Source organism: Tiliqua scincoides, chromosome 2 (assembly GCF_035046505.1).
Source record: "Tiliqua scincoides isolate rTilSci1 chromosome 2, rTilSci1.hap2, whole genome shotgun sequence".
Classification (NCBI taxonomy): Eukaryota; Metazoa; Chordata; class Lepidosauria; order Squamata; family Scincidae; genus Tiliqua; species Tiliqua scincoides.
In genome coordinates this window covers 170,088,433-170,160,521 of record NC_089822.1, presented here as the reverse complement: position 1 = coordinate 170,160,521, position 72,089 = coordinate 170,088,433, and the positions used below count along the sequence as shown (strand labels likewise).

General features: G+C 44.8%; 1 protein-coding gene and 1 pseudogene across 1 annotated transcript in view; one reads left to right on the top strand and one right to left on the bottom strand.

Moving 5' to 3' along the window:
- GABRA1 (gamma-aminobutyric acid type A receptor subunit alpha1) overlaps positions 1–25,632 on the bottom strand; it is a 41,507-nt gene extending 15,875 nt beyond the window's left edge. The window contains 6 exon segments of the mRNA XM_066612908.1: positions 1,978–2,060; positions 3,481–3,701; positions 5,670–5,737; positions 19,160–19,272; positions 24,962–25,050; positions 25,612–25,632. Of these exon segments, the coding sequence (XP_066469005.1) occupies positions 1,978–2,060; positions 3,481–3,701; positions 5,670–5,737; positions 19,160–19,272; positions 24,962–25,050; positions 25,612–25,632 (595 nt within the window).
- A 22,240-nt stretch (positions 25,633–47,872) lies between these two features.
- On the top strand, positions 47,873–53,703 carry LOC136638879 (uncharacterized; annotated as a pseudogene).
- Positions 53,704–72,089: the final 18,386 nt, after the last annotated feature.

Here is a 72,089-nt window from a genome sequence, read left to right as displayed (position 1 = left end):
CAGAGAAGGAGCTATTCGGACCTCAAAAGGGAGGAAATTCCAAAGTACAGGAGCCACCACTGAGAAAGTCCTGTATCTGGCTGCTATCCCCCTCACCTCTTTCAATGGCGGCACAGCCAACAGGGCCCCTCCTGATGACCAAAGAGGACGGACCGGACTATATGGAAGAAGGCGGTCTCTCATATACACTGGTCGCAAGCTATTCAGGGTTTTAAAGGTGAAAATCAGCACCTTGAAATGGGTCCAGAAAAAAAAACGGCAGCCAGTGGAGCTGCCAGAGCAGCAGCGTGACAGAATCAAACCGCCAACCTCCAGCAACTACATAAGCCGCCGCATTCTGCACTAGCTGCAACTTCCAGACCGTCTTCAAGGGCAGCCCCATGTACAGCGTGTTGCAACAGTCTAATCTTGACATCACCATGGCATGGGCCACCATGGCCAGTTCCGACTTAGGCAGGTACTGCCGCAGCTGGTGCACCAACCAAAGTTGGGCAAAGGCGCTCCTGGTCACAGCCGACACCTGGGCATCCAGGAGTGAATTGCTGGACAGGGTTCCTGGCAAGGGAGATAGAATCCTATCATGACCCCCCCCCCCCGTCCCTGCAGTCGTGGCTGCTGCACTACCAGGAAACCCAGTGGACAAAGCTGGGAAAGATTCACTCCTCCTGCTTCATCCAACCAGGTCTCCGTGATACATACCAGATCAACATCCTCACCCAGCATTAAATCCTAGATGAGACAGCTTTTGTTATTACTGATCTGGCATTTAGAAGCAGCAGTTTCAGACCCAGGGCACTACTGCAAAGGCCCTAGTCGTCAGAGAGCTGGAGGGAAGGCTGGAAACAGGGACAGTCTGTCTATGATGGTCTCTCCTTCCCCTAGAACGGCCAGCCCTATCTTTACACTAATCCTATCTTTACACTGAGAAACTGATATGTGACCTAGTAACTATTATGACTTTTCTTCAAGGGAACTTTTGGAGGATGCATAAGAGAAAATAAGGCAGCTCAAAGCTGCAGTAGCCAACCAGCCTCCCCAGGTATGTGAAGCCAGTCTGTGAGGTAGGGATTTTATGCAGTGCATATTTTCTGATAGTCTTTTCCATTTCACAAGTTTCGTCATCTAGGTTCCTTTCCAAATACTTTCATAATAACCAGGACACAGACGACAGGGAACTATGCCAGGGATTATTGTGGGTAGGTACTGGCAGTGGCCTGTACCTTGGACTGGATTGCCTGCAATCATTGGATTGCCTGCAACATCATAACAGGGAATCTCATCTAAAACAAATGGTGACTCATAACTGTGATGTGTTGAATTGAACAGACTCTTTCCTATTTATATTCAGCCAGCATCCTATCCTGTGTATTTTGGCACTCCACACACTCATTCAATATTCTCCTTCCCATTTTTGGGAACAGCTAACATGGAAGTCCTTATAATCCTAGCTAAAATGAACAGGAGTACCTTTTAACTTCAAAGGGGCTTGTACGTAAAGACTTTCCAATTGATTTCAGCACCTATTTCATTTTGAAAAAGGACCAAAAGTCTGCTCTCATTTGGATTTTTTTTTTAAACTTCTTGTTCATTCAAGATTTCTAAGAACAGCTATGAATGATAGAAAATAATGCAAAAATGAGCAGCAGTTGAACATAGTTCATTGTCACCAGAGCCAATTCACATATACTCTGCGTGGTTTACTGAAGTCACTCTTCCCTGATAAAATGTTACTGAAACAGAGCAAGTCTCCATGTACTGTTCCCTACAACTCTGAAGTGTAGCCATTTTTCCTCTTTGTCTGATACCTGCTGTAACTGTTATTGAATTACATTTATTCATGTAGAAAATCTTCATTTAAGGAATAAAACTGTAGAGATTGGAAAGTCTGTGTGCCCACATCCAATCCCAGGCTCTTAGACACCCTGTTCTGACTGTTAAGTGGCCTGCGGAAAAGAATGATTATCAAAGTCAACTTACAGCTTCCAAATTTCAAAGGGCAAGCATGTGCATCCATGGGGAAGTCTTCTAAATGCATTGGACATTCCGCCCTCACTGTGAGTCTACAAGAGGAGTCACAAGCAATAGAACAGACTCAGTACCGAAACATGCACATTACAATAAAGCTTTGCAGTCTATCACAGTGTGCTTAATGTCATGTATCAAGTGATCGTCTGCATGAGCTTACTCAAAAATACTTTTGCTCATTTGGTTTAACATTCCCTTCTTCTGTTCATGGCTGACCCTTCAGATACCGTCGTTCCAATGTCTTTATCAGTACCAGGAATGTTCCGTATTTGCCAATTACTGGAGTATAACTCAGAAGCCATTGATTCATTTCATCTTAACAAAAACCAGTCTGCAGCTTACTTGCTCCACTGCAGACTTCAGTAGGACTGCTATGGGACAAAGGGTCAAATTCTAGTAAATATCAGCAAAGCCAGATAATCTATCATTGCTGTCGATTTGTGCCTCCACTGAGCTACTCAAGGCTCCTTCTGATCATTACAGTTAAGACAGAAAATGGTGAAGAAGATGCACATATTTGCAGAGTTGAAATCTTCAACAATCAGATGCATATTTGCAGAGGAACACTTTTTAAAATGGGATGCCTGTATCTTGTTCTTATGGACCTCCTCTTCTCCTAATTCAGGCTTTTATGGGGAAGGGGGGGAGGAAGCAGAATTAGAAATGTCCACTATACTCCATCCAATAGTCCTTTTTATTCGTCCTGGATCTGGTAGCATGACCTCATTTATATTCCATTGTCTCCCTCCAATTAAAGAGATGCTATATAAACTAACTATAGAAGACAGACTCCTTCTTTCTATGTATAGGATGTTACTTTAGTATCATATTTCAAATTAACATTTACACTGCTGCAGTCGCTAAAACTCATCCACAAAGCTGAATTTTAATGGCTTAATCCCCAAACCTGTTAATTGAAATATGGAGCCGTTATCTATCCCAAAGAATTCAGATGAACTGAATCAGATTACATGGCAGAAAATGAAAAAAGTGAGTGTGAAGAAAAAAAAAAAACCAGAAGAAAAACTGACATAGAAAACAGGTACGTTTACAGCCCAGTCTGATTTGGCATTTTCGGAAGAACAGAAGTGTACTGGATCAGGTAAGGTGGCGGAGGGGGGCGGTTCAAGGGGGGAAGGTGAGGATTGGGGGAGGATTGGGGTGCGGAGCAGCATAGACAGAGAGCTTTTTGGACATGAGTGGGATTGATCCTGGCAGCAGCAGCGCACACCAGAATGCTATCCCCATTTTCCCAGCCCCACAAGCCCCCTGCATTTCCTCAGACTTGCATGAGCAATATAGCTTGTGTAGGTCTGAGGAGACCCAGGGCCCAATCCTTTCCAATTTTCCAATGCCTGCGCAACTGTGCTGGAAAATTGGATCAAATTGGGCCTTCACTGACTGCCTGGCAGCCTATAGAGATGTAAGTAAAAATAGTATTTTAAAATATCTCACCTCATTGTATATAGCAATGTCCCATCTTCTGTAATTCGTAAGAGTTTGTTAGGCATGGTCATGTTGTGAGCTACTGATTTCTTTCCATTGTGGAAAAAGGTATCCGGTGTCCATATTTTGCTGGCCATTAAATTATTAAGCCGGAGGACTGTCATAGGTCCTTTGAACTTCAGTCTTTCATCCCGCCAACTTTGCCGGAAAAATACATCTATTGTGTATTCCTAAAAGTAGACAATGGAGAGCTTTGAAAGTAGTCAATTTGGCATTTGAAACATTGAAGAGTCAAATTAGACATAAAGAACAACAGTCGGTTTAACTGAATGAACATTTGACTGTATTTTGTCCTGGCATTTTGATGGAGTGATGGATAGGAGGATGGGGGACTTGACTTCCTTCTCACACACACTGATAATAACATCTGAATAGAGTGTGGGGGAGAAGGTTTTGAAAGAGAGCATTGGCAAATTCTTCCAGTGTTCTTACAAAGGCAAGAAACTGTTAATAGAGCAGGCTTCTGTTCCCAACATATTCCAGTATAATGTGTGCTCCATAGATTTCAAATCGTTTCCTGAAGGGACTGTTCATGAATTAGTTCTGCCAATGTATCTGCAACTCCCAAAAGAGGTACATCATACACACAACAAAATGCATACATATAACACATCTAGATTGCAAAACTACATCAGAACTGGATTAGGAAATCTAGACATGTGGGATCAAGAGCATGAAAACATCATCTTATAAACTTTACCAGGTCCTTTAAAACCCTTCATTTTTAATAAATGCCAGAAAAGCTATATTGAACCACCGCTGTTTAGCATGGAAGTGTTTTGGCTAAAAGAGCCACAGCAGTAGTGTAGCTGGGGCCAGGGCCTCTGAGAGGAATTTTATCAGGGGATACAAAATTTCTTTTGGGCCCCTTTACAAAGGGGGGGGGTGAAACTGAGCAGGGGAGGGTGGTGACAGGTGAGCAGAATAGGGGCAGGGAGGGGTGAAGCAGGGGGAGGGGAGGGTAGAGAGACAGCTGGAAAAGTCTTTGGAGCCCAGGTCTACCCACCCATGTGGCAGCAGTGGTGTCCCCAGCATCCCGTCATGGTAATGTCCCCAGCATCCCATACGGGCAACAAATCTGAGTAGATAGGAAAATGTCAGATCCCAGGAAATTTCTGGGCCCTTCCTTTGGCTCCTGGGCCCCCCTTTTTGCCCAGGGCCCGGGTACAAATTACCCCCTTTACCCCCCTCTCCTAGGCCCTGGCTAGGGGCAAAACAGTAAGCACTGCAGGCGCAGGAACACTCTGTGTAGGCAGCCCCCCCCCCATTCGCTGTTGGAGCCATTCTGGGCAACAACAGCAAAGTGCAGGAGATGCTGCTTGGTTCAGCAAGCGTTGCCTGTTGCCGTCACTGTTTGGAATGGCTCCGAGGGCAAGTGGGAGAAGCCACTTACACGGCACGTTGAAGTGCTGCAGTATTTACTGTTTTGCCCCCCTCTAGCTATGCGGCTGAGCCACAGTATCTCTTTACGTCTTACCACTTGCTCCAGCACAGATGTTATAATGAAATTCCACTAATGCATTATAGGGTTTTAGGGTTCCTCAGAGATTTCATGCAGCAACGTGGATACTCAAGCTTTGAAAGACTTGAATCGCCAGGCTTGAACTGAACCATAACAAACACTTGCTGGAAATGCAGATTCATTTGGAATCGAAGAGAATGAGTAGAAGGCAATTCCTCCACATGAAGGATGCGTGATGGGAAGTTATGGCATCCAATCAATAACTGTTTTGATTATGGCCTGAAATAATCCAGCTGGAAGTTATTCACTATGCTCTGTATTTAGCTCACCTTGCTTTCTGTCTCTGAAGCATCTCTGCCATATCCTCCAGATGACCCACGCACCTGGTGACCCATGCAAAGTTTCCCTCCCAGTTGCTACCATTTGCACATACTGGAAATGTGTTCAAAAATTCCAGAAGACTAGTATGGCCTCACTGGGGATGGCACTCAAGGTGGATGTTTATGTGTACTTAAATACAACCAAAGATGAAAGGCCATGGTTAAGACTGGGAAGACTGGCATAACTGTAGAAAGCAACTTAGATGAAAGCAATAACAGTTTATTCCAGGTTTCCTCATATGCACTGAAGAGTAAGTGGTTAAAAAAAAAATGGAAGAAGACAGGAAATCACTTACCATATCATGGTCCGAAACAGGCCCAAAGCTGGTGACAAAAATGTCGGTTTTCACTGCAGTTACACGCTCTGATGAAGCAGGAAATTAGGACAGTCAGTGCCTATCAGTACTTTCATTATATCCAACTACCAGCAACTCTTATCCAAAAAAGGGACATACTGACTTTGATCAGCTCCTTTAGCATTGGTCTAACCGAGGGTGCCTAAACCCCGGCCCTGGGGCCACTTGCGCCCTTAAGGACTCCCAATTCGGCCCTCAGGGAGCCCCCAGTCTTCAATGAGCCTCTGGCCCTCCGGAGACTTGGTGGAGCCCGCGCTGGCCTGATGCAACTGCTCTCAGTGTGATGGCCAACTGTTTGACCTCTCACATGAGCTGTGGGATGAGGGTTCCCTCCACTGCTTGTTGTTTCACGTCTGTGACGTAGCAGCGGCAGCAAAGGAAAGGCTGGCCTTGCTTTGTGCAAGGCCTTTTATAGGTCTTGAGCTACTGCCAGACCTTTATTCATTCATAGTTCCATCTCTAATATATTCATTTATGTAAATTTATTCAAATTTGAAAAGTAAATTAATTTTTTTTCCCAGCCCCTGACACAGTGTCAGAGAGATGATGTGGCCCTCCTGCCAAAAATTTGGACACCCCTGGTCTAACCCAACATGACTTGACTGTTTAGGCAAAAATTTACAAAGCATCTGTGTACATGTGCGTACAAATTCTCCCCAGATGTCCTTCTCAGAAGGAGCCCCCACAGTGTCCTCAAGCTGCTTTCTACGCACCATCAAGTTCAAAATACAGTTTGGGAATTTGGTGTGGGTTGTTTTGTTTGTTTTGAGAGCTGCTGTAGGGAGTGCACACATGATCTCTTCTGAATTCTTCTTTATCAAGGCATAAGTAACTCTATAGATGGTGTGTTGCCATTTATACTGTCCCTCTGTCCCTGTCCCTCTGACAGCCCAATCATATGATCAGGCTGCACTGCCAGAACTAGCATTCCAGAGGTCATTTATTTTTCCCCTTACACCAGGTCGAGCCCCAGCCTGCCCTAGCATGCCAGCAGAGGAAGTGGACCTAGCAGCAATGTTGCATGCCAGAACTTAGCCCCTCCATTTTAAACTTCTCTGCCCCTTTTCTCTCTTTGGACATACACCACCAAAATAGGTGGTGTGTGTCTGAGAAGATCTATAGACGGCCTCAGAGCTGTCTAGTAAAATAATTTTTACTTATCTCCTATTTACCCTCCAGATCCCCCCAGCACTGGATGCAGCACACACCTTTTTGACACAGCTACATCAGTTATGGTGGCAGGGATAGGACTGGGGCCTGAGACCCAAACCCTAACCAACTTTCCAGCACTGGCATAGCTGTGCCAATGAGGCATGTACTGCATTCTGCAGTTGGGTGGCACTCACGGAGGCCTCCTCAAAGTAAGGGAATGTTTATTCCCAGATTCCACCTATCATTCCAATATCCCCTGCGGTTTCAAATTTATTCCAGAAGCCAAGCCACTGTGATGAGCTCAGCTGTCACAGGAATATCACAGTGAGGTTCAGAAATGTCAGAACAGGACTGACAGAGGGGGAGGCTGGGCAAGAGCTCCAACACCAGGAAGTGTGTGCTCTTTCATAATTGTGAGGCAGAAGTACACATGGCCTGCTCTTTCACTCTCATAAGTTTCCCAGTTTGAATGAAAAATTATAGGGACCCTAGCTTTTAGGGGCCCTAGCAGACAATCATTCAACATACTCTAACTCGGTGAGCCACTGAAAAATATAGCCTGCAACGAGAACAGGAAAGCAGGATTTTCATCTGGGCAGGAAAGAATGCTGTAGCAGAATCCCAACTGCAGTTATGCTCAAGCAATGTCTTGTTAGAGAGCCATTTTTCATTGCTTTTGGGACTGACAAGCATATGAATGATACTGAAAAGGCATTTGGATAGTGGAATTTCCTAATTAGCCATCTTGGAAAATGGATGTGCTCTAATCGCATCTACTTATGAGAATATTAATTGCCTTAAAGAAAGGTAAGGATTTTCTTGACAGCTAATTGGGTTGGAATCTAATCCTAAAGAGGGTCACAACAAGAATTAACCTCCAAGCACTGCGGGTGTAAGGTTACTCCCAAAAGAAACAGTCATCCTGAAAAATGAGTCCTCATTTCTTAGCTGAGCAAAATGCTAGGGAATTGAGGCTGTGATCCCATCTAAAATATTTGATTAGGTCAGATGAACTAAGGTCCTAGCTACTTACATGCAAACCTGTGCAACCAAACATTGACAGCCCCTTTTCCCAGGAAACTCTACTTTGGGATGGGACAGATTACAATGAAGAACAGACAGGAAGGGGAAAGTTTCCTTAACACTTTATCTCACTCCAGTATTTCTCAATGTTTGTTCCCTGCCCCAGACCACTACAGATGGCCCACCAATTTGAAGTACCACCAGAATGATGTCATGACCAGTTATAATGATGTAATCACCAGTCATATCTGGCCTCAGGAGAGGCCAGATATGACATGACAAACACCAGTAAGAGGCTCAGAGTGGACTGGAGGACTTTTCGAGCATGAAAAGCATGCTTTGGAGCTTTGCTTGCTGAGTCGAGCCTCCTACCGGTTTGTTGGGTTGCGTTCCTGGTCTTGTTGCCAAGCAGCAGGGAACTGGGGGTCCTGCAAGTACCACCAGATACCACCTCAAGCACCACTGGTAGTACCTGTACCACTGGTTGAGAAACACTGTCCTATTCTATTCCCGATTGCTAGCTCCTCAAGTAGCTTTCCTGAAAAAACAGGATTTATCTTGCTTGGATTTGTGTATGAGGGGTAGTTGGGCTTTTAACCAGCCTTGGAAATGTACTTATTAATATTCATGACTGTTTTTAGAGTTACGGTGACAAAACATTGTTTCCTTAAGCCCTGTGAAAAGCAATATTAACATGGCACATACACATATTCTGTTCATGAACCTCAGACGTCCAACAAGAATCATTTCATTATCTGTTACAGCTTGGCCATTTTGAAGACTTTGGAACATTCTCATTGTATATAAAATGGAGCTGGATCTGAGCCTGATTCCAGGCAGGATGGAAATTTAATGTGGAATCAATGTGCTGGAATCTTTGTGGAAGAAAAGTCAGGTTTATAAATAAGCAGTGATGTTGCCTAGCCACCTCACTGACAGGCCAGTTTTCTACCTGCAGGATTCCTTTTTATTTGGGGGGGGGGGGATGGAGAATTGGTCAATCAGTCAACCCACCCACCCCTCTTGAAGGCTGACATAATATAGCATGGTATAGAAGCAGTAGTCACAGGTTTAACAACTCAGTGAGAACTCTCACACCCTTCATCCAATTCCTCTTTGCCGACGATGCAGCTGTCACTACCCACTCTGCCAAAGATCTCCAGCAGCTCATGGATCGTTTTAGCAAGGCCTGCCAAGATTTTGGACTGACAATCAGCCTAAAGAAAACACAGGTCATGGTTCAGGATGTGGACTCACCTCCCTGCATTACAATCTCTGAGCATGAACTGGAGGTTGTCCATGACTTTGTGTACCTTGGCTCAACGATCTCCGACACACATTCTCTCGATACCGAGCTAAACAAGCGCATCGGTAAAGCAGCTACCACGTTTTCCAGACTCACAAAGAGAGTCTGGTCCAACAAGAAGCTGACGGAACATACCAAGATCCAGGTCTACAGAGCTTGCGTCCTGAGTACACTTCTGTACTGCAGCGAGTCATGGACTCTTCACTCACAACAGGAGAGGAAACTGAGCGCTTTCCACATGCGCTGCCTCCGACGCATCCTCGGCATCACCTGGCAGGACAAAGTTCCTAACAACACAGTCCTGGAACGTGCTGGAATCCCTAGCATGTATTCACTGCTGAAACAGAGACGCCTGCGTTGGCTTGGTCATGTCGTGAGAATGGATGATGGCCGGATCCCAAAGGATCTCCTCTATGGAGAACTCGTGCAAGGAAAGCGCCCTACAGGCAGACCACAGCTGCGATACAAGGACATCTGCAAGAGGGATCTAAAGGCCTTAGGGATGGACCTCAACAAGTGGGAAACCCTGGCCTCTGAGCGGCCCGCTTGGAGGCAGGCTGTGCAGCATGGCCTTTCCCAGTTTGAAGAGACACTTTGCCAACAGTCTGAGGCTAAGAGGCAAAGAAGGAAGGCCCATAGTCAGGGAGACAGACCAGGGACAGACTGCACTTGCTCCCGGTGTGGAAGGGATTGTCACTCCCGGATTGGCCTTTTCAGCCACACTAGACGCTGTGCCAGAACCACCATTCAGAGCGCGATACCATAGTCTTTCGAGACTGAAGGTTGCCAATACAAAATATAGCTTCTATATTTCATCAGAAGTGGTATCTGTCACTGGCATTGACCAATCCAGGATATTGGTGTGGTGAACCTGGCTAATGGATAACACTAGACCCCAGATCATACATGCATTGGTCCAACACTTCAGTTTGCATGGTGGAGAAATAGTGCAAGCCTGTCCTCTCTCCTATGCTGCCTACGCTCTATGTCACTTGTGAGGCAGGTGAACCCTGTAGAACCCTGTAGGTCCAATGGTCCAATTCAGGTTTGGTTTTCCTCTACTTTATTGTAATAGTAGCAGTGACAACTGCATATGGGCCTTGCATATGGCTTCATTTGCATGAGGAAGGAGAGGGGCTTGCTCTGTTTCTCTGCCAGCAAAATGGCACTGGCTTTGGGTATACCAAAACAGACCTCGGATAGCTTACTACACTGGGACATTACACACATTATTGCGCTCTTTCTGGAGCACTCCTTTACGGGTGAAACATCCCATAAGTGAAGGGACCTTAAGGGGACCATCCCCTTAAGTGAGGGGACCTATGGAAAGCAAAGCACTGAATCATCATTGCTGATATTGCTGGTATTCAATATTTTATAATAGCTATAAAGGTACAAACAGCTCCATGTATTAAAAATATGTAAAACTGTGACCCATACTGGTTTACCCTGACAGTTCCCATATCACATATTGCGTCATTGGTTAGTCATTGCAAGTATTCTTCACAAGAATCACATTCTTTTGTTTTTGTTTTAGCCTTACATGAATAGTAACTTCTATTGGATTTTTTATATATGTTTTTAATTATTCCTGCCACAGAGAAAAGAGCATGCCATTTCTTAAATTTGGGGTTTAAAAAAAAAAAAAAGTTTACCACGTTTGCAATTAGATGATTCAGCTGTACTTAATTACATGCACCAAAAATAATGAGATATTCTTGCATAGGACACAGTGTTACAGGGACTGACTCATGGAGTTGGGGTATCAGTTATCTTTCATTGTGAATCTTTTATTTTGCCTGTACTTATGATATTGAAGGTTCACGTCCAAGAACTAGATGGGTTGGGTTTCTTTGAACTCCAGAACCTGCTAACAATGGGTTTTATCTTACCCATCAGGGGGCAGAGAGGGCTAACAGGCTGAGGAGGGAGTGGAGAAGACCTCCACCTCCATATACAGTGAATGAAAAATATAGTACACTTGGAATCCTGCATAGCTTAGCAGTGAACCTTCCCCTCTTCAGATCTTATTTATCACATTTGCATTCCATCCTTTAAGAAATTCACAATGGAATTCTAATTTCAATTAATTTCAAAAACCTTTACTAGGCATTGGACAATGGAATTCTCCTATTTTATTCTAAACACAACTGTAAGGTGCATTAGGTTGAGAGATGGTGATGAGTAACCTTGTTAACATCCTGACTTAATAAGGATTTAATCTATAGTCTATTTAGTCAAATTCAACACATCACTGATTACACTACACTGCACACTGGATGGCCTGAAATTCAGGGCCCAATCCAGAGGAATGTGTGCCGGCACCACCATCGCAAACATGCTAAAAGGCAGTGGTTCTCACACGTTTAGCACTGGGACCTACTTTTTAGAATGAGAATCTCTTGGGACCCACCGGAAGTGATGTCATAACTGGAAGTGACAACACCAAGCAAGAATATTTTTAACAATCCAAGGCTGCAATCCTACCCACACTTACCCAGGAGTAAGTCCCGTTTACTATCATTGTTAAAAGAATATACATAGTAGCTTGTTCAAAGTACAGGTCTGTAACATTTCCTCAAATGCAGGCACATACCATAGTAGCATCAAGTCTAATATATTAAAAATAATATATTGAAATGAATGGGGACCCTCCTGAAATTGGCTCGCTACCCACCTAGTGGGTCCCGACCCACAGTTTGAGAAACACTGCTGTAAGGAATGCCTGTGACTGTTACCACCAACCCAGCTCCAGGGCTGGCCCGGCGCAAACCTGCACTGGGCCAGTGCCGGCTGGAGGCTGGCAGTCTGCTGCCCGGTGCTCGTCTGGAGCACCAGGCAGTGGAGAGGTGAGTGGGGGTGTGGGGGGAGGTATTCCAGCACAAGGGGAGGGCAGGGAGAAAGTGAGGGGGAGGGAGTGGGACAGGACAGGTGGAGCTCTTGCAGCCCAACATGACATGTCTTGACTCTGTGCCGTACTTCAATCTGTGCCAGTCATTTACCACCAGTGTACCTTGCAGTCAGAATTGGACTGCTAATATAAGAATCCCTGAAGACACAAATATTTGTGGGCCCAATCCTGAACAGTGCATGCCAGCTTACCGCTGGCGTGCACTGTCACAAACATTTGTGGGCCCTACCTCCGGGTGGTGAACGGCCACCAGAGCTCTGACACTCGGCAGGTGCGCGGACCACCGGGCAGCAAAGAGGTAAGTGGAGGCGTGGGGAGAGGTAGGGCCAGGGAGGCGGGAGGGGGGCAGAGGGAAGGGAGGAGGTGTTCCGGGTGGAGGGAACGGAGAGGGAGGAGGTGGGACTGGTGGAGCTTTGCTTGGTTGGTCTTGCCGCCCTACACGGAGGCTCTTGATTCACATACGTGCTTAGATTAGGGTGCATTAGTCATTGTACATGTATTGACAACATTGTGGCATAAATCATGATGCTTTGCTTATTGCAAGGACATTACAAACACCATAAGGCACTTGAAGACACACCAACGTAATTTCAAGGCATTCTGTTTGGATCTATGAGTGTCTCTGGTGTTTTGAGTGTGTCCTTGTGTTTGAAGAAGTACATTAATGATGTCACTTGTACCAAACATCCTACTTGATGCACATATGCATGTACCAACAATTATTGATATCCAACTGCATGTGCACATTGCGTAGCCATTTTTTAAACCACTGTTCCAGGATAACTTCTATAGCATCCTCATTTAATGCACAATCACAGTCCAAGTGAAATTATTCTTGTTTGCCTTATCAGTCTGAATTCCAATAAGGTTCACTGTCTCCTGCATAAACCAGTCATACAAACATTTGTTGGTCTCACTAGAGCGGGGTGCCCAAACCCTGGCCCAGGGGCCACTTGCAGCCCTTGGGGAATCCCAGTCTGACCCACGGGGAGCCCCTGGTTTCCAATGAGCCTCTGCTCTCCAGAGACTTGCTGGAGCCCATACTGGTCCAACGCAACTGCTCTCAGCATGATGCCGACTGTGTGACCTCTCGCATGAGCTGTGGGACAAGGGCTCCCTCCACTGCTTGCTGTTTCACATCTGAGATGCAGCAGTGGCAGTGAAGGAAAGGACAGCCTTGCTTTGTGCAAGGACTTGTATAGGCCTTCAGCTATTGCAAGACCTTCATTCATTCATATAAGTTCCATCTCTAATATATTCATTTATGTAAATTTATTCAGATTTGAAATGTAAATTAATTCTTCTTTTTCCTGGCCCCCGACACAGTGTCAGAGAGATGATGTGGCCCTCTTGCCAAAATGTTTGGACACCCCTGCACTAGAGAATTGAATTGCCACCAAGTGTATCATTTCCATAATTAATAGGAATGACCCCAAAAACAAACATTAATCAAACATTGAATTCTACAGTCAACATTCAACAGAGCCAAGCCTTGGATCTTTATCGGTGAATACAAACAGAAACAGAGAAATCCACAAACTTCTTCATCTCCTTCTCATGCTGGTCAAGAAAATATTTATATATTTTATATATAAGGGAGATAGTATTTATAATGCAGTCTTGAAAAGTCATATTGACTGAAAAGGAACTTTTTTGTCCATATCACATGCTTTCCAGGAGATGATGGTAGTATACTGTCTGATGTTTAGAAATATAATAGAGACGGCAGAGAACTCCTCACACAATGGATTTTTTTACTACAGTTTGGTAATCTAATCTGCCCCTCACCCCCCATGCACATATCCGTTTTGGGCAAGATTGCAAACCAGTCTGAAGTCTGGAACTTTTCTCCAATGAGTTTGGATTGAGTCCATAGAGGTATCCAAGCTCCTACGTATGGTATCGTAGTAGCAGCTACTTGCTCATTAGTGCTTCAGCTTTTAGTGGACCACTCATCATTCTTAATAGTGGAAGCAAGTAGATTGGACTGCTACATTCTTGTTATGTAGGCAGTGACACAAAACATCATCACATTGAATGTACAAGGAATCATATAAGAAAGAAAAACATTTTAACTAGTATTACCCATGTTAGCAAAGAAGGCAAGAATTGTGATCCAGCTGAAACCAGTACTATTCATTACTCCAAATATCTTGGAGAAGCTGATCAAGTGTTTCTTCCATAGTCTCTATTTTATTTTCTCAAATCATGAAAGCAACTTTGTAGTTTTTTTTCCCCATGTTGGAAACACAGAGGCAAGATTTTATATCTTTCATCTCCTAAATATATACCACTTTTACTATTTTAAATCCTACAGTATTTTAAACCTTACAATGCTGACCTGAACCTGAACTGTGACAAGTGGCTGTCATAGTTTTAAACCCATATCTGTTATGCACCTGTATGTACTATTGGCAGAAGCTGCACACAATTTGCACGTAGGCGTGGAAAAAATTTTCCCACCATAAAGTGCTTTTCATACATTTTGTACTTCTACTTTTAGTCAGTAATAGCAGATTTATTACCTTATTTATTTATTTATTTATTTATACATACCCCTTACATTGGGGCATCTAAGATAACGCATAGGTAACTTAAAACACAATAAAAACAAAACTACTGTATTAAATAATAAAAACTGAAACCACATAGAATGAAAATCTGGCAGTAAAAAAATAAAATCAGCAACATCATCATCATCATCATCATAAAAAGGCTAACAAGAAGAGCAAAAAACACAATCAAAATCCTCAAGACAGATAGAAACCCATAACAAAGCAGGAACTAACAGAAATTAAGGAGGGACACAAAAAAAGGAACAGCCCCCACCAGAAAACCAGTAGCGAGGACATAGATATTAATTCAAACAGGAAAGAATTCCATAATTGTGGTGCCACCACACAGACAGCCTTATTTCTTGTTGCCACCAATCTAGCCTTAGAAGAGTTGCCACATAAAAGAGGACCACCTCAGATGACTTTAGGAGACAAGCCAGGTTATATGGAAGGGGGAGGGGGTTCTCAAATACCCCAGTCCCACACAGTGAAGGACTATAAAGTTTAAAACCAGCACCTTTTATTATGCCCAGAAACGAAATAGGCAGTGTTGTTGCAGAAGCAGTAGTCAAACTGCCGAGCCCCCAAGACCAGACAAGCTGCAGCATTCTGTACTAACTGCAGTTTCTGGATAGTTTAAGGCCAGTCCCATACAGAGCATGTTACAGAAATCAAGACACAATGTTACCAAGGAAAGGACCACTGTGGTTAGCTCTGAACAAATTATGGTCAAAGTATGGCCTCAGTTGGAGCACCAGCTGAAACTGGGCACTGGTTCTGATCCCTAGCCCCACCCCCCAGCCACTGCAGCCACCTGGGGATCCAGGAGCAGTAGAAATTCCAGAAGGCCACAGCTTGGGAGATGAATCTGCTTTAACAGAGGGAGTGCAACCCCATTCATAACAGGTTCATAGTTTAGCACCTGCATCATGTAACTCCAAACTAAGAGGATCTCTGTTTTGACCTGATTTAATTTCTTAATCTGCATCCATTCCCTAACTGCCTCAATAATGACGCAGGAGCACAATAACCTCCCCAGCCTTTATTGGAAAAGAGGCAGGGCTGGGTATCATCTTCATATTGATGACATCCAACTCAAAACCCTCCGATGAATTCTCTCTCTCTCTCAACTGTTTGAAATGGATAGTAAACAACACAAGAAACTAGGGTGCTATAGGCATCTATAGGGTGCTATAGGCATCTCCCAATAATGCATTCTGAGATCTGTTGGCCTGAAAGGCCCAGACCACTGCAAAGCCATTCCTCCAAGCCTCCACCCAACTACCCACACTAGGACATTATTGTTGATAGTGCAGAACACCACTGAGAAGTCCAAAAGGACAAATAGAAGCACACTCCCAATAGAAATAATCCATTAGGGTGAACAAGGCTGTCATCAGAGTGACCAAGGCTGTCACATAGGAAATATTCCTTGTTTTCATAAATTTCACACCTGATGGAGAGATGTGAATAAGGTCCAAGGTGCAAAAGGTATAAGCAAAAAGGTATTTTGAATGGAAACATAGATAAGCACCATGTTAAGTACATGGCACAAGCTGCCATTGTTGTTGGAACATATGCCAGTGTAAGTATGTTGATTATGCAAATTCCAATTTATATTATGACTTGGCATGACTATACTTGATCATGAACAAAATCAAATGCCTTTCTTTTTGATTATTCATTATTCAGATGACTATAGAAAGAACCTTGTTAATCTGCAAGGGGACCAGAAGAAAGTGGGCATTGCAATGCAGAAAGTTTTTCAGCCGTAGCAAGTCATAGTATCCACTCTAGACTCAACAGTCAGACTATGCTTGCAGGACCCAGGTTGGCCACCACAAAAGGAGCAGCCTACTCAAATCCCTCCTGTTCTTGTTTAATTCCCAGGTCATGAACGATATGTCAGAGCCTCCATATATAGCTGAGACACCCTCCCGTCCCTGCAGACTGAATTCCCTGAATCATTTTTAATCATACAAATCTTAAAACACAGCAAATGCCAAAATAATCATACAAGACACTGGCACTACTTCATATATATTCTATTTAACTGAGATGCACCCAGATTTACTTGTGTAATATACTCAGCGTTACTAGTCCTTACCATTAAGGTTCACTGAAACCTACCATTGTATTAATCAAGGATCAAGAAATATTTATTCCTGGACTAATCCCACAGTTTACATGAATGCAGTGAAAATATCATCACAGTGAGTGAACAAAAAGAATTACTTGTTTTGTTACATATTACTTTCAATATTACATTCAAAATCCTCCGTGCAGGACAATCTATTATTTTCTTGAATTCTTAACAGCACAATAATCTACAAACAATGCTTTTTAAAAAAAAAAGTTTAAATATAATCATCCCAAATGCAATACAATTAAATCAGACTTTATGCAACTTCTATTGGAAAGAATGAGAGAATTAACAGATTAAAAGGTAACAGATAAAAGGCACCGGCCGGTTGGTTAGATGAGAGGTTGCCTGTTTTTCTGTGTTCTGTGGCTGCTTCTTTGAGCATGGTTAAAAATAAATCTGAAGAGTTACCAACTTTTCCGTTTTCCATTAATGGTACATACACACCTGGCAATTGAGTGTTCTTTCATCTCTCTATGCTCAGCAGATGGTTCAGGATCCAGAGAAAGAATATGTTACACATACACAAGAGAGAGCTGCGTACACAGATGAAGTGGTTTACTTCCTGTTTTTGCTGCAGCAATTCTTGCTGCCAAAGAAATGAGGAATTGTTTGGTTTAAAAAACAGGTTGCCTTTGGAGCAGTTGGGAACTGTTAACGCATACACAGAAATCAAAGCACTCTGGCTGCATACTCAGATCTCTCCCACAAGTGCTCATATGTCTTTTTTGGATTCCAGCAATGGTTTCGTGACTTTGGGATTTCTCAAGACCTTGGTACATAATAGACCATAAAGGTTAGATTCAGTTGATGTACATGTCCTTCTTCCATGAACAGAAGGCAATTTCATTTTGTGCAAGGGAGTTATCGTAATTTTCACAAATCTCCCCATTCTTCTGCAAACTTCTGTGTCCTCTGCCAAAAAGATCTTGTCCTTCCAAAAAGATCCTGGACACTGAATGGTATGTGACACATGGGACTGCAGCAGGAAAGGAGATCAGTGAAAATCACAGAAGTGCCTTCCGTTCATGGAAGAAAAAAATACATAGGATTCAACCTTATATTCACAGAGCTTGTATTAAAAAAATCAGCCTTGCAACTTGTCAAAGGCCTAAAAGCACACCAGGACCAATCCATTTGCATCAGGATTTTATGCACTATACTTTGGACAGAATGCTTCACACATCCCATCAGTGTATCTCATGTCCTTCCTGTCCACTGAAGCTCATTGCATCCTCTCAAAAGCTGCTCCTGTGTGTTTAGAGAGCCTCAGGAACAGCCTCTAATCCATGGTAGGAACCAAATTCACAAGTAGAAATTGGGAATGCTCCCAGTATTTAGTGGTTTTAACTTTCTTAGGGTCCAATCCTATCCAACCTTCCAACACTGATGCAGCCACAATCCAGCCTCCATTACTGCATCCACCCACAGAATGCAGCACATAACCCTTTGGCACAGCTGCATCAGAGCTGAAAAGTTGGATAGGATTGAGCCCTTACATAGTTGTGTTCCTTGTGCATTCAAAAGTAGATGCCAGCAGCATGTTTGAAAAGAAAACATATCTTTCTTGTCCTATGAATAACAACTAAAATACCTTGTTGCAACACTGTGGAACTACAAATAGAAAATACTATAGACTAAATGCTAAACTTTAAAATACAGCAGCTTTGGATGTTCAGAAGGCAGATTAGACTTGACTTGCAAAGTGAACCTCAAAACCTTTCCGATTTGGAGGAGGCTGGACAGTCCAGCTTCCTCAAACCCTTGGAGTTTGCATAAAGAAGATCAGGATGTCAATTAACAATCCACAGCTTTGAGTCAGGGTGCAAAAGCCCAAAAGAGTAACGTATGGTTGTTTTCCACTAGTTTAGATGCCTGGGCTAAGGGGAAGGAGTTTTGAAGCAGGGCCTGCTACAGGTTCAGCTGGCTTTCAAAAAAATATGGCTTAATTATATTCAAAGCAACTTGTCTCATGTGCTTCAAGAGACAGGTTTTAGCTCTCAAACAGTCCAATAGTCTACTTAAGTTAAACTGAACAGTTAGTATTTAAACCCAAATGTTTCACTTCTAACTAGAGGACCCAAGAAATCCCTTTCTTCAATTTGAATTATAAAATTTGGCCAAACATTACAGAGCGTTTATAAAGCAGCAAGTGGGATTTCAAAGATATCTTGCTGCTGAATTTGGTCAATTACACATTACCTCCTTGTTATTTACTCATTCTACTGCTTTATACATCTATAGCATAAGATGAAGCAAGTTGTTGTTTTTTTTAAAGGAAAAAAGTATTTCATACAATTTTCTTCTTAAATTAAATCCAAAAATTACAATAACACACACCTCCCAATCCTGGTCTCAATCGGTTATCGTAACCATCAAGTAGACGGTCCAGAATTCGGGTGAATATTGTTGTGTTGTCTTTAATTTCATCTTGTAAGGAAGTTTGTCCACAGCTGGGGAAAAACAGTACAGTTCGTATTATAAACCATTAATCCACCCACAAACCTACAGAATCATAATTCTGAAATCTGCTTAATCTTGCTTATACTGATTTATAGATGTAAAATCTCTTCCATAAAGCCAGATTGCTCTACCATTACAGAGTTCTTTCTTCGACATGTTTTCTTTTTAAAGTGTACATATTCATTAAAACGCTTACATCAGTCATTCCCAAACTGTGAGCCATGGATCTCAGGGGAGCTGCAGAAACCAGCTGGGAGTCACAGAATCCCACCACCCTATACAATGTTTAGGATTGTAGACCTAATGGGGAGCCATGGCTAATGGCCCAGTAGGTCAAGGGAGTCACCAGTCAGAACAGTTTGGGAACCACTGGCTTAGGCTATAAGACGTATAAGTCTAGAAATTGATAGTAAGTTAGGGCGCAATGCTAACCCCTTATGTCAGTGCTTTCCAGCACTGACATAAGGGTACTGCAGCTCTGAAGTAAGGGAACAAACATCCCCTGACTTTGAGAAGGACTCTGTGAGTGACACCCAACTGCAGGATGCAGCACATGTCCCATTGACACAGCTATGCCAGTGCTGGACAGCACTGACGTAAGGGGTTAGGATTGCGCCCTTAGCTTTTAGTATTATGTTATTTACCCTTTAATTTTTGCAACATTTCTGCTTTCCACACTATGGATTTGTCAGCACAGAGTAGTAAGTTTTCCTACCAAAATTCCAAGTGGTTTGTCATAGAACAAAACACATCATAAAAGAAGTCTAAAGGACATCTGCAGCACAAGTCCATGCATGTTTACTCTGAAGTAAACTTACTCCCAGGGAAAGTTGAATAGGATTGCAGCCTTAAATATGCTTTAAAAATTGCAAGTTTAGCTCAATCCTACACATAGAGGCACCTTGGATTTCAAGGAGGTTCTTTAGGACTGCAGCCTGTGATATCACTTCCACACTAGGTAGCTCATATCCATGCAAACATTTGGGTGCATTAGTGACAAGCAGAAATCACATTTGTGCTAAAATGCAAGGACGTTTAAACCATCTAAGTATTATTGACTGCCTTTGCTTCCAAGGATGCTTTTACTGGAGGTACACCTAGATTATTTCCTAGTGAGCAGGCACTTTCCCCTTCTTGCTCTTAGATGTCATGGTTAGGACCCCAATAAGAAATAAATATCTGTGCTCAGAGTGCACTGCTGCTCCAACACAGTGCTGCTCTGGCAATGCCAATGCCAGTGCAATAACACAGTTTTGTGGCTCAGACAGCAAGTCTTGGGACCAGGGTGTTCAAAGTAGATCTATCGATCACCATAGCCGTCAAAATCTTAATGCAGCCACTGGAGGTCAATATGTTAGAATAGTAGCACGCACCCCTTTCAACCGGGCTGAATTATTATATATAACCATTGTAACAAACTATTTCAAATTATTTCTGTCGGCATCCATGGACATAAGTTATTATCTGGTCTCTTCTTCAAACTCCTGAAGTTCTTGTCATTAAGGAAGTGGTGCCTCTTGTGCACTTGCAAGTACAAGTCAAATTATTTTCTCCTAATCATCTATCATGGTTGTCTTGGCGCCAAATCTTGGAGTCCTTCTTCTGTCCTTTAACTAGGAAAGCTCCTATTTGTGAAGTGGGACATCTGCCAGTGTAAACTCAGCAAGACTTAGCCCTTGTACCCCAAGCTACTTTCTTCTTGATCTCTTTGTCACATACATTATTACTGAATCAGATACCTTCCTTGGGTATCTGGTGTGATGTGATTAACTGAAATCATTCCTCCAAAAATTCTTTTGAATGGTAGTCTTCACAGTTTTAATTATGGGAATGGATGTTTTTAAGTACATTCTCTTCTGACCATTGTGTTAATAATAACTATCAATTTAAGGTATGCCTCACACTTGGTTAAAATATCACTTAATCATAAAGATACACATGAGATGTTTGTGTAGATAATGGGCAAAAGTAAGAAGAAGAATTAGTTTATGTAACATATCTCATGGATAAACATTTTAGTTATACAGCATTTTCAAATACACTTTTTAATAAAATACTTTCCAAATAGCGAAATGTCCTTTTGTAATTCTGGTCATCATTTACATTCTTTCAATGTCACTTGAAAAATGTGTAGAAGTACATACAGAGTATGACGATGTGTAATCATTACAATTAATTAACCAAGGGTGCAATCCAAACTGCACCCTATGCTGGCCCAAGTCCCTTGGGCCAGCCTAGGAGGGTTGCAAATGTGCCATAAAGCAAGTTTGCTCCTCCTCGAGGGGAAACCAGGCCGGCGCTCCGAGAAGCGCCAGTCTGTGGGTGCTGACATAAGCCTCCATGCTGGCTTTCTCGCAGCCGCTTGTGTTAGCCCACCTGCGCTGACTCAAGTGGAAAAGGTAAGCGTGGGGAGGGCGGGGAGGAGGAGGGAGGGCAGCGTTCCTGGGTGGGGGAAGGGCGAGCAGGGAGTGGGAGGTGGGGCTGGGATCCGGCAGTTACACCGGATCCCAACCCCTGTTCCCGGGGAGAACAGTGCGGCTTCAAGTCGCTCTGCTCTGCTCAGACTTGTGCCACCTTCAGAGGTGGCGCAAGTCTGAGGGGACCCATTGTGGCCAGCAGCTCTTACCCAGGGGTAAGGGGAAAAGTTTCCCCTTGCCTCTGGCTAAACTGCTGCTGGCCACAATCCTGTGCTGGATACAGCGCAAGTCTCCTGGCTTGCCTGTTCCAGAGCAGGTTAGGATTGCGCCCAAGTTATATAGGAGAAATATTCAACTCATTCTGTGCAATATAACACAATTCCTATTGTTAAGTATATCTTTGCAAACTGATGGAGAAGCCTTTGTGTTTCTTGGAAATGTTCCTCATACAGGAGCATTCTATTCTATATAATTAATTAACATGGAAGCATGGGTCACCTCACATTTTTAATAAGAGACCGGTCCTTGCATTGCCACCATATGTCAACTGTACCATCTCTTCTGTAACATTCTGAATTTGCATTTCTGAAGTCACCTCATAAACATGCCCTCAAGCATCATTATTGACAGGAGCTACTCAGAATGTGTTCCCCATGTGCTTTCTGACGTACAAAAACCATTCAAATAGTGTTTCAGGTAAAATACAATCAACCTCCAGCAGGGGCCCAACCTTTTCTGAATGTGTGAAGTGGCCTTAAGAAAAGTGTCAGTGCTCAGATCTCTACATCAAGATGATATTATCCTTATCAGTATGCTCTTCAATGTAGATCTCCTATGAATGTGTCAGTAATTTCAGTGTCAACACAATTCTTTGGTAATTGACTGATTCTTAGGAAATCAAACGGCTGTTGAACACCTCCCACAGTCAGTGTGACCAGATCCAATGAAGGACAGGGTGCCTATACCTTTAACCATTGTATAGAAGAGGGAATTTGGGTAGGTGCAGCTCAACATGGAAGGGTTTAAAGAGCTACACCCGCCCAAATTCCCTCTTCTATACAACAGTTAAATGTACAGACACTCTGCCCTCCATTGGATCCAGGCACCCTGGTCACAGTATGGACACACACCGTAAGACTATAAACTTCTCTGTGTCCTATTGAAATTGATGAAGGTTTAAGTGAAGAATAAAGAACTTAAGTCATTATTTCACTAGGTAATTGATTGACAATGCAATCCAGTGTGTATCTACGCAGAAGTAAGGCTACAATCCTCTGCACACTTTCCTGGGAGGAGGCACAAGTGAACACAGTGGAACATACTTCTGAGTAGATCTGCAACAGAATTGAACTGCAAGTCCCATAGTATTCAATGGGGTTTACTCTCAAGTAAGTGCATCTAGGACTGCAACCCAAGTGTGTTTAACCTTTCTAGATTTTTGCCCAATTGGTTTGCAAATGCATTAATAGACAAATAGACATGAAAAGAGAGAAAGATCAAACTGATGTTCTAATAACAGCATAGTGAAGATACAACTGGTTATGCTTTATTTCTGAATGCCATGTTTTTTTAAACATTAGCTTTTACTTCAAGATATTTTTTTCGACAAACCATTACTCTGCTGGATGGCTATTACCTTTTAAATAAATAGGCCTACACATAAAACTATCATGACCACCTTGCTCCAGTATTATAAAACAAAATGCTAAAACTGCAAAATTACAAATATTTCCTTTTTGGCGTTTATCTTTGGCACAAGGAATAAGCCTTAACAAACTGTCACTAGCATTGGCAGTGCCACTTATGGACCAAACTGCCTGAAGATAAACTTTTCCCTCTTGCATTATTGATCTATTAACAGCTATAAGACAAACTCGAACTAAGATGGTCAAACATTTTATCCCTGAATTGATTGTTTTTCAATGTGTAGTTTGAAGATCTTGAAGGAAAATGTCAGTTCCTATGTTTGCGGTTTCACACTAAACAACTGTATAATAAAACACTGTACACTTACTCCATCTACAGGTCATTATAATAGTGACACCTCATATAATTTTTCAAAAGCAGGCAAATGCATCTTGATTCCCATTTCCAAATCCACAATATCCTGTGAAACTTACATGCCAGTACATGGCATAAAGAAAATGATAAAGTAGTGGAAGGTTGTCATAAGTCCTTCTCTCTTCATTTATTTCCTTTTTAAAAATAAAGAACAAAAAAAATAGCTTTTTGTTCCTTCAACACTCATCAACTAGAACCTTATATATCTTTTGCTTATATGACTATTTGAATATGGCTGTCCTTTTAGAAGACAAGGTGAAGCGAAATCTGATTATTCCTCACCCACCCAGCTTATCACACAATTGAACATACTGTTTATTTGCAAGGTCGATTTTAATGCTGTTACTGAGTAAAGGAAGGTGAATCTGGTGACACAGAACTATAGATACACAAATATTTCCCACAATTTGTAATACAGAGTGAAAATATACTTCCATTGAAATATTCATACGATACACTTCTGATAGAAATATGACCTCTACAGAGTCATTTCACCATTGAAGAATTATCTCCACACATTATATGTCAAATTCCATATATCTGAGTGTATTTTACTTCCACTGATGTCAGTGGCGAATTCCCCACTAATAGTAATGGCTATAGAGTATATTCCTCCAATGCATCTTGCTATCTGACTCAAAATGTTTAATTCACACATAACGGTTTCCAGGAAATATCACCCATTTTCAAACTCAGTGTCTTTTAGAAGTCTAATCTCATGACCAGTTTTGTTAATAAGTACTCAATACATTAGGGCCAGCCCTAGAGTTTACAGGCCAGCCCCATTCATTTCAGTGAAAACAGAAGTTCAGATAAAGACACACCTGTATCAATGGCTAAAACAAAGTTAGTTTTTTCTTGTCCTATGCAGAGCAAACTCTTATACTCTTTATCTGTATAAAGGACTATCTGCTTTTGCTGCCCTTAAGTTATTAACCTAACCTTAGTTCTGTAAAGTCGTTTCAGGCAAACCCTCCCTGAACAGCATTGCACTAAAGATGTTATGCAAACAAACTGTAGTTTTCTTTCAATCTTCTCGTATTTTGACTTAGCTGGGATTTGAGCAGGATTAACAGCCCCCAAATATACTTAGTAGTAGTCCAGCCCATGTGCCTGCTTTGTTCCTTATTCTCTTCTAACCAATCAGAAAAAGAGATCCCAATGAATATTTCTGTAGGTTTAACAAAGATCTTTTTCCCACCTTCTTCCAGTTAGTGTGCTCATAAGGATTGCCCAGGCCCAAAGACGGTCATAGAAAAGATGCGTCATTTTCACGGTAGATTATGGAAGCTGAAAACAAAATGAAAACATAAGTGAGCATTGCTGCCTTTGAAAGCCAACTTCAAAATACAACAGGTTTACAACAACTTCAGTTGGCTTGCCTTGAAACCAAACTGATCTCACAACGGTTTATCAATCAAAGGAAAGAAAATGGCTCCATCCATTGCACACTGAATACTTTTCACTTCTGGACTTCTAAAGACTGGATTCTTCATTTGGCTGGATGGAGCCATTTGGACCTAACCTACTTCATGCTTAGAGAGCTCTGGTACTCAGATCAGGCTTCCCCCCTCACCCTGCAAAACATTACTTTCAAGTTTCAGATGTGTAAATAACAACGTCAAGGAACCAGGAAAAAAAATGCAATTGTAACTTGAACAAGCAAAAAACAGCCCCTGTATGTCAGTCAGTGCTGAAGAAAGAGGTGTTCCCTAAGGTCCTGGAGAGCCATAGGAGGTCCTATGGAGAGAACTTTCTTCTAGATCCCATCTCCTTGCCAGTCCTGGGTCACCCGTCTATTTTTGCAGCAGTATAACATTTAAGACTCTTATTTGGGATTGCATTGCTGACCATGTCCACTGATGCTTCCATCAATTTAAAGGGCAAACATGCTAATCAAATCACACACTGATGATTGCATGCAGATTGTTCTCTCCTCCGTCTCTAACTGGTCTCCCTCTTCTCCTAATAGACACCCCTGTTACAAAAGGCTTCCTTTTCACTTTGTGATTGAGCCCAATCCCATTTCAATTTAGGAAAATGCAATGGCCCCCACTTCTCCTTCCTATGCCCAGCCTCAAACTTCGACAATATTTCTGGAAGCAATCTTCACCACTGAGTCTGCCTGCTAAGCAATGCTGTTGCTGCCTGCCTCTTGGTCCCTGCCTAGTGCTGGAATCCACTTCGGTTGCATTGTTCTGCCCAAGAATGTTCTCCTGAAACTGAGCCTGACCCGTTCTGTTTGAAAGCAATTTTTCAAAGCACCACCAAACCAGGAAGGAGAATGTCAGAGACACCACGACACCCATTGCAAAATGGCATGGAGAGGAGACGGTGTAACACAGGTGAGATCTATCTGGAGAGCAAGGATCTGAGGCTCACAGACGGTGATGGTGGAGAGCAAGATTTTGAGGGGTGCCCTATGGGCTGGAACGGAAAGGCAGTGACCAAGGTCCTCATGGTGGCAGGGAGCACTGGGAGTTTCACTGCTTCCCCCTGGAAACAGGAGGGTTGCACCTTCAGCCTCCAAAGCCCCTTCTTTTTTAAAATATCAACTTTTACATGCCTCCTCGGTCAGTCTTAAAATGCCAGTTGGTGGCAATGAGATTCCCTTCCCTTGCCACTCTCCCACCCGACCCTTACAAAAACAAAATAAACCAATAAAACCACCACATGATTGCCAGGATGCAGCCTTTGGCGGCTGGGGGGGGGGGGGAATCAAATGCCAAAAATAAGAATCGCATTATCTTCTCCAGTCTTTCTCACCCTACCTCCTCCCCACCCCCCAATATTTTGAGTAGTTCAAAAATGAAAGAGCAAAACATAGGGGAGAGGTACCTCCCCACAGACACCTCTCCCATGCCAGGCACACCCGTTGGAACCCCAAATAAAGATTCCCCCTCCCCCCACACACACATACACACTGGACCCAGCTGGAGAAATCTCGCCTGGTTCTGGGGCTGAGATGGAGACTTGTTTTTTTGCAGCCTGCACAGCAACTTTGTATTCTCCCCTCTCTCTGAGAAAGTCATCCCCCCCACCACCACCCCAGCCTCCCCCTGCCAACACCCTCTTCACCTCCTCCAAAACGTGTGCGATTATTCCGAGTGTTTTGGTAGCAGATCGTGCCCTCCCCAGTCTCCCCCTCCCCCCCTTATCAATTGCCCATCGATCGCTGCGGATTTTCACCCTGGGTAGGGGGAGGAAATGGGGGGTAAGGGTGGGGGTGGGGTGGGAAAGCCATCTCGGTACCTCAGATGGGAGAGGAAAGCCAAACGAGAGCCTTCCACCCAGAAAGGCTCTTCCCGATGGAAAGGGGGGGGCTTGGTGGAGATGCCCCCAGAAGCCGAGACGGAGCCGAGCTCCCCGGCGGATGCGAGAGCAGGCGAGAAAGCGAGCGTTACCTCGAGACCCCTCTGGGCGCAGCCTCGCCGATGCGCGGGGAAAGTCTGCCCTAGAGGCTCGCCCACCGAGCCGGGGCTGCTGGCAGGGAAAGGGCGCCTTGGAGCGGCTGCCTCTGCTCGCACTGCTTCAGTCGCGCTCAGCCATCATGGACTCTGCCGCCGCCGCCGCCGCCGCTTCGCTCGCGGGTTTCGAGCCCCCCGATGGTCTTCGCCTGCGATCCAGGCGCAGCTCTACCACACCAGGCTTCGCTCTGGACCGAGACAGTAGTAGTACGTCCCGGGGTAAACCGGATGTGAAATAGGCTGTGACTTCATGCCAGGGAGATTTTATTTTAGAAGGGAAGGTGGTACCAGCAGCGCCCAGCTCAGCTCAGCTCCAGACCATCCGCCCATTTTGCCTTTTTTTATATGCAGCACAATTGAACTTCCAGCTCTCTCTCGCTCTCGCTCTCTAATCCCTTTCTCTCTGGCTGCACACACTCCAATCCTTTCTGCAATCTGCAGCGTGAGCAGGAGGAAGAGGAGGAGGAGGAGGATTCCTGTTATTATTTGGGATGGGGGAGGAAGGAGGGCAGAATATTTCCAGGACTGGAGAGAGGGAGGGAGCGAGGGAGGGAGGGAGCGAGGGGGGAAGCCACACTTACAAGCTTCGGACAGATGCAGTTGGCCAAACAGGCGGTTTTGCAGGCTGGTGCGGTGGCAAAGAGGAAAGGGAGCCCAAATCACCCAAGCCCCTCGATCCGCCTTCCTTGTTATCCAATCTTTTGATCAAATATTCAGCCGCTTCATAAATATGAATGAAGGAAAACTAGGAAGTCTTCAAGATGTGCCTCTCTCTCTGTCTCTCGCAGTGTGCTTTGTGCATACACATTCTCAATACACGGTGGGTTCGACAGAGACCTGATGTACCTCCAGCCCAGATAGATGGGTTGTTGCTGTCCAAAGCTAAGCCACGTACAAGCAGCAAGCACCCACCCAAGCCTCGTTTTCTCCTCACCTTTAGACACCCATAACTGGGGAGGGGATATGTTTGCTGTATTAATGAGAAGGCGAGGCTGGGTTTGGGGGAAGGGTGGTGGTGTTGGGGGGGGGGGCTTCTTACTGTGCCATTTCTCGACCGTTCAGTTCGCCTGTGTGCATGTGATCCATATGCCACTTGTGTTTCTGAATGAACGCTTGCCTTGCCTTTGCCAAATGGTGCAGGCGAAAGCGATTCTTTAATATCACTATGAATAAAAGTCCCTTTCCTGCCAAGTACCTTTTCAATGTCATTGCCTGTTCAAGGATGCATCTGTCACTGTCCAGCAGAATCATAACATCAGGTGGCCAAGAAGACACCGTAGTCCCTGGTAAACGCTGGGCTTTCTCTGGGTACGCACGCACGCCTTCCCACAGACATATCGCCCCTCTTCTTCTGATCTCCCCCTCCCGCTTCTCCCCCACTCCCCAGCTGTGGGATTCAGCTTCCGATTTTATGAATGGACGTGTTTATGAAAACAGGCGGCAGCAGATTGGCCACGCAGGCGAGCAATGGCTTTTAATAGCCGCCGCTTCCAGATAACTGTGAGCTCTCCATGGTGCTGGAAAACCGAACTGGAAAAAGGTGCCGTTTTTGAAGTGGCTCCCACAGTAGCAAACTGCAGGAGGAGGAACGCTGGACAGCTCTGCTCAGAGAGTAGAGTCTGCATGCTAAAGAAAACTATTGCAAGAATGGTAAATGGGGGTTCCTATGGGAAATTGCCTTGCTGACCTTTGCTTCACCTCTTAACACTACATACATGGTGGGGGGGGGTGAGTTATTCCTGAAATGCAGATCAGACTGATGCATCAAAAAACCGAAATTCAAGGAGAAGGGGACATTTATTGCTTTTAGAAAAGTTTGTGCACCATTGCATGGAGATTACCATGGAGAAATTAGATTTATTTGGTACAACATCTAAAGTTGTGGGTTTTGAGATTAAGTTGCAAGTTAGGGCTGCTTTTCATGGGACACAGTGTACTTTTATACAGATAACCAATTCAAGAAACCATGAGTCCTTCCTTCATTACAAAGTTGTTGTTTTTTTTCAGTGTGCCCTTTCCCTTTAAGATACATGGAAGTGCCTTTCTAAGTTTCCACTTCCCTAGCTTTGATCTGCAGAAAGTCACACTGAACCCGACCATTGATTTCAACAGAACTTCAGCATGATGTGCAACCCCATCCAACTGCCACTAAGTTCAGAAGTAACTACTGCTTTGTTTAGTGGGATTTACTCCTCTGTAAGTATCATTGGATACCCCCATGATCTCTGGATTGGATCCTAAGTGGCTTAAAGGAAAAAACCCACATTTGAAACACATGGTCTGTATGGATTTATATTCATATTTTAATGCAAAATATCACATGCTAAGAAATGCTTTTGGCATCATGCAGCTGGGTTCATCCTTGTTTAGAGAAAAAAAAATATTGAGAATTTTTTTTTAAGTTCACCCATGTTTATATACATGTACACATAGCATGCAAGCACAATGAAAACTGATATTGTTGCATATTGTCCTGCTAAGCAAATTTCCTTGCTTTTTCTGCCTATGTAATACCTCTGGGCCAGAAGACTGAGCGTGCATGGGTTCCCATTGCTAGTGATTAGAAAGAACAATCAGTACGTGTATGCTTCTCCCCCCATTGTAGTATTTATATGCACAGGCACTAAGGATGTCTTAGCATATTTGGCATCAAGGACAGTCAGGGACACCTGCGCAGTTGAGCACGCTCAACCAACCTTGAAAATATGTTGGGTCATTGAACTCTGTGCCTGTGAGCAGCAGAATGCTATGAAGGAGAATCTTATCTAGGAATGTGTTTGTGGTTAAGCTAGAACTAGCTAGTAGGCAGCTAGTATGAAGCAAGGTAGCATCCTTGTGGAAATTTCCCTACTACGTAACCTTATATCATGTGTTTTGAGACTTAATAAAAAGCTGGGTCAGGAGCTGGGAGACTTCACTTCTCTCTTGATTTCATTCCTGCTCCTTCTTCCAGCACTTTCAACCTCTCTGAAACCTGTGTCTGTTGTCTAATTCTTGCCATGGCTTCTCTGCAACATCAAAGCAGCATCTTAAGCTGCTCCCAAGTAGCACCAAAATGCTACACCCCATCCCACATTTTTGTCTATATAAGTCTGAAATATTTGGGGTTGGAGTATTTGCAATACATGTTCTGCATGAAGATCCAATTACCTTTTCAGAAGCTGTCCCCACAGAAACTCAATGATACACAGTAATACCCCTGGAAATGTCCTCTTGCTGCAAGTTGGTCTCCTAATTTTTTTTTTTTCCATTTTAAAAGCTCTCAGCTCAGATCTTCAAACTGCATTTTGAACTTGAGAAGGAAGTTAAAGGGCAGTTGGGGGTTTCTGTCAGCCAGATAACTGGCTAAAAAGATAACTCTGTAAAACAGCTCAGGAGGCAGTCACAAGATCATAAGAACAGCCCCACTGGATCAGGCCATAGGTCCCATCTAGTCCAGCTTCCTGTAACTCACAGCAGCCCCACCAAATGCCCCAGGGAGCACACCAGATAACAAGAGACCTGCATCCTGGTGCCCTCCCATGCATCTGGCATTCTGACATAACCCATTTCTAAAATCAGGAGGTTGCACATGCACATCATGGCTTGTAACCCATAATGGATTTTTCCTCCAGAAACTTGTCCAATCCCCTTTTAAAGGCATCCAGGCCAGATGCCATCACCACATTCTGCGGCAAGGAGTTCCACAGACCGACCACACGCTGAGTAAAGAAATATTTTCTTTTGTCTGTCCTAGCCGTCCCAACACTCAAGTGGATGTTGAGTCAACACTCAAGTGGATGGGACTCAACATTCCCAACACTCAACACTTAGTGGATGTCCCCTGGTTCTGGTGTTATGTGAGAGTGTAAAGAGCATCTCTCTATCCACTCTGTCCTTCCCGTGCATAATTTTGTATGTCTCAATCATGTCCCCCCTCCGCATCTCTTTTCTAGGCTAAAGAGGCCCAAACAGCGTAGCCTTTCCTCATAAGGAAGGTGCCCCAGCCCCGTAATCATCTTAGTCGCTCTCTTTTGCACCTTTTCCATTTCCACTATGTCCTTTTTGAGATGTGGTGACCAGAACTGGACACAATACTCCAGGTGTGGCCTTACCATCAATTTGTACCTGTCTAACTTTCCAGTGCTGATGCAGTGGTGCCAATTGGCATGCACTGCATCCTACAGTGGGGGCAGCAGTCATGGGGCCTTCTTAAGGTAAGGGTTGCTCTGGTGCTGGAAAGTTGGGTAGGATTGGGCCCTCAAGCATTCAAACTTCCCTTTGGACATGGACCCTACATAGGTAAAAGACTGTACTTTTCTATATATTTCCCTTCACACTCTCAATGATCTGCTAACAGTGACCTTTAAGGAACATGTCTTTTCACTTCACACATGTACAGGCTGGGTATATAAATGTGATTTCTCATCAGCCAACTGTTCTGTAGCTGTAGAATTCACTTCCACATAGTTCAAAGACTGAGGCTGCAATTCTTTGCACACTTTCCTGGGAATAAGTTCCACTGAACACAGTGAAACTTACTTTTGAGTAGACAAACATAGGATTGTGCTAAGCTGGTTTTACTCGGTCATTTAGTAATGAGTAGTAGACTCTTTCACTTTGTTTTTATGCTATATAATGATTCTTTGATCATTGAACTGTGAACCTGTGGGCATAGGTTTAGATGTACTGAAAGACTGTTTGTTCGTTTATTTTGCAAAAAGAACATATAGATCACTGGTTAGAGCAAGTCAAGAGAAAATGTTCAGTAGGCTTATAAACAAAGGCATACTACAGAGTACTCTTTACTAGCTGATACCACAGAAACACCTGTGCAAGTGAATTAAGATGTTTTTAAGCACACACGGAAGTGTTTTTCAATACTTGTGTTATGGTACAAGTTTCCATAACTCTTTTTAATAAATTCTATTTGGGGTCTGAACTGAAAATTTCAGAAAATAAAAGGTCACTGCATGGAAAGGCTTGAGGTACAGTCATGATATATTAAAATCACTCACCATTTTCCCACTGATTTGAAAAAACCTATGACTAGCATTCATAGTGAGTAATAATAAGTTGTCAGTATGTGTAGCCAGCCTGTGTGTAGTCTGCACTTAAAGCCACATTATCTTGCTCCAACCCAGATGGGATTTTCTGAATATTCTGAAACGTGTTGTCTAGGATGCAATCTCACTGAACAAAGTTGAGCTTACTGATGAGTAAGCATACTTTGCATCTGCTTATAAATCCCCCTGTAACAACCATGCTCTAGGGGTTACATGTCTTCTGTGTAGAATGTAATGAGTAAGAATCCAGGAATGTAGAAATTTGGTGAAGTGATTGTAACTCCATTCAATATTTTTGGAGGTTTTTTAGCTAAACAGTTCTTTAGGATAAATCAGATAAATTCTATTCTCCTATATTCCAAATCTTGAGAAAAATTCAACCTAATATCTTCCATTAAAAATTTAAAATAAATGAACATGAGAAAAAAATTGTATAAAATATGATGATTAACTGGAGTAATAAGTTAATGAACATCTTTTTCCCCTTCAGGCTTAACAATGAAATATTTGCAAAATAAATGAATGAATGGCATTACGTTATTACTTTATTCTTCCCTTCAGTCATATAATCAGCCTAATAAATTTCAATCAAATGGAGACCTCATAAAATTAAAATTAAAGACAGACTGAAAATACCAGTGCCAGAAACTAAAACACAGTAAAAAGGTAAGATATAAACTGTAAGAATAGCTGAATAGCTAATATGGAAGGCTTGAAATGGGGAAATTACTTACAGACAACATATATATTTGTTCAGAACAAATCATATTAGCCAATTGTATTTTATTTTGCTGTAAACATAGCTGAATTAGTATGAGTGAATCCATTCCTCATAATGACAAATAGAAATGTCTCCAAGCAGTTTGTGCTATGGTACGAGAATCTGTTATTCCAAGTAAAAAATTCCATGGGCCATAGAAGCCTTTGAGTATTCCTAACATAACTCTTCAGGTCACAGGCAGTATCTACACATCAGCAAAGTTTTGACACTTACATTCTACCTTCTCAAAACACCTTGAGAATGAGAATCCAGGATTATAATGGTTATAAAATCAATATAAAACTCATTTATAGCTTGTCCTCAAGGTATGAACACAATACATAAAGAAACAATAGATGTCACAAATTGGTTTAACATAAGAACATAAGAAAATCCCCACTGGACCAGGCCAAAGGCCCATCTACTTCAGCTTTCTGTATCTCACAGTGACCCCCTCAGTGAGCACACAAGACAATAAATTACCTGTATCCTGCTGCCATTCCCTTGCACCTGGCATTCAGAGGTAGCCAACTTCTAAAACCAGAAGGTTGCACATACCCATCATGGCTTGTAATCTGTGGCAGACTTTCTCTTCTAGAAATCTGTCCAATCCCCTTTTAAAGGTATCTAGGCCAGATGCCATCACCACATCCTGTGGAAAGGAGTTTCACAAACAATTTACACGCTGGCTAAAGAAATATTTTCTTTTGACTGTTCTAATGCTCATTGTTTGTTTGTTTGTTTGTTTAAAATATTTTACCCCATCTTTCCAGTTACTGGTTTTTCATATGCTTTCTCTGAGAAGTGTCCATCAGGTATTGGTGTTGTGTAATCTTGTGAAAATGAATGGAGACCATGCAGCAGCAGTGCATAATGGGTTTGCACCCAAAATATCATTTAGGTTACAATTTTCAGTGCCTTAGCACTGACCAAATGTATATCTTTCCCATATAAATGTTAATTAGTCTTTAACTTTCAATATGAAAAATAAGTAAGAGTGGACTTTAAATCGGATACTGGGATTCAAATAGTCATAAAATATGCACCTAGGAGAACTTATAATTTTCAAGAGAGACTTGCTAGTTGCTGAACAAGATTTAATATTTGGTTATAAAAACTGTAATATTTACAGCAATTAATCTGAAGTCACTGCAGCAATTGAAGTGAACAGAACTATTCTGATGTAATTGAAAACTGCTTCACCCATTTAAACTAGACAGACTCACTGACCTCAGTATTTTTCTGATGCCTAAATGCCAGACTAGCAGCCCAATCCTATTTGTGGCTTACACTGATGGATATCACAAGCCATTGGCATAAGTTGCAGACCAACAGGGGGAAAGCCGCTCTTCCACACACACATACATAAACGTTTACTGGCATTAAGAACAATATAACAGCAATAGTCAACACAGTAGCCACATTACCAAGAGAAAAAGAAAAAAGAAAAACCACAACAAGGGAGCCATTAGATATTTGATTTTCTCTGTAAACCGCTTTGTGAACTTTTTGTTGAAAAGCGGTATATAAATACTGTTGTTGTTGTTGTTGTTGATTGGTATGGTAAAGGGAGGAAAACAAGAGGGGGATATAAGATCAGGGAGGGGGTTTTAACTTAGAAACAGCAAAAAGAAATTCTGCTACTGCAATGGTAACATCCGCCGAGTTGTCACTCAAAAGGGCATGTAAGGGATCGATAAAAATACCGGAGACAGAAGACAGCAAAGGTTTCAGATGTTGATCTCGGAGAGATTGGTAGGCCGGGCAACAAAATAATATATGGACCACTGTATCCGGTTCAAGAGAACAAAAGGGACATAATCTGCGGTCATGCGGAATATTAAGGAATCTGCCAAAGTGAACAGCAGATGGAAAGATATTAAATCTTGCAAGCATAAACGTTCTCCTCTTGCTAGGGTTAATTAACTTACTGAAGTAGTTGAGCGGATGCCCAAGTGAAGGGAGAAGGCCAAAAAACCAGGGAGAACAAGTGGGGTTGAGATTGGAAGAGAGTTGGTTAAATTCAGATTCCCAAAGTTTGGATTTGATAATTGAATGGGCCCTATGAAGATTAATGTCTGCAAGGGATTTGGGGGACAAGTCTAATGATAGAAGTTTGAAATCAATAAGTTTAAACCACTTAGAAAGATAAGAGTCTTTTAATAAATCTTGCAAAAGGGACTCAGAATGTGAACTTAAATGCAGGCGGAGCCAGAACTTGAAGGTAAGGGACCACGCGATGGTAGAGGAGAGGTGGATTCCTGGTTCGAGCATGAGGGTAGATAATCTAATTATATTGGGAATCCCCAGGATTCGTCTAAGGAAGGAGGCTGCCACTCAATCCAGATCTTGATTCGCAGCCTCTATCCAAATGGGGGCACCATACAACAGTTGAGAGAGAATTTTGGTTTTGAATATATGAAGGGAGCCGCTCTTCCATACAGCGATCCCTGTTCACCAGGGCAAATATCCAGAGGCCACACATAGGCAGCCTGCTCAATCTCCTCCATCACCCATTGTTTCTGGCATGTCAGTGGTAAGGGGCTGATTGGGGGAGAATTTTGGTGACAGCGGTGCAAGCCGAGATCCTATCGCCCTTTCCTGCTCCATACCCAGTCCTAGGAATCTTTTTTAACTTATGTCAGTAAAGGAGCTGGTGTAGGCCTGAGAAGACCCATTGGAGGCCATGTAAGTAAAGATTATTTTAACCTCTCCTAAGGTATCTGATCTGTCCCTAACCACAGCATGCTGCGTGCTCTGTTGGCAAAGGTGCATGGTCTGGACTGATGGGGGGGGGGGGTGTAGGACTGGGCTTTAAATGATTTTGACTCTGAGTTTTGGATTATAGTCCACAAATCATTTGAATTTGCAATCAAGCCAATGTAAGACTCATTCACACTTACTGCTTAGCAGCATAGGAGCTTCTTCCACATGGCATTTTCCAAATAGTGCGCAGGGCCAGGTGTGTGGTTCCTAGCAATTCAACCATCACCCACCCTCCAGATGAGGTGAAGATTAGACAGGAAGGAAACTGTAAGGGTCTAGCATGACTTGAGGCAACCAGTGTGGGAACACAATCAAGCGATCAGGTTCGAGTGTATAGCTGAGGAGGAGTGGGGGGGGGGGGAGTGGAGCTCTAGTCCTGTCCTACCGCAAGAGAAGCAATACCAACAGCAGGAGCACTCAGGTGCTGCCTTTGAAACTTTCTCAAAGCACTTTAGCTGAGAAAAGGCATCAGGCTCAGCAGGAGGCAAAAAAAAACAAAGCCGAAAGGCATAAGTTAATGCCTAAGTCATCAACTTTCCCAAGAACTACCTGAGAAATAGTACAGACCTCATGTTACATTATGTACATTTACATGAGAATAAGCCCTCCCTATTAATCACAGTGGGACTTATTTCTGAATAAACATGTGTAGGATGTCAACCTTAGATGTCATGAACAATGTCACTCACCACGAGTGGTAGGTTATGGGAAGAAGTGAACTGACTTAAAGGCATCCCTTTAACCCTGAGTCTGCTGCTGCCACTTCCCTCCAGCCTGTCATGAATGGAGCCACTCAAACCCACTTCCTGCCTACATGTAGGAAAAGGATCAGGAACAATCCAGCTCCTCTTACCCCTTTGCCTCAGTTCTTCCTTGTACAGTCCCTTCAAATGAAACAAAGTGAGGGATGCACTGAGAGTTGCACGGAGAGTTGCACAGTTCTGATTGTATGTAAAAGGAATATGTGAGGAAGAATGAGATAAGAGGGTAGGGAAGTGTGTCTCTGTTCACAGGATATGTGCATCCCCCCCCCCCTGAAAAATCTACCCACTTTGGGCCATCTTCCTCACATGATCCCTTAACTAAAACAGGATTGTTCCCAGCATCCCCCACATTTCCTGTTTTATTCAAAGAAACCACATGAAAAAGGTGGTGCAAAAGCAGATTGCCTCCTTCTCAGGGTTTTTTTTTTTGGGGGGGGGGGGGGTGGCAACTGCCACCACAATGTTGTTGAGAGCACTGTTTCTCAAACTGTGGGTTGGGACCCACTAAGTGGGTCACAAACCAATTTCAGGTGGGTCCTTATTCATTTCAATATTTTGTTTTTTAGTATATTAGACTTGCTGCCACCATGGCATGTGGTTGCAATTGGGGAGATCTGTACTTTTAACACGCTATAATGTACATGCTTTTAACTATGATAGTCAATTGGGCTTACTCCTGGATAAATGTGGATAGGATTGCAGCATAGGATTGTTAAAAAATTTTGCAGCTTGATGATGTCACATCCAGCCACTTTCATGTTAGTGACATCACTTCCAGTGGGTCCCGGCAGACTGTCATTCTAAAAAGTGAGTCCTGGCCTGAAAAGTTTGAGAACCACTAGTTCTCAAGGGATAGCAGGTGCACTGGGTAGCAGAAAGGCTCAGGTCAGTTGGCCCCTCTCTCCAAAACCATCTCAATGGCAGAAAAAGTTAAGCTCCTGAGCCCTGCAACCAGAATTCCTGCTTTGAGGTCCATGGCATTTTACAGTACCATGCAATTGCCGCCACGTATGTTTTCAACAATGGCACAAGAGGTGCCACAGGGAGGCCATTCCCAACATGCTAGCAGTAATTGTAAATGGCTCCTGAGTGTGTAACCACTCTTGATGATGTGCTGCAGTTGAAACAAAGTGTGGCAGCCAAGGTGCTTTAGAGTACCTGCTGATTGGAGCACATGAGTCTAATGTTGACACTGGCTTCCAGTTTCTGCGTACAGTTGGTTCTTACATATAAAGCCGTACATGGCTTGGGACTTGGGTACCAAAGAATATTCCTTCCCACATCAATCTGCCTGCATGCTGCAGTATCATAGGCAGCCCCACTTCAGGTGAAGATGAGTCACAGAGTCTTTTCAGTGGAGATCCCTCAATTATGGAACTCCTTCCATTGTGAGGCTAGACCATTCCCTACATTGCTCGCTTCTAAGTGAGCAGGTAAGACCTTTTTGTTTTGGTCAACCTTTCCTTGAGTGTCATCAGTTGTTTAAGGGCTCTTCTGTTTGGTTTATCTATATCCTCCTTACCATTTATGTTCTGTATTTTAGCATTGTCTTGATTTTTTATTTTAATTGGTCTAAATATTGATTTGTGGAATGTTGTAAGCCATCTTGATGTCCCCTCCAGCAGAACAAAAAGATGACCTTGAAATACATAATAAATTTTACATAATATTTACATAATATTTTACATAAATAAAACTGGATTTCTACATAAAATGGCAACACCATGTCAAGTTCTTCCCTATAATATATAAGACCACTTACCCCAGCTGATAATGTCACTGTGTATTTCGCCACTTCTCCACACCACTGATTTTTACTGGCAGGACAGGAAAATATGCACACGTGATGTCAAAACGATGCCGAGCCAGGGATTATATCTGATCTGCAGGAAAGGGGGAGAACTTGACATACAGGTACCAGTTTTGGCAGCAACTCCAATCTCACACAAATCAGTAGCACTAGATGGTTTACATGGAAGAATGTTGGTTTAGTTAGACTGCAGATTGAAGCCTATGTATGTGATCAAGTAGGATAGACGCCTTTCATAATGATGGCATTTCATTCACTTTTTTAAACTACAGTGGATGTATTTCCCTTACTCATTTCTCCACTGCATATTTAGAGATGCATAGGGAATATGCATACTCATCATAATATAAGCAAACCTTAGTTCTCGGCCAGCAGAAGTATGGTAGATACGAACAGCAAATGGATTTGAATGAAGCAAATGAAATGCAGACATTTACTAGCATGCAGCAGATCAAGAATTAAAGCAGCGATGTGTAGCAGTGACTTTTTGGGGAGCAACCAAAACCCAGGGGGTCAGGTTGCTGGATGTAGGCGCAAGAGCAGAAGCAGTGAAAAGGCAGACAGGCAAAGACGAGACAGCAGGCATATTGAGGGTTGAAAGTGCAGAGAGAGAGACTGTTTTTACAAGCGTCTGAACTGCTCTTTTATTGTACTTTTGCAACATTAATAAGTTACATCCAGTTCCTAGATTGTGCCACATTGGAATCGCATACAGGGGCTAAGAACAGTTGGTGCCTTTTTCCAAGTGCCGTATCAGCTATTTTCACACTGCGGCCTTGGGAACCTAGCACCCCCTTCGGCGTGCCATTGGGGGGGAAGGTTTGCCTTGCCTGGCCATGTTACCAAGCTGCAGTGCTCTTCTGCATAAGCACTAAAACACCACAGCGATGCCCTTCTGTTCCATCACTTTGAAGCAAACGTTTATGTGATTAAATGCAAACATGTGTACAATATATGATTTGGGTTTGATTTTGAATCTGATAAACTTCCATTTACATATTGAATAATGGCTGTGTCCTTTCAGTAGGTTTCAGAAAATCCAACTGCTTTTTCTCTGAGGTTTTGATGGTTTTTTGGAATTCATTACTTTGATGCATAGTATCACAAATGATTGAGTTACCTCTTATAACTTGAAAGGTTGTATGAATTTAAATCATCCTTTCATGTGCTTAACAGAAATGATTTCAAAGTCAAACTACTTTTTATAGTACAACCCTAGACATGTCTAAGTGTTTACGGGATTGCAGCTTTAGTAATATTTAAAATTGGAAATCAGCACATGTATGTAATATACAAGGGCATGTATATGTTTCCACGACTAACTTTTTGATATTTGAAAAACAAAAACCTTGAGAGGAATCTAAAAATAAAATTTAATTTTTTGGATGGCTGAATGACATCTCAAGAATTAGGTTGTAAGAAATTGGAAAAATTTAAGTGCTTCCACATAAGGCACTGAAGGCAACCTTACAGGAGTGCTCAACATTCTTTTGGAAAATGAGTAACAGGAAGGTGGGGCAGGAAGGCACTTGTATGGCAGGATTGGCAAACTGAGATAGGTGTACTTAACAGTTGCCGACCTCCCATTATGTCATATGGGACAAATGCCCCAGGGCACAAGACTGTAGGACCCCACGGAGGCCTCTCTGAGGCTCCTGACGGGGACAGAAACTGTGCTTCTGGTTTCCCGGAAGCACAGTTTATAGCATTGGGGAACCTCAGCGAGGCTTCCCCAACACAGCCTTGGGTCACACAAGGCTCCGTGAGTCTCAGGTGAGTGGGGGTGTGTGTGAATTTGTGCATTGGGGTAGCAATAGCCCACAGAGGGGCGCCATCGCAGACCTTTGCCCTGGGGCGCAGGGCTGGGGAGGTCCGTCACTGGTACTTAATCCCTTCTATGCTTTTGGATTCCTACCAGCAAATGCCGAATATTTACACACTCACACACATGCACACAGAGCCACTCTCACATCCAGTTTGGGAGCCCGGTTGGGAACAAAATTTAAAATTGTCCCATGGGGTGGGGGGCATTTGCAGGGAGGATCAATCAGCAAGGAAGAGTCTGTGTGTAATGTTTGTAAGGGCAGTTGTGACAGCAGCTATTTATATGAAATCACCCTCAGAAGACAATTATCAGACTCAGTGGGGGGGGGGGGAGGCTGCAGTTTAGTGGTAGAGTGCATGATTTGCATGCAAATAAATCTCAGGTTCAATCCCTGGCACCTCCAGGTACAGCAGTTGAGAGAGAACTCTGTTTGCAACTCTGGAGAGCTGCAGCAGACATAACAAGCTAGGATAGACTCAATTTTCTAACTCCATACAAGGCAGCTTTAGATGTACACCAAGCAGTTTAGTTTCCAAACGTCTCTCTGGTCAGGTCCACAAGGTGATATTTCTGTGATGTGGCAATGTCCCCCTGGTAAATTGAGTTGCCATGGTGATCCCAATAAAAGGACTATTGCTTATCCCCAGTCAACTAGAGGACTACCCTCTGGATAGATTTCAATGCCCCACTCAGAAACCTTGACACTGCACAAATGCAGCAGACTTAGCAACAGGTTCATGAAACATATTTACAGAGCAGCTTTTCAAACAGCCTACCTAAAAGCAAATAAATAGCAGTATAAACTGTTCACACAGAGGTAAGGTACATTTTTTAATGGCTGTGTCTTCCTTGCTGTGGAGGTAAGGGGGATGGTCTGGCAGGAGTTACATTTTCATGTAGGCAGAGGCCAACAAGCAACTGACCAACTAGTCATGTGACCAAGATGAAGACTCAGGACTTGGCTGGACAAGAGTCTGGAGTTGCAGTGCCTGACTGGTTGCTAAGTCAGTGAGAAGGAAACCGCTAGGGATGGGAATATCCAGTGTGGCTTGACTCGAGTTGAGTTGCCAAGTCATTGCCCCCCACAACTCAACTCAAAAAAGAGTCATAAGGGGGGCACTTTCTGAGTCTCTGACTCACTCTTTAGTGACTCTAATGAACTTGAGTTGTGTCACTTCTCCCCTTAAAAAGCCAGCCATGGGAAAAAAACGGGGCTGCTGCCAGGCTCTGTGTGTGTTGGAGTTCTCTTTACTCACTCTTCTGCTGTCCTTGCCCATCTATAAAGAGGACAGGAGGGGTGGAAGGGATGGCAAGAGAGAGGGGATGGAAGCAGCAAGTGGGCAGGAGGGGTGGGAGGGACTGCGTGAGAGCCAGGACAGAAGCGGAGAACTGAGGAGTCACATGGAGCAGCTGAGGGGCTTACCAGGACAACTAAATCCTTGGCAGCCCTACTCAGAAGTAGTCCCACTGCAGCCGGTCATTCAGTATGGGTCGCCCTCCCCACCAGGTATGCCATGCAAATTGTGATCGCTATGAACTCCTTGCTGCCTCTCTCTCCTTCAGTTTTTAAGCCAATCTTAGGGCAAGAACCCCCTTGGCTCCTCCTCCTGCCCTCCCTCAGCCAATGGAAATATCAGAATGCCCATCCTTTGTCCAATTGTCATCCTTTCCTTCCTGTATGCAGGGACAAGTGCTGAGTCAGGGGAGCCCTGACTCAAGTCTTTTTCAGAGTCTTCCACATGCACAACTCATGAGTCTCTGAGTCACCCAAAATCACACATTTTTGCGACTCAAATTTGAGTCACTGACTTGAGTTCCCAACACTGGAAACTGCCCAATAACACTGCAGATCAAGGCTGGCTTTGTGTTCTGGTACTCCCTGACACACTTGGGGTTTTCTTTTTACATAACAGTATTTGAATGTATTATACCTGTAAATTAAATCAAAGAGCCACATCACTCAGATGGTACATTTGATTTATAGTGGTTCTTCTCTGCTTCTATATCACATTCATCACAAATGACCCATGAGAAACTTCAGGAGAAATTCTAACTGGATTAGGCCTCTGGTGCTTATGGAAAGGTAAGATGAAGTAAAGCCAGTGTGGCATAGCCTGTCACACATGGTGCATAAAAGTTCTCACTAGCTGAAAGTTGGTGTAGTAGAATGACCAAGAGACTAACAGAGCAATTCTATCTATCGCTAGCACTGGCACAGCAGCTGCTATGCTGGCGTTAGACATTGCAAATGTGTAAAGCATATTTACGACAACTCTCATGTCAGCTGCACCAGCAAGAAGGCCTCTGCTGGCCCACTGGTGCTACAACTGGATCTTTGGCCACTGGTAGGGGTGAGTATTTGCTGAGCAGTGCAGGGGCTTGGAGAGGATGGAACTGAGGTGGGAAGGGATGTTTCTGGGCCAGGGAAGGCAGAACAGGGGGCAGCAGAGGAGGCCTCTGCCATATCCTATCCTCCCCTCCTGGGCCTGGGGCCCTTCACAGGGCTTCTCAGAGTTGTGCCAGTTAATTAGTTGGTACAGCTCCAAATAGTCTCATTGAGCAGGCTGTGGCTCGACATGGGGTAATGGGAAACATATCTCCTTAGCTAGAGCAACCTCCAGCCTAGTCCTAACCTGCACTGGATACGCCACTCAACACAGCTGCACCAGTGCAGGTTAGGATTGGGCTGCCTGTTGTGAGTAGGAGGGTCCCTAAATCCCACCTCTGCCATGAACAGGGCCAGTCTCTCCATAAGGCTGACTGAGGCAGTCATCTCAGGCCGTGCAATGATGGGTGGCAATAGATGCACAGGGGGTAGGGCATCATGCTCACCAATTGCCTCCTTCTGGCCTCCACCTGACACACCCTCTGTTACTGGCAAGCTTTTTGTTAAAACACAAGTGACATGTGCACCAGGGGAAAATAATTGCGTGAAAGGATGAACTGTAATGGCCAATGGCACAACTGTACAATTTGGTGGTGAGAAAGAAAATGGAGGTTTTTGGTGGTTCGCGAAACTGACAGGGTAGATTAGGCTATGTGCATCAAGGGTTAAATTACCTGCTACTGGGGGGGGGGAGCAGCAATGCTGTCCAATCACCATTATAGCCACAGAGGCTTGAGTGGTGGATAAAGTGAAACTTTTTTTTACATGGGTTGCGATTCTTAAAAGTTTGGGAACCAAACCTAAGCAAACCACTCTCTTTCAATTTCAGCTTCCATTTGCAATATGGGGAGAATAATAATGATTGCATATTGTGGTATTATTGAGATAACTTATGTGATATCTGACCACTCCAAGGCATAATATACATGAAAAAATCAACAAAGAGTCCTGTAGCAGCATAGAGAGAAAAATAATCATTATAGCATATGCTTTCGTGGACTGAGATGCAAGGTATTCTCATCACCATCCTTGGACTGCCAAAAATTTTATTTTCTGGGCTCTTTTATGTACTCAGGCCAAATGAAGAAAAAACACAAATTTATTTAAAACCTTGGCAATTACATAAACAGTTTTTTAGCAGCCCCGCTGAATTCCACAGGGATCATTTTGCAAGAAAGGTGACTTTGAAATAAAAGATGGAATCTGAAAGCTCCCATGATATAATGTAAACATTGTCTCTGTGCCATGATTAGGATTGTTTAAAACTCCAGTCACATCAACAAATATGACAGCCATGTACGGAGTGTGCAGAATTGCTCTGGGATTTATATCATCATTTGGCGGATTGATCTACAACTAACTGCTCCAGCATTCATAAAACACACATTGTGTTAGATTGGTAGACATATCCATCCAAAGAAAAAGCACATTCACATCACATTAAAATGGAATAGCGGTAATATTTTAGCAACCCTTTAACCCTTTTTTTGTAGTTTTACATAATGACTAAATAAAAGAGCAACAAAAATCCTAGTCACACCTGATTTACCATGGTGTTGAATTGTTTTGTGCTTGAAATAGTTACTGTACCCATTTGACAAGTGTGTCAATGATACTTCATACACCTGCAGTCTTACATTCTTCATATTTGCAGATTGCATGGGAAAGTGGGAGAAAAATCAAAAGAGCAAAAGCCTGGAGAAAAGGGATGCTACCATGTGGAGGTGTAGCAAATCCATGTCTTCCTGATTGCTCCAGAGTGATTGTGTATAGGAAGTGACTGAATAAATCTGGCAATGTCTGCTCCTCCCCGACCCTTTTCCCATAAATCCCCTGCACTAGCATTAAAGGTATCTGTGCTGGCATGTAAGATAAGAGCCAGTGCTTTTTGCAAGATGCTCAGGAAGAGCAATATAGTGCTGGGCATTGTATTGGTGCAGCAGATTGCATGTGCTATGCTGTATTGCTGCAGCTACAATCATTAACAAGCAGGCCAAATACCAACAGCCCACCTGGCTGGGCCAAGTCTGGAACCCTCGGTACTTATTGGATAGATAGTGCCTAGTGCCCCATCAGGAGGCAAGTAGAGGTGCATGGGAAGCCTCGATCAGGGCTTTGCCCTTTGCTTCCAGCAAACTGGTGCCTATTCTGTCCTCTGGATTTGGGTCACTGTCCCCACACTATATTTTCTGCAATGTCAAAAACAGCTCGTTCATGAGTGGAAAAATTTTTTCAGCCAATGGAGGGGCAGGTGTCCCCATACACAACAGTTTTGATAGAAATTAAGGACTATGTTTACTGATTGATTGACCCCAGCTGGAAAATGCAGTGGGTCCTGCCTACTCTCAGACTATGCTCAAGTGTGGGCCTCTAACATGGAGGAGACTTTACCTGCCTGAGTCCTCTTTTGGGCACAGCTGCTCTGGCTCTGAATCCAGGATCACAATGTGGTTCTCTTAGCTTCCTAGCAGCCCTCCATCTGGCTCTCCTAGCTTCCTCACATCCAACTCTTGTGAAAGGGGGTCAAGGAAGCTGAACAAGTCCCCAAGTCCTGGCAGTCTCCAAGGCCAGTTATAATTCAAGCTGGAAGGCTTTTCAGCCTGCAGACCCAATCCTGGTCAACTTTCCAGCACTAATGCAGCCATGCCAATGGGGCAGGTACCACATCCTGCAGTGGGGGAGGGCATAGCTGAGGCAAAAGCTGAGGCAGTAGCTGAAAATATAATAATAATAATAATAATAACTTTATTTTTTTTACCCTGCCTTTCTCCCCGAAGGGACTCAAGGCGGCTTACAACATATTAAAAACAATTTAAAAACAAATAAAAACATATTAACACATACTAAAAACAGCAGTCAGAGTAAAAAAAAATAGGTAAAAAGAGCATAGAGCAGCAGCAAGTCATAAAAGAATCAGGCCTGTAAAAAATATTAAAAGATGTTAAAAAGATGTTAAAAGGCCAAGAACTCAGAAGGCCTGTTTAAACAGAAGGGTCTTCAGGCCTTGCCGAAAGGTCTCAAGAGAGGAAGCCATTCTTAAGTCAAGGGGAAGGGAGTTCCATAGCGTTGGTGCCACTACTGAGAAGGCCCTATTTCTTGCAGCCGCCCCACATACCTCCCTAGGCGGCGGCACTTGTAAAAAGGCCTTCTCTGATGACCTGAGAGGGCGAGCCGAATTGTACGGGAGCAGGCGATCTCTAAGATACCCTGGTCCAGAGCAGTATAGGGCTTTAAAGGTCAATACCAGCACCTTGAATTGGGCCCGGAAACGAATGGGCAGCCTGTGCAGCCGCTGGAGAAGCGGACTGACAGAGTCAAACCGCCTACCTCCAGTAACCACACGGGCCGCCGCATTCTGCACTAGTTGCAGTTTCCGAACCGTCTTCAAGGGCAGCCCCACATAGAGCGCGGGAAATAGAGCCCCACATAGAGTCCCACATAGAGAAAAATATTTGTTCCCTTACCTTGGAGTTACATTGTGACTCCATCAGTGCTGGAAAGTTGGATAGGACTGGGACCTGCATCTCTAGACTTTGCCACAGAATGGTGCTGAGGGGCAACAAATCCTCATGAGGCCTTAAAGATTTGTGTAAATGATTACTTCTTCCTAAAAGTAGAGAAGAACTTTGACTTCTTTGGGAGAAAAGGGGTGCAAAGAACGATACCACTGAAAGGTGCAATGAGAGATACCACTGAAGTATGTATAAGAATCTTGATATTGCACCAGCCTGTATGAACTTGAATTGTACCAAGTTCATGAAATGTAGTTTTGCCTCCAGCACTCACCAGTACCAGCTCATAGCATGTCCATTTGACCCTCTTTACTGTCTGCCACAGGAGTACATACAAAGAGATTATATATATCCATTTTCCATTAAAGCACACACTCACAGTTGTAATTTATCCAGGAATGCATAACCCATGATGTAGCTATTCTTAGGGCCAAACTACATATTATTGTTACTGTTATTGTTATCCTGCTGCTCAGTGAGGTAGTCTGAAACGCTGTCGAAGAGACCTTACCGACCAACGACTTGTTACCACCTGCCTGAAGGATAGCACCAGAAGGCCAAGAACCACAAGAGCAGACATAGAACGCATCGCAGCGAACTTCTACACAGAGGTATACCGAACCACTACGCCTTCCCAAGGTGTCCCTCTCCAACAGACAAGAAGCCACCACCCATCCTCACCTGTGAAGTTGAGAAAGCCATTCAGTTGCTGAAGAAGGGAATAGCACCGGGATCTGACAGAGTTGTTGTGGACTTCCTCAGAGCAGGAGGTGAAAGCATCTACAAACTGCTGGCCTTTCACTTTAACTCCTACCTTGAGATTGGGAATATCCCCGACCAATGGAAAAACTCAAAGATGGTCCTGATCGACAAGAAAGGCAGCTAGCGTGCCCATATGGGCACGCTAGCGCTGATTGCCAGGCTAAACCCCCCCTATCAGCCGGCAGCAGGGCTTTGCTGCCAGCTGATTGGCTGGCTGGCCTTGGGGGGTGGGACAACTGAGCCTGATCTAGCGAGCAGGTGCTAGACCCGGCTCAGTTCCGTTCCTGGAAACGACCGAGCAGGTTGCTTTTCCAGGAGCGGAGAGAGGCTGCCCCACGACGGGGCTTGAGGTGCGGAGATCCGCGCTTGCAGGCTCCCGTCACTGTGGCAGAGGGCAGCCTCTCGGGAGTGAGCTGCGTGCTCTGCATTTTCGCTCCAGGGCGCAGGGACAAGCAGCCCCGTGAGCGATAGTGAGGAGGGCGTCCTGCTGCGCGCTCTGCGGACTGCGTGGGGGGGCTGCTGTGCGCTCTGCAGAGTGCCATCAAGGGGGGTGGCCCGCTGCGCGCTCTGCATAGGGACTGTCATTGGGGGGGCCGTTGCGCGCTCTGACCGAGCGGCAACAACAAAGGGCCGCCCAGGCGACGACCCGGAGGTTGTTCGGGCCTCATTTTGGCAGCCATTGGGGGGGCGCCTCGTGGCTGGCCGCCATTTTAGGCCTGCCTCGTGGCGCGCCGCCATTTTTAAACTTTAAAAAAATAAATAAAAATAAAATAAAAATTTGACCGGCGGCCATTTTGAGGGCTTCAACTGCCCTAGGGTTTTTTGCCTTACAGAGTTGGGGACTTTCAGTCAGCGGGCTCCAGTCGCCTCATGACGGGCAGGAAACTGCGGCGGCGGCGGCGCTGCCACGACCGTCCTCTTTCCGGATTGCTCCCTTTCGTATCGTATCCAGTAAAAAATTAGAACACAGGGTTTGGTGGGCCCCTACTGGGATATTTCTTCACAGGGGGTGGACATGGGGAAGAAAGCCCAGAAGTCGGGTGGCAAGGCGGCCAAAAAGGCAGTTCCAGCTTGGCCTCTCCCCTCCCCTCCCTCATCGTCGGATGAGGATGATCAAATTGCAGAGTTGTGGGCTGTAACGGCTCGCTATGACGCGCGAAAACAAGAGAGGGCCCTTCGCAAGGCGGGGCAGGGTGATGGGGGCTCCAGCTCCAGGGCAGTCCCTGTACCTCGCAGATCAAGTAGGATAAGTAAAGGGGCCTCTCTCCCTCCCCGGCAGGTTCATGTTTTGGAGGACAAGCACGTTACTGTCGAGGAGGGCGAAGTGCAGGACGGCAACACCCTAGAGGCAAAGGAGGAGGTGGTCTGTCCTGTTAAAAGGCCTCGGCCACAGGCTAATAGTGGCTGCGATGGGCAAGGCGAGCCGTGGGCGGGCTTTGCTCACAATGCAGAGTCTGCGTGGGAAGACAAGGAAGGCATTCCTTGGGCACCTAGCCGGGCTGCACCAGATCAGCCCTGGTCTCCTTGGGGGCCTCCTTCCTTCTGGCAAGGGCCCTATTACCCCCAGTACCCCTGGGCCCTGGGTTGGACATATCCCTGTCCCAAATCTGGTCCCAGGGCCAGCAGGGCACCCCCCTGGTGTGGTCATTATCCTGCCATGGCCAACACAGAGTTGGACCAGCAGGATGTGGACTGGGGGGAAGAGTCATTGGGATTGGTGGTGGAGAGGGAGAAGCCTACGGTTTCATATGGCATCATCGCCATCCCTCTGGGCTCTCACCTCGCCATGTCGGTCAAGGAGAAGATATGGCGAGGTGACTTTGTGGACATGTTCAGTCTCCTTCACATTGAGCCTGAGCCTACCCCCAAAGTGGGAAACCCTGTGCGTGATGAGGAAACCGTCAGGCAGAGGAAGATAGACAAGAATTGGACCAATTGGCTGAATGGGTTCATTGTCTATGCTGGGGTCACTGTCCAGTTGCACCCCAAAAAGGCGGGGAAACTATTCAAATACCTGGACATTATTCATCGCGCTTTGCGTGATCATGCTGGTGCAGCTTGGATGGCTTATGACCATCAATTTCGCATCAGAGTCGCACAGGACCCATCTTTGGACTGGACTATACCCCAGTGGGAACTCTGGGTGCAGTTAGTCCTACCGGCTAGGGCAACGTTGGGGGATAGGTGGATAGCGGGCATTTGATTGCTCGTTCCAGACCCGAGCAGCCTGCTTCACCTGAGGGTGCGCAGTGGGTTCAATCCCCTCGCGCTTACTTCCAATTTAATGCCACTGGCAAATGCAACAGGCCAGGATGTTCGTTTTCCCATGGCTGCCCCATGTGTGGGGCTGGGCATCCCGTGGCAAAATGTCCATGGATCAGTGGACCACGGCAAGGTTTCCGCCCCTTCCGTGGTAAAAAGCCGGGTGGTGGACCTTCAACTGGTGTTGGCAAAGGGCCCGACGCCAATTGAGATTCCCTCCTTGGTTTACTGGCTGCAATTTTATACAGATCGTTCTGCAGCCAGAGTATTTGAGGGTTTTCAGCTTGGTTTTGAGATCCTAGCCCCGCCTCCAGTTAGCCCCACGTTCGCTCGCAACCTCCGGTCAGTGACTGACATTGAGGAGGTGGTGCGAGGTAAAAATAGCCAAGGAGTTAGAAGCGGGTAGAATAGCTGGACTGTTTTGCGGTTCCTCCGTGGAGGAATTGCAGGTATCCCCCCCTGGGTGTGGTGCCTAAAAAAGCCCTGGGCCAATTTAGACTGATTCACCACCTGTTCTTTCCGGAGGGTTCCTCCATAAATGACGGGATACTGACCCACCAGTGTTCAGTCAGATACACTTCTTTAGACGAGGTGGTTGCCTGCCTCAAGAAGTGTGGCCCTGGGGCCTTGATGGCCAAGGCAGATATTCAGTCTGCCTTTTGATTGCTTCTAGTGCACCCCCAGGATTTCTGCCAGACAATAGAGCATTGCCAATGGGGTGTTCAATTTCCTGTTCAGATTTTGAGGCGTCCAGTACATTTTGGAATGACTGTGCGTTTCAGAACTGTGTTACGATCCACTGCCCACTACTTTTTATGGGACCATCTGGGTCTGGCGTCTGTGCTCGGCTCCTGGGTGACTTTACAGTGCTGTGTGAGCAGCTGGAGGTCCCCCTGGCACACGAGAAGACAGAGGGCGCCCCCCTCTTGGCAAGCTCACCTTTTAGGTATCAATTTGGACTCGGTTACACAGACCAACTGCCTGCCAAGGGACAAATTAGATAAGCTGATAGGGATGTTGACTAGCGCCCTAGGGTCCCGGGTTATGAATCTGGTTAGAGTCTTTGTCAAACAGTGTCTTGCTATCACCACTGTTTTATCAGCCAGACATGAGCCTGGGCTTGAAAATAGCATGGCCGTCGCTCTCTCTCGATTTCAGGGGGAACGCTTTCGGCTGCTGGCCTTGCGGCCAGGCTGTGTCCGGATCCCAGGCCCCCCACGGCTGCTTTGGTTAGGTCACGGTTTACCCCCCCCCCAACAGAGTCCTTCAGTGGGGGGACTGTGTGTCACGGTCTGGGAGTTTATCCATAACATACCAGTTAGGGCGTGGGCAGTGGATTCAGTTGAAACAGGCTCCGAGCCGGTGTCTTTGTCCCGTATCTGTCAGGGAACAGTGCTGCTTAATGGCTCCTGCAGGAGTGGGCCCGCTATTCCGCCACGAGGATCGCCCCACCCCTTCCCCTTTACCAGTTTCGGGCCATTTTTTAAACGAGCACAGTCTCAATTAGGCCTGCGGCCTGAATTGTTTGGGCTGCATTCATTTAGGATTGGGGCAGCATCCATTTAGGATTGGGGCAGCATTCATTTAGGATTGGGGCAGCATCCATTGCAGCCAGCATTGGTTTCTCCCCCCAGGGCATCAGGCGCATCGGTAGATGGCGCTCTGGTGCCTTTAAATTCTAAGTGCATAAAGGTGCCGCCAGGGCTCTGTGTGCAACGACAGTGGGCACAATGTGTGCACTGCCAGGTTGGCACAATGTGTCAGAGCCAGGTAGGCCCTGTTGGCAGCGCTCAGTGAGCGTGTGCCACGCCAGTGTTGGCGAGATGTGTCAGAGCCGAGTAGGCTCTGTTGGCAGCGCTCAGAGGGCGTGTGCCGCGCCAGTGTTGGAGAGATGTGTCAGAGCCGAGTAGGCTCTGTTGGCAGCGCTCAGAGGGCGTGTGCCGCGCCAGTGTTGGCGAGATGTGTCAGAGCCGAGTAGGCTCTGTTGGCAGCGCTCAGAGGGCGTGTGCCGTGCCAGTGTTGGCAAGATGTGTCAGAGCCGCATAGGCTCTGTTGGCAGCGCTTGGAGGGCGTTTGCCGCGCCAGTGTCGGCGCAAGGGGTAGGTGGGGTCCTGTAAGTTAGCTAAGGCGGACCAGGTCACTGTCCGTGACTGGCCATGGGAGTGAGTATTAGAGCAGAGGAAGGATTCCTCCTTTCTCTTGGCCTGTCCAGTGAGCTTATCTCACGATGTGCTTCTTTTTCCCACAGGTCCGCGAAGGAGCTGCCCAGCCAGGGTCTTGATCTGCGGACACTCCATAGTTTTTTGGGCCCGGAAGCATGCCATGTCATCCAGTTTCGGCTCTCAGCTGGCGCTGGGTGATGTTGCGCACATTGATTGGTTGGCCAAGAGGGGTATGTGTTGGGGCCAATTTTTCCCAGCCATTTTGGAGTACATTGCTGTTAACCCGCTGCCGCAGGTAATCGTGGTGCACTTGGGCGAAAATGACTTGGGTCAGAGGACGTCCATGTCCTTGAGGCTTCAGGCCCGCAAGGATTTTGACTCATTAGTCTGTCAGTTTCCCGGGATTACTATCCTGTGGTCTGACATGCTGCCTAGGAGAATTTGGCGCTGGGCGAGTTGTGTAAAAAGAATTGAGGTAGCACGAAAAAGGGTCAACACTTACCTGGGCAGGGTCGTCACGGAGCTTGGTGGAGTGGCTATCCATCATCCCAGCATTGCTTTTGAGGAGCCTGCTCTTTACCGTGGCGATGGGGTTCACCTTTCTCCTATGGGTTATGGGCGCTTTCTTTCAGAGTTGCAACAAGGTTTGGCCCTCTTTTTGGGTGTAGGGAAGGCCAAGCCCGAGGCTAACCCTCCCTTGTGGCGGTAGAAGTGCGGGGTGGGTAGACAGAAGACCTTCTCCGGCGTCCAATCTAAGCCAGCAAGGGCAGGGGTGAGCCAGAACCGCTCTTTGGATGCTTGTCTGGCTCGAGGAGGCAGGCTGGCTAGCCCCTGGTCTGAACTTTGGGGCCTTGCAGGGGTGACCTGAAGGCAGAGTAGTTTGGCTGGCTTACCCTCTTTGGGCGACAGTGAAAGGCGGGCTTAATAACAATTGAGCTACGCCTGGAGTTGGGTGGACGCCCCATGAGACTGGGGGACGTAGACGGCTAGGCCGTTTCCCCCATTTAGAACCCCGCACTTAGTTTGGGTATTGTTTCCTATTTTGCCTTGTTGCGCTTGTTGTAAGTTAATAAAGTGGCCCATTTAATCCCATACCTGTTGTCGGCTGTATTTATTGGGGAATGCATGGTAAGGGCAACAAAGAAGACATCAGCAACTACTGGCCAATCACTTTGCTATCAATCCCCTACAAAGTCTTTACCAAGATCATCCTGAACCGACTGGAGTCAACATTGGACACATACCAGCCAGTGGAACAAGCCAGCTTCCGAAAGGGTTTCTGCCGCATGGATCATATCCACAGCATTACCCAGCTGATCGAGCGATGCTGAGAGCACAAGATGCCGCTTATACTGACGTTCGTGGACTACAAAAAGGCCTTCAACTCAATGCTGTCCTCAACTCTCTCCTGCACGTTGGAGTGGACCCATCGTATATCAACATTCTAGAACAATGCAACACTGGGTCATCAACAACCATCCAATTTTTTGACCGCAAGCTGCACATCCCCATTGAAAAAGGAGTCCGAAAGGGTGACACCATCTCCCCGAAACTCTTCCCCTCAGCCCTTCAGTATGCCATCAACCAACTTGATTGGGACCATAAGGGTCTGTTGATCAATGGAAAGAAGCTCTCAAACTTGTGGTTCACAGAAGACATCGTACTTATCAGCAACAATACAATGGAGATGAATGAGATGCTGAACGAGCTGAATAAAGTAGGCAAAGCTATCGACTTGGAGATGAATATGAAGAAAACCCAGATGATGACCAACCAATGGTGCGACAACGGCAACGTGCAACTCTGTGGTGCCACCCTGTGTAAAGTTGACAGTTACATCTACTTGGGAAGTGAAGTGAACATGGCCAACAACCTAACGATTGAGATTGGGAGACAAAGGAAAGCTGCGTGGGCTGCCATGGGATCAATTCGAGAAGTCACCAGTCAGATCCAGGATCCGCAGCTGAGAGCCCACCTGTTTGACTCCATAGTACTTCCGGCTTTTTGCTATGCCACAGAAACATGGGCCGATAACAAGACCATAGTTACTGCCATGCAAACCACCCACCGGGCACTTGAAAGATGCCTCCCTGGAACGAACTGCCAAAAGCAATGGCAACATGGTCTCAGAAGTCAAGATCTCTGGCAAGAATCCAAGATCCGCGACCCGCTCAAGTACATGGCTTCTGCAAAGCACAGAGGGGCAGGACATGTCATCCACCGAACAGACGACCAATGGAGCACCAGAATCACGCACTGGATCCTGTATCACATCAAAAGAACCATTGGCCGACCAGCTACTCGCTGGTCAGATACCTTTTCCAGATCATTTAAACAACAGGGACTGCCACACTGGACAACAGTCGCACTAGACCAAAAAACATGGAGCGAGTGTGGGCCACATTGGAAAGATTGCCAGTGAGGATGAACCATCAGTGTCAATGTTATTGTTATCCTATAACTTTCAACAAAAGTTCATAAAGCTGCTAGCATAGCAAAATATATTAAAAGATGTTTCCCTGTCTTGAAGGGGCTCACAGTCTAAAATAGATACAAGAAAGAGACACAATAGAAAAAATGCAATGCCGGGGCTAGGGGCAGTTGCTCTCTCCCTACTAGATTTAAGACTGTCACCACTTCAAAGGTGCCTCTTAGCCCAAGCCTACCTATCTCCCTCCATCTGATGCAGGCACACCATTGGTGCACATGTTGCATCCTAAGGTGGGGGGCAGTTGCAGAGGCCTCTTCAGGATAAGGGAACTTTTGTTCCCTTGCCTTGGGTAAGTCTCTGCTTTCTCCAGGAGGTCTCCTCTGTCCTATGCCAGCTATTTTGCTGGTGCAGAACCAAGTAGTGTAACAATGACAGAAAGGGAGAGGATCCGGCCATACGCGAGTACCACTGATTCTACCCCTCCATCCTCCATTTGGCCTTCTTCACCACCCCTTCCACACTCAGAAACTCCCGTTTCTCTCCCTCTCTCATTCCCCCCACCTGCCCCAACTGCCACTCACCTCATGCCAGTTAATAGAATCTTCTCTGCCAGTTCCCCAATTAGTAGCTGTTTTCCTATAGGTGTTGTCTTCTTCACGCTGGGTGGTGCTACTATACCTTTTTAAAGAGCCTGGATGAAGCCTGGGAGAGGGCAAGAAAGGCAACACAGAGGGCAAATGACATGTGCAGCACAAATGTTACACAGAGGCCATACCATGCTGGGTTGCCTCAACCTCACCCTTATTTTCTCCAGGAGGTCTGTGGCTGGAGATCCTCCCCAGCCCCCATCTCACTTCAGTTGACCACTACACAACAGGGCATCTTGTCTTGTGTAACTCCAGTCAAGTGCTGTCAACCTGGGCAGCATCTGCCCCAATGTGTTTGCAGTGGGTGCTGGATTGGAGGAAGCAGATTTGCAAGAGCTTGTCCAAACTAGCAGTGCAAGCCTGTGCATGTCTACTCAGAATAAACCCAATAGGACAAACTCCCAGGAAACTGTGTATAGGATTGCTGCCTAGGAAGCCTTTCAGTGTGATACTATGAATGCTTACCCAGAAGTAGACTCCTACTGACTTCAACTACCAGCTAATTGTGCAAAGAAATACAGCTAGACAGAACATTTTTTTTTTTTTTGCATATTTGGTGGGAAGTCCTATAGCATGTACTCTGCACAACCAACAGCAGGAGAGACATCTTTTCCCCTTCTCCAACCTAATGCCCTTGGTCTCCGTTTCAGCAGCTTAGGCAAATCAAGTTAATTCTTTGATGGAGTTTGAGGAAAAGAAGTCTTGCCTGCTTGCCCACACCCACTGGTGTGTAGGGTATGTAAATAACTGTCCAGTCCCACAACATTATATCATGCAGCTGTGCCAACAGAGGGAGGGCAATCATACAGCCTGCAGGAGGTAAGTATAAATATTTACTTGCCTTTGGCAGGCTGTCCAGTTACCTATGAATATTCTTGGGCCCATGCCAGCCATTTTGCTGGTGTAAGTCTGAGGACAGAAAAGGGACAGGGGGGGTTCAAAAAGTGGAGGTAGGATCAGGCACAAGTCACTGCCACTGAGATCCACCCCTCTCTCTCCCATTTGTACTTCATGCCTCTACCACCAATTTAGCAGTACCAATGGAGGTTCTACAGCCACTGCTGCACAGGTCACACCACTGCCCATTGGCAGCAGTGGCCCAGCAGAGTGTGACAGCCGCCCAACTTTCACATCACCAGAAAGCGCCCTGTGCTGCCAGAACACAAGGCCCCTACATGACTTGGATGAAACAACATTGAACACAGTGCTGCTTACTACAGATACTCATCTATAAGGCGAGAAATTTACGCCAATAAATCAAGTGTAAATCATCTCTTTGCCTTATTTGTGGATCACTCGGGGGTCAGGGCTGTTCAGGCACATATTGCAGCCAGGAGAAGCCAGAGGAGGGCAAGAGGATAATGCAGAGATAATTACAGGGCTATTAGTCTCAGGGCAACAAGGCTGCAAACTGCAGCCAAAGTTAACCTTTTCACTCCTCCTGAGAAAAAAGTAAGCCAGGGTGCAACACTTCCATTTAACTCAAGTAAGCCTTGTTCTCTTTGGCAGGATCACACCCGACCCTTCTGCACCTTCCTTCCATTTTGCAAATGTTTAACAGAGGTCTGGTTTTTAAAACACCAGTATGTAATCCTCCTTTTCATCTGAAACAAAGCCCGAGGCTACAATTCAGTACACCATTACTTAAGAATGACTCCCACGGAAAGCAATGGGTCCACTTCTGAGTAAATCAGATTCAACGCTATGTAGCTGTGCTTGCTCAGGCTTATTCCTTGTAGCTTCTCTCCACTGTGAATTGAATTGCACACTCCCAGTTATGTGTTATAAGTTGTATGTTATATGTTGAGCCTCTGGCTTAACGTATCAGATACCTTAAAGAAGAATTTGATTAATGGTTCTACTAGCATGTTGTTTACAATGCTCTTATTCTGATAGTGTTTACAAAAAGGTTGTAAAGGCCAGAATTTAAAAAGTTAATGAATAAAAATGTATCTTAGGATCTTTTACTATGTTTTTAATAAATTAGAGAATGTACAATTCTTAGATATTGTATTGGAATCATGGAGGATCTGGCGAGGAGATAGGATATGGTGTCAGCAGTGGCTTTTTGCTCTGGGGAATACAGGGTTAAGGCCTGGGCTTTTAGTAGAGGGTGTGCTGCACAGCTACAGCCACTAGAGACAATGAGGTATCTAAGGATATAAGAAGCACCTGATGAAGGAAGAGTTTGTGGGTTGTAATCAAGCAGAGTGGAGGAGGGAGAGGAGACTTGCTGGCAAAAGTGACTGATTGTTTTTCTTACTAAACTGACCTATTGGCTTGTTGACTTGTGGATTGACTTGCAGCTCTACTTATTGGACTGACTTTCTAACAAACTTAACTCATGGACTGGCAGTTTGCTTTAACTAGCATCCTGACTGGTGGATGACCCATGAACTGGCACCCTGACTGATGGACTGGAGGATGAACCATGAACTGGTGCATGGACTAATCAACAGAGACTGCTGAGTGGTGGAGAGCTGAGGTGGTGCTGTTGTACCTGAAAGGACTGCTGCTTGAAGGTGCTACCCTGCAGACTTACATGCCAGCCAGCCAGCCACTAGTCTCCTTCTGACTGGTGCTGGGGTACTGTGGTAGTTCTTGTAGTCTGCTAGATCTAGCTGTGGTTAAGCTGGGGGAACTAATTAGTTTAAAGTGGCCATCAGTTCTTCAGGCAAATCTTGGAACAGGAGCTTAGCAGAACAGATAACAATAAGTGGTAGGTTATTTTTCAGGATCTGGCTTTGGGTAAAATCAGACAAAATTATAGTCAGTCACCCCCCCTTAGTTTAACCCGCTTATTTACCCAAGCGTTACAGAAAACTTCATGATTTTTGACTCAAAATCTGCCCTCAACATATCTGTGAAACTGACTTATACTTGAGTATCTATGGTTCTTCTACGTGCAGAAGTGCTTGTTTTTAACAGAACTGGATCAGAGAATGGGCAAGTGACATCATGACTAACTAGAAGTGATGATTCACAAAGAGCACTGGCAAAAGTATACCTGGAATGTCATCCAGGTATATTGGGGTGGACACTTGATTAGCTATCTGACAATAAATTTAGTAGTATAAGTCTGACCCCCACATAACTTAGGGTGATTACTTGCTTCAGAAAGCCCACCAGGACTCATGCATTAAACATAATGCGTAGTTTGTCAATCAGAATCTGAGGTTTAGATCATAAAGCAACACTTATCCCATCAGTGTTGAGAAAGCAACACGTTAATCACATTATAGAGAATTATAGGACCATACATTTCTGCTCTGAATGGCTGATGCCAATGGCCATATGACTGCATGATGGATGTTACATACATTGAATAAAGACAGTTACATGCTCCTGCTTCTGAAATATAGCATATAACTCTGCTATCCTTTGCATGCCAAATCAGATACATAATGGACATTGTCAGTAAGATGAGACTGTTACAAATTACAACATGGGTTAGTGATCCTCCATGTGCATGCAAATAAAACGCATTAGCACATGAAGTGACAACATTTGAAACATTAGTGACAATACCATTATTCCAGAGATCTGGCAGATGGTAACAAGAGGAGGCCTCTTCCTGGGCTTCTTTCCCAGATGGAGGAGGGGGTCATTTGAACAGAAGGAAAAATTGCTATTATAAGGCCATTGGGTATCATAGGAAACATCAAAGCACAGGGCTGTGGAATCGGTCAGTAATAACGGTTTTCCAGTTATATCACGCTTTTGAGCCACAAGAAGGAATTTTCCAGGAACTACTATCTTTAAACACCTGCACAATATTAAGGATAAATGAACGTCCTGCTCCCAACAATTCTCTAAGACATTCTGGTAAATTTTTATACTGAATACTCTCCAGGTGTTTTCTGCCTTTAACATTCTCTGAATCTTTGCTGACTCTGCAAGGTACCATGTGATACAGAACAACTGATATTTTGCAGCATATGTTAGTAAGAGTAATAACCACCTCCCTTAGTTATTGTACAATGCGTTCCATGGCATTTAGTATTTTGCCCACATAGATAGCTGATACACAGTGGTAAATCACAGTAGTATTCAAGCTTTCTGCCTGCAGGGGATACTTTCCACGCCGTCTGCACAGGAACCACCATGTGTCTGCTATAAAATCCTGGCACATTGCTGAAGAATCTTGAACACATCTAGCGTTCGTGTCAATGCTATGTTGAAGAGGTGCTGCTATAGGCTTCCTTGAGACTCCCTACCCACCATCTTATGGTGCACTGAGCACATCTTGTCTCTAATATTTAAGGTTCAGGGTCAACATGAGCCTTCTGGTGGGCATATACCTTTGGCCAGTGCATAATCTCACCAACTTTTTTCACCACTCCTGACAAGACTGCATAATCAGTGCACACAAAGCAGCAGTGTAACTCCCCATCATCCACTGTGCTTTGTTGTATGTGTGTGCAACAACACAGTCAACATTCCCCTATGACAGCATTTACTGAGGAAAATCAATAGTGGCAGGTATTCATTTGCTTAGCTCATTGGAGAACACCTTATAAGTGAACCTCGTATTCCCCAGGCAGTCTGAAAGCCACAGTACTTTGATAGAACCTGATGGTTGACAGACAATGATATTAGATATTAGGTGGTACAGAAAGTTGACGTGTAGTGGATGTTTTAATCTTATCATGCAGGGGTCTCCGAACCCCGGCCTGGGGGCCAGATGCGGCCCGCAGCGAGCCTCTATCTGGCCCGTGGTCAGCCTCTTGTCTCCTGAAAGCCTCTGGCCCACTTGACTGAACATGACCAGAGCTGATTGCTTCTGGAGGGTGTTCTGAGGGCCAGAGAGGCTGAGTGAATGAGCCCACTCATTCATTTATTCATTCATCTAAGTTCCATCTCTAATTTATTTATTTAAATTTTATATTTAAAATTTTCTGGCCCTCCACAGCACGCCAGATATTTCATGTGGCCCTCTGACCAAAAGGTTTGAGACCCCTGTTATAACGCAAAGTTAAGGCGTCATTATCGGGATATGCCAATTTTTTTATCCTAGAAAGCAATTTTTCCCCAAGACATCTGAAACCAATTGGCATTGGGGCAAGGTAGGTTTCTCTAGGTAGGGTATTCCACATAGTTAGCACTATGATAGACAATAACCAGCAAAGGCAAGAGTTATCAAAAATATATGGTTTTATAAGAAAACTATTGGTAAATGCCCAGCAGTGCCCTATATGGTCTAGAATGTCATGTTATCAACCTGTACATATGACAGGTACTACCCACCTGTCTTCTAGCAGCATGTTTGTATGGGACAGCACAAACATCCTCCCTCAGCTGCTTCAGGAAAGAAATATTATTGTGCCATCCAAATGTTCAGAACATTGACTGCACTGCAAATGACTCAGTGTGTGTTTTGTCCCACTTAGTTGTCCCCGAAGGCACAAGAGATGGGGACATAAATGTGGTAATATATCATTTCAAGAGCACTTTTATCAGAAAGCGAGTGTGCCACAATTTATGAAGGGCTTCCCATGAAAGCTGAAGTTGTTTACAGGCAGGTGGGTCATAATCCGGCACTAGTTATTTATCATAAGTCCCACCAAAGTCAACAAGGTTTGCTCATGTATAATTGATGGCAAGATTTCATTCAATCTTTAGTTCAGCTCACAGTTGCCTATTCCTGATGGTGAAGGCAGAGGTCCAGAATTAGAAGCTGATCGTGAGACAATATAAGTTATTCTCAGCTAGACCTGTGGTGCTAGGTGCCTAAAGTCTGTTCCCTTATCTGGGGTAAGCCACTGCGGCACAGAGGCATCTACTCAAACCTACACCAGTGAAATCACTGGTGCAAGTCTGCATGGACCCAGGCTACAGGATCAGTTCTAGGATGGGGGGGTCTGGATTCAGCAGTCACCCCAAACAAGCTCCCTTCCCTGACCCATTCCACCCACCTTCCTGCCCAATATAAGATTACACCCTAAGGGCACAATCCCTTGCACCAGCCCAGGAGGGTCGCAAATGTGCTGTAAAGCATGTTTGTGCCTCCTCAAGAGTCGGCTGGGCTGGCGCAGCGACTCACGCCAGCCCGCAGAGACTGAATCTAGCCTCTGCGCCAACTCTGATGGGGAGGGTTGCGTCGGCCAAGTTCAGCCAATGCAAGGGTCTGGAGTGGGCGGGGAGGAGACAGGAGGGAGGCATTCTGGGGCGGGGAGAAGGTGGGCAGAGGGCAGTTCTGGGAGTGGGTGGGTGGGCAGGGAGCATGAGGCAGGGCTGGGACCTGGCGGTTATGCCAGATGCCAACCACATTCCCCGAGCAGTGCAGAGTGATTGCAAGCTGCTCCATTCTCCTTGGACTTATGCCACCTCCTGAGGTAGCACAAGTTTGAGAAGATCCATTGGAGCTGTGGTGGCTTTCCTGGGGGTAAGGGGAAGAGTTTCCTCTTACCTCTGGCTGAGCCACTTTGGACCCCTATCTTGTGCTGGAATACAGCACAGGCCTCCTGGCCTCAAATCACAGTTTTCTGCTAAGCAAATCACATACACGGATGTATAAGATATGATGGAAAATAACCTGATGATGAAAATGTACTTGATCTACCCATTTTTAATTGCTGTACATTACTAAAGAAAAGCTCTTGGCCTCAGTAGAAGTACAGTACAATAGAGCTAGACATTCCTACATGAAGGGGTGTGTGAGTGTTATTCTGTATGCCTGTTGTATTCCAATAAGTGCTTGGGGGTTGCTGAAAAGGATAAAATTATAATGTGTACCAGGGGTGTCCAAACTTTTTAGCAGGAAGGCCACATCGTCTCTCTGTCAGTGTGTCGGGGGCCAGGAAAAATACATTTAAAATTTGAATAAATTTACATAAATGAATATATTTCATTTCTATATGGAACATATGAATGAATGAAGGTTTTACGATAGCTCAAGACCTGTAAAAGGACTTGCGCAAAGCGAGACTGGCCTTTCTTTTGCTGCTGCTGCTGCTTCACAGACATGAAACAGCAAGCAGTGGAGGGCGTCCTCAGCCCACAGGAAGCATGAGAGGTCTAGCAGTTGGCTTTTGCACTGAGTGCAGTCGTATCAGATCAGCATGGGCTCCAGCAAGTCTCTGGTGGGCCACAGGGGAGATTGGGGCTCCCTGCGGGCTGGATTGGGGTCCCTGAGGGCCACAAATGGCCTCCAGACCAGGGTTTGGGCACCCTTGCTGTATTCAAACAGGGCCCAATATCTCCTGATGCCTGAGGGAGCATGCCAAGTGCTGCCTCCCTTACCAGGTGATGTGCTGGCCTCTGCTCCTCCCAAGTTTCAATGTTCTAGCTCATCACTTTCCTCCCCTCTACATTTCCTCTTCCTCTCTGTCCCCCTCCTCGTTTTCCAATCCAGGGAGCGGAAGGAGAAGGAGCAGCAGTAGAGGTCACCTCCCATTAATCTGCTGCCTGACGTGACCACAGCAGTTGACCTGCTGCGTGGGCCAGCTCTGTATACAACCTATTAAATGGGAAAAGGTTTTAGCAGATATTGGGGACACAATGAGGGAGGGAGGGCTTCATATATTACTGACCTCACACGGTAACCCCTAACAACTATTTCGGCATGAGGCATTCTGCATTGGGAGTTGTAATATATTTCAGTGCCCTTGCTCAAAGGGTTGGTTCTTTCATGCCCCCTGTTACCAGTGGCATCTCTTTACTTTTCGGGTCACCTTGGGCTTGGAGTAGGGTTTGTTACCAGCTATGTGTTCCCCTTCTGCCAGAAAACCCCCTTGAGGAAATGGTAGAGTGGGATCTCCCTGCTCTCCCATTGTGAGCCCCACATCCGTACAGTCCCTGGTTTGCTTTCTCCTGCTTATGAACGTAGGAAGCTGCCACCCTGAGTCAGGCCCTTGGCCCACTTAGCTTAGTGTTGCCAGACACTTCCTGGCAGATACTCTACAAGATTCTTCCCTAGCCTTGTTTGGAGATCTTGAGGATTGAACTGGGAACCTTCAGCCCCTACTTGAAACCTGTTTCCATCACATTGGCACAGCTGTTTGTGAGGTGATGCAGGTGTCTGCGGATTCTACTACTTCAAACTGCAGGTGAGGGATGTATGTGTGTAAGAAAAACCAAATGTTTCTCCATATAGTTATTTTAGTTATTTGATTTTTTCCCCTCTAAACTGCTTTGTGAACTTTTTTAAAGTGGTATATAAATATTGATGAAGATGATGACCATCATCATCATCCCCGACCATCTGCACCAGATCAATTGTGTGAAGTGCCCCCCCCCCACACACCATCAGTAAGGGTCACCATTTAGAAAGGAGAGAATTTCAAATCCCATGTGCTCATTCTCTATTATCACCTTTATCTCAATGATCCCTATTCTTCCTCCATGCCATAGCATGCAGCCATGCCAAAAAGCATACACTCAGACTTTCATGGTCAGATTCATTTAGTAGGTTTTAGCTTTCAGCTTAGGTCCTGTGGGATCTTAAGGTTTTGGAAAAAGAATTTTCTTTTCATTTTATCTTTGATAATGCCCTTTGCAGGTGAGGGTATAATGTCAGGGAGATCAATATTGTATGGAATGTGGTCTGGAACCTTGGAAGCTTGTAATCACAACAACAATAATAATAATAACTTTATTTTTTACCTTGCCTTTCTCCCCAAAGGGACTCAAGGCGGCTTACAACAGATTAAAACAGATTAAAAACATAATTTAAAACAAATAAAAACATATTAACACATATCATAAAAACAGCAGTCAGATAAAAAAAAAATCAGGTAAAAAGAGCATAGAGCAGCAGCAAATCATAAAAGAATCAGGCCTGTAAAAAATATTAAAAGATGTTTAAAAGATGTTAAAAAGGCTGAGAACTCAGAAGGTTTGTTTAAACAGAAGGGCCTTCAGGCCTCGCCGAAAAGTCTCAAGAGAGGGAGCCATTCTTAGGTCAAGGGGAAGGGAGTTTCATAGCGTTGGTGCCACTACTGAGAAGGCCCTATTTCTTGCCGCTGCCCCACATACCTCCCTAGGTGGCGGCACTTGCAAAAAGGCCTTCTCTGATGATCTAAGAGGATGAGCCGGATTATACGGGAGTAGGCGATCTCTAAGATACCCTGGCCCAGAGCAGTATAGGGCTTTAAAGGTCAAAACCAGCACCTTGAATTGGGCCCGGAAACGAATGGGCAGCCAATGTAGCCCCCGGAGAAGCGGGCTGACAGAGTCAAACCGCCTACATCCAGTAACCACACGGGCCGCCGCATTCTGCACTAGTTGTGCCAAATGTGCCAAAAAGGTTCATGCAGCATGCTGTTACTGATGGCAGGCGGGGCAACCTGAAGGCAAAAGAAAGATAAGTAAAACACATTTTTACTTACCTGCGCATAAGCCTGCAGGCCACCTATGTGTCTCCTTGGACATGTGCCAGCCATTTTGGTGGTGTATGTCTGAGGAGAGAAAAGGGACAGAAGAACAGGGGACAAGATCTGGCATGCTCTACTGTCGCCAGATCCATCCTCTCCCTCTCCTGATATGCCCCTAGTTCCTCCCCCAACACACCCTGTTACTCCCCTCCCTGCCCACAAATTGCCCCCCATGCTGGCTTACCTGCACCAGAGCAGGTTGCTGGCTGCAGGAGCAGGCCACTAACAGACTCTGTGCATTGCCAGCAACCAATTTACAGCAGAGGGACACTGTCGTGGTGCCATAAATTGAATGTTAGAATTGGACCATATCTGTCACACCTCACTGGTTCTACCCTCTGCATCTGAGCATGAAATATGCTTTTCATTTTTCCTCTTTCCTAAATGCATACACAAAGGCTTGTGGTTCTAGGCTGCTACCATGGACCTGAGCATTTTGCTCACAAATGTGTTTCTGGGGTACTTAAATTCTGCCCCAGAATATTCAGCTAGGAAGGTCTCTCATGTTTAAAATGGTGGTTGGATCCTTTTCCAGGTTGATAATGAATTGGCCAGACAGTCTAACTCTGCTAAAAGGACAGGTTTTTGTCTGTCTTGGACCAGTGACACAAACTGATTATATTACTGCTTTAATAATACATCTGTTGTCTGTCTGAAGTGATACTAAATTAGAAGATTTAGCATGTCAGCCAAAATTTTGTAAGACCTTTTCTGTCATCTGTTAGGAGGGGGAGAAAAAAATACAGACTCCATTCCAACCAACTGTAATTTTGCCATAAATTCCCTTCAATGTATGGATCCTGCTGGAGGTGCTCTTGAAGGACTTCCTGCTACAGGCAGAGGGCTGGATAGTTGACTTTGTGGTAGGGTTTCTCAAACTGGGGTGTCATGATGCTTCAGCCTGAGGGCCCTGAACTCTTTCCCCTTAAGGGGCAGGGGCAGGGGAAGGCAGCGATGTGATCCCTAGGATTGTGTCGCTAAGGGGGCTGCAGGGACTTACCAGCCCCTACTGCAGCCTCCTGGCGGTGTGGGGAACCCTGCACGACCGTCTGCAGAGCTCCCCAGAAAGTGAAAGCGGAGTGATCGTGCTCTACTTCTGGTTTTGCAGAGATGGGGCACGATTGCTCCGCTTTCACTTTCTGAAAGTCCATCCCTATGGACAGTTGCGCAGGGCTCCCGCACCCCCAGGAGGCTGCAGTAGGGGCTGGTAAGTACATGTCAGCCCCTGCAGCCCCCTTAGCAACAAGATCCTGGGAATCGCGCTGCTGCCTTCCCCCTCCCCCGCTGCCTTCCCTGTTATATGCACTTATATGCACTAGCTTCATGATGGGAGTGTTGAGGAGGAAGTGTTGCAGATGTAAACCACAAGAAGCTTGTATGAAGCTTGAAACAATGGAGATTGCAGCTCTTTTTCCTAACTGAGATTGTAGCTAGACTGTCTGGCTAAAAAAAAAATACACAAGCTACAAGTTTTAGACTGTGATCCTATGCATACTTGTATTCAGTTGGCAGTAAGACCCACTGAACGCATGTAAACATGTAACGGATTGTGCCGCATGTTGATCAGATTCAGGCTTGCCATTCCTTTGAGAAACAGACTCTAGAAACAGACTCTAGATACTAAAAAGTATCAAGATTTGATACTTAAAAGAAAACTAAAAAGATCCATTGACTTAATATGACGGCTACTGGGCATCTGTGTGCCTGTAGCACACAGATGTGCTAATTCCATTTTTATACTTTTCATTACAAATCAACAGCAAATTGCAATGCAGATATAAGATGACTCAAGGCTGATATTTACTGCAAGCCAACTTTCGTAACAACTGCATAGAACCTTTGCTTTGATTTCTGTCTGCGCCTGGAGTACAGTGTTATTTGGCACCAAATTATGTCCATGGCAGAATGAGACCATGCCGTGGCAAGAAAGGTGTATTTCTGCAATCAGCTGGCTTTGCTCTTGTTGTTTCTTCGCTTTATTATTAGAAGATTTATGATGGAATTTTCACAACATGGAATTAGGAGAGTGATGCTGCTGCTGGACTGGTTGAGGTGGAGTTGACTCGGGCTTATTCACCAGTGACAGCCACTGAAGAGTTAAGGCCAAGAATCATGTTTGCTATCTTTTTCCAGAAATCTAGTTCTAATGCTTTTGAGATTAATTAGTACTCTCAAGAAGAATAAAGTAGAGAAATGTGGTTGCTTTGCTAAGCTTTATTGTAGCGCACTAAATCAGCACACTGAAATAATTTAACTTTGTATTATAATGGAAATTGGAAATGAACTAAAATGTTTCCCCTTCCAATTTGGCCGTCCTGTTTACTGTCACCCATAGCATGCAGGCGGCTCAGGGAACAAGCAAAAGAGAGAGGGCCAGCAGTGACAGTGAACAACTTCACCCTTGTACCAAGTTATAGCGCTTAAAACATAGGGGCGGAATAATCAGTGTCAATCAGTACTGAACCCAAATTGGCATTTTTTAAACCATCAATGAAATTAGACAAAAATGTTAGCCAAAAGGAGCCAATGGATCCCCCTTGCCAAAGCAACCAAGCCAACAGCCCACTCTTATACTTCCCAGCAGCCAGGGTTGCAGTGGTGCCAAAATGGCAACCGTTGCATCCTGTGGGGCAGAGAAGCAGTACCAGGTCTCCTCGGGGTACCCCCTGTAGCTAGGTAGTCCCAATGGGTCTCCTCATATCTGCGGCTGCTATCAAGCAGGCACAAAATCTAGGAGACCAGTTTTAGGTTTCCAAGGCCGTAAGGGGGGCCTGCCACCATCTCCACCCCCTCCCACCCCACCTTCCCCTGCTCTCCCCCCACACCAGAACTCCTCCTCCCACTCCAGCTTACCACTCTGCCACCCGGCATGTGCCTGGAGCTCTGGCCTCTGCCTGGCACTGGTTCAGCGTGGGCTCATGCTGAGCCAGCACTGGCCTGGAGGTGAGTGTTGCAGGGGTGCTTTAAGGCATGTTTGAAATACTCAGTGCTGTTGGAGGGTTGGTGCTGGCCCAATAGGAACAGGCCCCCAAATTCCTTGCATTGTGTTGCACATCCCAATATGCATCCTACTGAACATAATACAGTGTACAGCAGGAACAGTGTACAGCAGGAACATTCTGAATTTCAATGGGATGCACATTTGGATGCATATTCCACTGTGGGAGCTGGCCAGACAAAATGCACAGATGCATTCATTCTCTCTCTCTTGCTCTCTGTCCCCCACCCCACTTTGAAAATAATTTGCAGTCTCTTGCCAAGAGATATGAAGTAAGCCCTCCCCTTTTTCATAGGTCATGCAACCATTCACCTAAGTCCCCCCCTTTCTAAACTGCAGATGAAGGGAAAGATAGCCATGATCAAGTATGGAAAATGCATGAAAGTCTGATAAGGTTCTTCATGAATATTCTTTGTTCTTCCAGAATTGGCAATCCTCCCAGGTAAGAGCAACCCTCTCAAATGAGCAACTCTCTCAAATGGGAAGCACTAGCACTGATAGAGAATGGCAATCGGTTATGAGTTAATACCAACTCTGTGTGTGGGGTAAGGCTTGGAAAGATTTGTCAAAAGAAAGCAAAATTTGAGAAGTCCTGTAAATCAATGAATTTTCCACATCCTTAAACTGAAATCCTAAACAGATTTACTAGGCAACATATCCTACTTAACTCAGTGGAGCTCACTTCTGTGTAAACATACTTAGTATTGTGTTGCCTGCTTAACAGTACAATCCCATCCATTTCTACTCGGGAGCATGTCTCATTATATTTAATGGGACTTACTCCCAGTTAAGTGTGTAGTGTTTAATGAGATTAAGGCCACAATCCTATCCGTACTTATCTGGGAGTATGTCCCGTTGACTATAATGGGACATATTTCTGAGTAGACATGCATTGAATTGGGCTCTTACTCCCATGGAAAAGTATTTAATGGGACTTAATCACAGGTAAGATTGCTGCCTAAGAGCTGAAACGTGTTACATTCAACATGTATTTTTTTTCCAAATGTAAAGTACACCAGTGAGGTTGGGGGTGTCAGGATCATGGTGCTAGGAATACGGTATTTAACCCTTTCCTATTGCAACATAGTCCCAATGAAAATTCCCGTTTTGGAGCTACTATTAAACCCAGGAGTGAAGTTTTTATGGGCACCTGGATATTTTTGTCAGGAACACAGCAAGAGGGGAAAAGGTCTAATAACCTTTTCCCATATGCTGCAGTCCCAGTCCTCATTACCTCTACACATACTGCCCCCTGTACTGTGTAAGTAGATCTTGCGATGGGTGTGTGCCCTCAACCAATGTCCAACCCAACCAACCCTGATGCCAGCCCTGAACAAACCTGTTAAGTGCAATGGCACTCAAGAACAATGTCATATTCTGTGTGGATAATTTCCACATTTGAAAACAGGGTAGTTTCTTTTCAGGAATGCTTGTGAGGCCTGAGGTGGGGGAGTTATCTCTGAGAAGGTTTATTAAGAATAGATAGAATGTTCCCCCTTTCAGTACAGGCAAACAAACCCTTCTTTTTGTTTCCCAACTGCCAATTGCTCTCTTGAGGAGAGTCTTTACAAAACTGACAGGGTGGCACTGCTGTGTCTCCATCCCTCAGTCCCTCCGTGGGGAGGGGGGATACATTCAAAGGACAAGCTGTTGTATCACAGTCTACACTTACAGACCAGAACACTTGCACTGATGATGCATAGAAACTATTTCTTCACACTGCCAGTAGCATATTTAAATTCACTTAACAGTCCAAGCACATGAGCTTGTAGTTGAAAAAGGTTTACTGCTGAAGGTTATGCTGTGTTTTTCAACAAACCATAAATCTGCTGCCTGTTAAGCCTTCTGGACAATCAAACTGGAGGCAAATGTGGTGGGCATTGTCTACTGGCAAAGGAAGGTAAACTGTTGTGTGTTTTTTTTTAAAGTGAAACACATTAACTGAATATGGTGTGTGTGATTCACTGAGGGTGCAATCCTAACGCCTTATGTCAGTGCTTTCCAGCTTTCCAGCACTGACATAAGGGCAATGCAGCTCCAAGGTAAGGGAACAAACATTCCCTTACTTTGAGGAGGCCTCTGTGAGTGACACCCAACTGCAGGATGCAGGACACATCCCGTTGCACCACTATGCCAGTGCTGGAAAGCGCTGACACATAAGGGGTTAGGATTGCGCCCTAATGCAAGTAGTGCAAAAGAGAAAATTTTTACTGCGGTTCCTGTGTCTCTACAATGACTCTGACAAATATATCCCTTTCCCCCCCCCCCCCACACACACACACAAATATATACATAACATCATCATCAATGACTTTCAACTTTTGGACACAGAGTAAAACACTGCATTGTAATTTTCTGAATATTGTGGGAGAACATCAGATAAGTTTGACAATGAAAGGAATGTTTGATGCTTTTAACCGATATTCTGAGATTGAACTTGGTAGAGGCAAACCTTTTGCTTATTCTGGCAAAATAATCAAGGTGATCTTGCATTTGCCTCCAAAACTGTTCCTACCAAAATCTGCAGAAACTGGTGATTTTTTCTTCTTCTTCTGGGTAAAGTGCTGATCTGTTTTTTAGATAAAAGTTCACTTCCCAACCCACTTAAACTAATACATTTTAACCGATGTACAATCTGATCCTCAACACATTGAAGCTATGCTTTTGTAGCAGCACACCCTTTTGGATAATATAACATATATTTTCAAACTCTTACCCTAAGGGAACATTTTCCACATTGATTTCTTTGCCACAGAACCTCTGCACATTGCCATCTTTTGGACATGTCCTGCATGCACACTCAGGTCATACAAGACACGGCCAGACTTGCCATTAACTGACCTGACTCAAAAGTGCTGTCAAGAATGGCTCCAATGTGCTTCATAAGCTGCATATGCCAATAAAGATCAGCCATAAAGGGCAAGGTGTCTTTTGGTAAGGCTTGTTTGCCTTTATTGATCTTCTCACTCAAAAACTCGCAATAAGTTTCCAGGACCCAGTTTGGAAACAAACTGGATTAAGGTGTTATTCCGAATGGATTTCATTTATTTGTTTATACTGCTTTTCTAAAACCCAAAAGTTTACTAGGGAAAAAATATAGTTAATTCCTTACATTTAAGAATCTGGGGCATTTGGTGGGCTGCTGTGAGATACAGGAAGCTGGACTAGATGGACCTATGGCCTGATCCAGTCGGGCTGTTCTTATGTTCTAACGTACTTGTGAATTCAAGCTGTAAGGAATCATGAACTCCTGAGTTGATATAGACTGGACGTCAGGGTTGGGAACTCAAGTCAGTGACTCAGAACCGAGTAGCAAAAATGCACATTTTTCAGTGAGTCGTTGACTCATGAATCGCGCGCAAGGAAGACTCTGAAAAACACTTGAGTCAGGGGCTCCCTGACTCAGCACTCATCCCCACACATGCAGACTCAAGTCTGCCTATGTCTGGTTGTGCTTGCTTACTGTTTTCATGGTGCTTCCCTCTGCGGAGCTGTGGCAGGCTTTTAAAGGGAGGGTAACTCTACTCAAGTCCTATTGAGTTGTGAAAGGGCATCTTGGCAACTCTGAAAATACCCCCATTATGTGTTTGAGTCATGGGGAGGGGATGACTCTAGGCTTAACTCAAGTCAAGCCATGCTGGGTTTTCCCATCCTTGTTGGAGGTCCTGGGCCCTCCATTTTCACATGGGGGGGTGGCAACATCCCACAGGGGGCACCATTGCAGACCTTTGCACTGGGGCGGAATGCTGGGGAGGCCCACCCCTAGCCGCCCCTTGTGCCTGGATCCAGTTCTCATCATGCCCTTGTGATGACACCTCACTTATTTCCTTTCAATCCCTCCTCAATCCCGCCTCTTTCGCATCTTTTCTGTGGAACATTTACCCAACCACCTAATCCTCATTCTACCCTGTAAGCAGTAGAGGTTCCTTCATAGGACTAAATGGGGCTTCACCCCTCCAAGAAAAAAAATGCAAACTTTATCAATTAAAGATTTCTGTGTGACCAAGGCTAAGTAACTGACTAATTAATCCTGGTTTTCTTCTGGAGTCCAATCCCATTACTAGAGATGTGATTTTTTTCAGTGATAAAATAAAGAACACATAACACCACTTTCTGCACTTCTCATTTTTGAAAAGAATAATAATAATTGCAATCCCCCCCCCCCCGTTTTCTAACATCTCTACCTATTTACTGTAGGCTGTTGGTCTGGACTGGTGGGGCGCATGGGTAACAACTGTGGCTGCATCTGCTGACGTATCACCTAACTAGTACACTTTTAAAGTGATTATAATTTATAAAAATATTTTTATAAAAAAATAAAAATAATTATAATTTATTAAAATAGAATAAAAACACATAACAATGCTTTCTGCTCTTCTCATTTTTGTAAAAAAAACACACACACAATCTGCAAAAAAAAATAAAAAACAAAATCACTTAACAGCACCTCTACCCATTGCTTCTCTCTCACATCTGAATCTAGTTTTAAGCTGACTTTTCATTCAGGCCTCTCTCTCAGGGCAAGAGGAAAAGGTCTGCAGACTCATTTAACAAGACACTTTTATAAGAGTTTTCTCAGTGTATGGAGGGCCAGTTTATTTGTTATGCAATTTCAGTCACATAAATCCAAGGATCCTGTCACTGGGGGACATAACAAAGAGCCTTGAGTAGGGCAATCCTTGGAAACCACATCTAATTGGCTGACTCTGTATAGGAACCAGGTGTCATATTGGGAAGAAAAGGCACAATTCTAAGCAGTTTCCCCCGTCCTATTGCAACAGAAGACCTGGTTGCAAGTCTGACTGACACAGTTGTTGTACAAATATAGGCCTGGCCTAGTAGGCCTTTATGTTCAAATCTGTCCTCGGTTTCCCCTCCCTCCCACTATGGAATTAGGTTTAAATTTGAGTTCCTTCTCTCTGAGGAGGAATAAGTGGCAGATACGTAATGTCCTCAGCACCCGTTTTCCCCTCATAACAACCCTGTGTGTAAACTGTGAGTAGTGACTGGCTTGCGTGACCTAGCTGTATCTGTTCAGTATGAATTCTTTCTGAGTGGATAAAAATGTGAGAATGTTCTTTAAGTATACATTTGTACAGTTGTATCCAATGGTTGCCATCCCTCTAGGATTGGCCTGAATGTCTCCAGGAATCAGCATTCATATCCAGGAAATTATTCTCTGTGTCTGTATGTTCTTCTGTATTTTTTTCCCAAAGACCACCTATGAGAACCATGGAAATTAGTATTGAGTATGGAGAACAACAGTAGTGTTTGTAGCCAGACTTACCGCTGCTGGGGAGCCCCATGAATGACTGAAGGTGCAGAGGAGGCCCTTTTCCCACTAAATGGGGCCAACTA